The sequence below is a fragment of the Brachionichthys hirsutus genome, unplaced genomic scaffold, assembly GCF_040956055.1.
Source record: "Brachionichthys hirsutus isolate HB-005 unplaced genomic scaffold, CSIRO-AGI_Bhir_v1 contig_913, whole genome shotgun sequence".
NCBI classification, from domain to species: Eukaryota; Metazoa; Chordata; class Actinopteri; order Lophiiformes; family Brachionichthyidae; genus Brachionichthys; species Brachionichthys hirsutus.
Genome location: NW_027180383.1, coordinates 193,030 through 255,893, shown reverse-complemented (window position 1 = coordinate 255,893; position 62,864 = coordinate 193,030). Strand labels below are relative to the sequence as shown.

The 62,864-nt window shown below is 42.5% G+C and overlaps 1 protein-coding gene across 1 annotated transcript; it reads right to left on the bottom strand.

Annotated features, from left to right (window-relative positions):
- Positions 1-2,165: 2,165 nt before the first annotated feature.
- LOC137914358 (tomoregulin-2-like) lies at positions 2,166-38,521 on the bottom strand. Its single transcript, XM_068757962.1, has 4 exons — positions 38,332-38,521; positions 29,225-29,334; positions 9,851-9,980; positions 2,166-2,269 (listed from the first exon to the last, which is right to left on the bottom strand). Exons 1-4 carry the CDS (start codon positions 38,519-38,521, stop codon positions 2,166-2,168), a joined length of 534 nt encoding a protein of 177 aa, XP_068614063.1.
- Between the last annotated feature and the right edge of the window lie 24,343 nt (positions 38,522-62,864).

The window sequence follows — 62,864 nt, the reverse complement described above, 5'->3', positions numbered from 1 at the left end:
CGTCTGTTCTGTTATCTATTTTGTGACTTTCCCCAGGCCATTTCTTTGTTCAGCTCCCCTGTCTCCCTCTCCCTCTCCTCCTCTCTGGTTGACCTAGCACCAGTTTCATTTCCGCTCGTTCATCCGTCTGTCTGCCTTCTTTTTTTTTTTTTTTTGTAGGGGAGAGCGAGGGAACTAATCTCTTTGCAAATCTCTCTCATACATGCTTGGTAAAGCTCCATGCATGAGACTTAATGAAGGAACTGCATGGGTAAACACACAGGGGGACAGATATAGAGGGGTGAGAGTAAATATATGCATGCAGACACACACAGTCTAACAAACGACGTTAGAGCGGAGACTTGCTGGTCAATTAAGCTACAAATTAGAGCTAGAGTGGAGAGCTGCAGGTTTTCACGTGATTAGTTATTCACACAAAAACACCTGCAGCTGTAAACGAGACAATCACACACTCGTCAACCCCTCAGACTTGTCATCCTCAGATCTAGTGTTTATTAATTGCACCGTTTTTCATTCAGGGAGGAAGAAGGACAAAAACGGCATCTTCATTTCACTCACAGCGTGAGGGAACAGGTGACACTTTCACAGCGTTAAATGAGAAGGTTGACGATTGTGAGGTTGCCTTGATCAAAGTAGTCTGTGTTTGTTAATGGAGGAATTAAAAAAACAAAAGGTAGTAAGCATGCTTGGTATGAATGGATTTATACTGGAAGTCTGTCTCTAGTAGAACAAAGAATGTTATTAATTAACTTGAAATGACGGATCCTAACGGACTGGTGCAGCAATACAGTTGCGTAACCACGGCCATTTCCCAAACCGTCTTCCAGGTCGCAAATTTTGCCGTGCGATTAAAATTATCTTGGATCTTGCAGTAATAAACTTGTTTTTCAATTTTCATTGAAATAAAGGAAACAGCAATCGGAACAAGATTTGTTTCAGATTAGTTTGAGCTATAGAACATACAGCGCTGGCCGGCGGACGTAGCTTTGATGCTGCCTGGCAGTCGCCGCGTCTTGGCATTGAATCAGAAAGCTGCAATGATACTCGCAAAAGCCTGACGTCGTGTGTTTCCTTTAATCACGCGGATAAAGCCAATGGCAGCAGCGGAATCACACGCTGACATGTGTTATCACATAACGGCGTTTCTGCGGTGAATGCAAACAGATGACCAGCAGGCAGGATTCATGAGTCACTTGCAATGGAGTATATAAAATAATGATGATGAACTAATTGATGAACCAACTTTAAACAGCAAATCGTTGTTATTCCAGTCGGACTGTAAATGTTTCATATTTCGAAGCTTAGCTTAATTGTTGCGTCTGATTACAACTCAAGATGAATACTGTAATATTTCAGTTGTTCTGGATCACGTTTTCATTTTCTTCAACATCAGAGGATATGGGATTTTGTTTTTACATTTTTTTTTTATTTCTTTGGCTAATATTACCCGTTCTGGATTTGCTTATCCTGTGTAGCGTCGCTCCGGGACAGGAACCATTCCCAGGAGAAGGTGGATTTAACCCTGGAATAGTTGCAAGTTTATCCCAGGGGTTATACATAGCAAGACAAAGAACCAAAGCTCACTCGCATTCACGCCGACGGTTAATTTAGAGTCAGCAGTTCACCTCTAATGCGTGTTTTTAAGTGGTGGGGAAAAGCAAGCTGGAAAACCCAGAGGGAACCCACACAGACACAAGGAGAACATGATCCACCCTGCTAATATCAGCAAAAACAATAACAGGCCAATCAAAATAGCAAAGATACCCAGGCGCACACTCATCATGTTCCACTCCGCAGCACAATTGGATTCTAGCAGATTAAAATATAACAGAGACGTGACACTGCTACTCAATGACCTGGATCAGGTGAGGAATCAAAGGGATTCTGTGTATCTGTTAAAGGTGAGAAGTTATATCCAGGAGAAAAAGGTAAATCCAGATTCTCCCTTTATGGAAAATCTATTTTGTTAAATAATTTCAAAATCACTGATGATAAATATATGATGACAAATGTTTGCTCAATTATTATCTAGTTATGGAAAACAGTGTTTAAATCGTGCCATCGCGTCTCCTTCATACAAAACTGAAAAGATCTCGGATTGCAGACGGCTGCTTCAATGTCACCGGGTCGTGAATATAGATTTGCTGGAGGAAAAACAATGACTTTCAGAGCAAGAGATGGGAAAAGTAGCCGATGCGGAGTGAACCGAGGAGGAGGAGGAGGATGAGGTGAGAAATCTTACCGTCGTCTCCTGACCCTGAGCCAGCATCTGCGGAAGAGAACAAACAGTTATTAACCAGAGGTTGAAGGTGCCACATGCATCGGCTGAACAAGTGCATGACTGGGCATATTTCAGCGCGTCTCTGGGTCGACCCCAGTGTCTGCTTGCGAGTTTATGTGTGAAAAAATCAATTTGCATGGTTCTTGGTACGTTTGAACGTAGCATTTCTCTCTAAATGGGAAAAGGGGAAACTCATGCAAGAGATAATCGTGAGGCTGCCCTGAGGCATTAAGTATCGTGCATCCTCCCAATTCCGCGGCAGCTCATTGATGCCGACACCGCCGACCTCTCTATGGCAGACGTGTGGGAGGGCACTCTGATTCCGGCTGTTCATTTGTTTGTGTGTCATTGACTTCTTCTCCACGGCTTTCCCACTGGATCTGTGCAACCCGGCCTCAAACACAAACCGGGCTTCTCGACTTGTTTCACAATATATGGCGGTGAAAGGGATAGCGATGAGTACTTAGGAGAACGGCAGCCGTGTAACCTGAGCTGTAGTAGCGGAAAGCGATCCGCTAAAATGCCCGGGGCAAGAGACCTGGAGCGAGTCCTCAGAGGGCTGCAGGCGGAGGAGGGGGGGGGGGGGGGGGGGGGGGATAATAGCTCAGCTCCATAAGAATACTAGCTGGAGTATTGGGGGCATCGCAGCTCTGAAACACTTGGTGTCTGATACACATGGTCCTGATACTTTAATGGCACAAGCCTATGGTTCGATAAAATATGTTGGATGAAACCATGATGTAAATGCAGCAGACGGTCAGACGTCCTAAGGGAAGACGCTCTGAAGACATACTCAGTTTCTATATTGCAAATTTGACAGTCACACTTTGGAAAATAATTCAGCAGTGCGTGCCAACTGTTTTAAAATAAAATGCAATTTGGGTCTGGAATTACAAATGATCCAGATATGAAAACCTGGTATACTTGCATAAAAAAAAAAAAAAAAATCAAATAACGCGTGTCCGTTTTAGCTGTGGGGCTTAAAAATAGTCAATTATTAGCCGCCATATTTAAATACGATCAAGATTCCACAGGCTTTACAATAATTCTGGCGGGGCTGTGCATCTCTGACGGTTGCGCTGGGTTGCCGGGATCGTCGAGTTGGTTTAATGCACACGCAAAGTCAGGGTGGGAGCGAAGGAAAAATACTCAAAAGTGTACACTTTATGCACTTGAAGCCTTCTACAAGTTGGAGACGGCGGTCCTTTAAGCCAGTTACTTTCAGTGGCATCACTCTCTATCCCTGATATGAAAAGCACTGCCACATAAATATTATACTTGCAAACTGGAAGTGGAGCAACTATTGTCATGATCTCTTATTAAAAGCTGCATATTGCAGCGTATACAGTGCATGGCGTTGCACATGTCCTGTCTAAACTCGCATTTCGTTAAAGTGGCTTGTAAATTAACCCCTCTATGTGTATCTCGAGTGTTCAAGGATAGTAGGCATAAAATGCAAGCGCGTATGCACGTTCCCAGCAAAGCCGGTGTAACGTGCACACACGCACACACGCGTAGTAGCGGCGGTCCATGGATGAAGGCATCTGAGGAATTTCAGAGACCTTCAAACACAAGGGACGCTAAATGTGCAGTGTTTCATGAAAAGGCTTAGCTTGAAGGATCAGGCTGGAGCCAGAAGGGGTTCAAGGGAGATCAATAAAAAAAAACGTTAGTATCTGTGCAGGAGCAAAAGTTCGAGGAGAGAAAAGACTGGTGCTGGAAAAGAGAGCAAAATGGCAAAAGAGATGGGCGCAGCAAGCGTATTTTTCTACTCGCTTGTCTGCCAAACGAAAAGGTCGCAAAGAGGAGATACCACACAATTTCACTTTGTGAGAGACAACGAGTGAAGGCGCAGAGGCAGAGAGTAACGAAGGTTCCATTCCCTAAAAATACACGAGTTTTATTATTCAGGTTTAAATGGATTGATTCTGGAAAGGGAATCCTTAAAGGGGAGCTGGCATTAACATACAGTACCTTTGGTGCTGTCAGCGCCAGTACAACATCACACGCTGCACACACACACACACACAGTCAACCTTGAGCACCTTTGAAATTGAGCTCCATCAAACTGCAACATGACAGGACCATTTTCAACTCAGGAGGAAACACAGGTTTTTAATAAAGTGACCACAGCCGGAATATTTAGCCTCTTGCTGAGTAAATTAGCTTCCGAGACGGACAACAAAAACAGGGGGGGGGGGGGGGGGGGCTTCAAGCTAACTGCAATTGTAAAAAAAAAAAATTATAAAAAGTTCCAGCAATTAAACAAAGCTTTTTCCAAACTCCCAGTCGCCCTGGGAGTCGCATGAATATTTAACGACTTGGCATTTCATGATTCATGTTGAACGCCAACACACAACAACACAAAGGCAGGTGGTGCTGTACCTTTCATTCAGCGAGGCGGTACGTATGGCAGGGCGAATGAGAACACAGCTATTTATATTTGCATTGGATGTCATCCAGAATTCAGCAGAATCATCCAACACTGACATTCCGGTCTAAAGACAAGGAGACAAACCGGGCGTCGCCTCTGGGGTTCTAACTCTTCCGTTCATCTTCACCTCTGGCCTCCCCGGAGGAGATCAAGCGAAAAAGGAAATCTCCCCTCAGATCAATAACAAATTCGATTATCACTAAAAGTAGTCCGAATTCACAGTGATCTTGGACACTAATTGGAAACAGCGAGACATGAATCCTTTGTTTAGCAGACAGACAATTAGTATTGAATTGATTAGGCGCGCTACGCTACAAGCTACACCATTCTACTCGTTGTCATCCAGCTCCTTGTCTAAAGGTTGCGCGTCTTAAAATAACCAGCGCAGCATATGGCTCCCGTCAGCCTTCCGCGCTGGGAGGATAGCACAGAAAATGCTGATTAAACATGTCATCGACGTTTTAAATCGTCAATTAAACCTGCTCCTACCTCCCCACTTAATGCATTCCTGGAAGTCACCCTGTTCACTTTGCAAATGGACTTGGCAAACGCTACATCGGTACCTAGTCGCCATTTTTGCTCAATCCCTTGAGGAAAAGAGACGCTGCTTGCTTTGTTCCCTTCGGCCAAGCTAACGCCTTGTTGCTCCTCGCTGGGCTGGGCTCGCGCCCGATGTCAGGAAAGCGCCGTCCTGCGCTGATCAGGTTTAACAGCATTGGTGCCACCTGAGATCTCGTCCTGTCGTTAACTCTGGGCTCAGAATTTCTGTCTGTCTGTGGTGACACAGCCACAGGAGAACGTCTGGCCTCGAGCGGCACCGAGGAGGGTTAGGGACAGTAGGCTACGGGAGGGTTCTTCAAGGATATCTTATTTATGGTAATTTAATGTGATCATGTGTTCTTCTAAAATAAAATCCCAAGTGTTCTTATCAAACCTGAACCAACAAAATTCGACAAACAACCCACTAATCGATGTTGCTGAGATTCCCTCCACCAAAGGGCTGATGATGCAAGTTCTGATTTAATGGAGGGTGATGTCCAGCTCTGCATGTCCTGTTTCACCTGAAGACACGTCACAATGCAGAAGCCAGACAGCCCCCATTCCAGCTCGGATGTTACAGCTGCAGCAATCCCCTGTTTTGCACCAACAGTAGGGAAAACGACTACTATATGTAAAACAGTTGCTCAGAGTTATGATTCCATAAAAAAATAAAAATAATAATATCTACATTTAGAACCTGTATAAACTTTGTACACACTTATGCAGATCAGGTGATGAGAACGTTTCTTCGACATGAGCATATAGCTTTCTATTTTAAACCGACACCCCTGAACAAGGAGCCAAAGTCTCATTCTGAGACCCCCCCCCCCGCCGGGTTTCCCATGAGATCTCTGTTTCATGATATTTCTTACACCGGCAAGAGAAACAAGTATTGGCAGCGGCGAGCTGTCATACATCCATTACACCGTGTACTGTTGCTGCTAATGGGATTTTGGAGGATGAAAACGGAAGAGAGGACAGCGAGAAAGAGGGAGAACAAAGGGTTTGTGGTGGTTCTTGCGCAGGTCGGGCGAAGCTGTTTTTTGATGCTACGTGGTATTAGATATTCAGATTGCTTGTATTTATGATATATTAATGGTGCTGCGCTTATTTTAGGTGGCTTTGCTGTGGGTATCAAGTAAATGGCTAAGTGGCCAAGAGAGCCAGAGCGGGACTTCCGAAGTGGCTGCCTGGCCTACTTTTCCACATGAAAGCTTTGGCACTGGATTATGTAAGACAAGCCCCCGCACAGAAATCCCATGTGCTCAACTTTCAAGCATTTGTAAATTTATAATCCTTCCTTTTAGACATAGTCACACTCTCAGAGATTTCATATTTCAAAAAATCAGGATTAATTTTTTTTTTTTATCACAATCCTCAATGTCAGGGTTTGGTAAGTCTGATGATGATGATGAATATATTTATTAGATAGAATGCTGGAGTACAAGTACAGTCACACAATAGCATGTATTACAGTACAAATAAAGTCAAACATCCTGTCTAAGAGGAGCATTTCAAAAAAGTCCTTGCGGTCTTGTTTCCGTTGAAAGTCCTTAGTACATAAATCATCAACATTTAACAATACAAATTTAACAATACAAATAAAACTAAAAATCAGAATCAGAATCAGAATCAGAAGTGGTTTATTGCCATTGTCAGTGAGGGTTCACAGACTAGGAACGTTTCTCTGTGAAGTCGTGCTACATCTAACATTAATGACAAAATACAAAAACCATACAAGATACAAAAACCATACAAGAATTACTTTACGATCAACAGATCCATAAACTTAAGAAAAATAATGGTCAATCAGGAAACAGGAAGTTCAAATGGTGTGCCACAGGGGTCAGTTTCTGGACCATCTCTATTTTCTTTACACATGCTTCCACTTGTAAAAAGTGTTTTCTCTTAAATTTGTTATTGTTATGATGACGAGGCAGGAGGTTTTGCCTTGTTATGTTGAACTCTCCAAACAAACACTTCTGTGATATCAGGAACAGGATGTCGTAAAAAAATCTTCAGTCAAACTCAAACAACTCCTGGATGACATCACATGAAAAAACAAATTCAACCCCCTGTCGGTTTCTAATTAATAAAATGAAGCCTCTTGCAATGATTTCTTTTAAATCTTTCCATAAAGTTCATTCGTATGCTGCACACAGCTATTTCATACACTTAATTATGCTGTCCTTGAGAAGCACTCTGCACAAAGCACAATATAAATAAATATTATTACTTTCTGCTGTTTTGTAAATTTTCAAATAATTATTTCACTCAAATTTACACTGCGTACCCATTCTGAATCTAAAGCAGGTTTTCTCATTTGCAACTTAAGCTGGAAATCCAGTGAGTCCAACACCTTCAATAAAAGTTCAGCTCCAGCGTTTGTCACTGTTCCTCATCTGGAATATACGACCACACTCCATGACTTTAAGTCACAAATTAGACAGCGGGTTTAGTCAAAAGCAAAAACCACTGTGCAGAAGATCAAAAAAGGAAGGACGTGAAGTCAACAAATCAGGGCCAAATCAAATTAGAACCTAATTACCCCGAGAAAGGGGACGTGTGATGTTGTTTTGCAGCCTTGCTTTGGATGAGTCGCACATGAAAGAGGGTTCTTATGAGTGTAACATGAGATGGTGAATAGCGCGAGTCACACCACAGTCACAAGCTGTTTATCAGCAGACTGCGACATAAAGGCATCCTTGTTGCCTCAATGAAAAGGGCCCTTATCTGTTTTTAATTTGAAATTGATACACAAGGCAACACACACACACACACACACACGCTCCCGCCATCACATGTCCCGTGCACAACCTCGCACAAAGCATGCAAACTGACATTTAAGAGGTAGGTTATGACTATATGCACAGTACTGCAAACCAGCAATTAGACGTATCCATCTCATTCTCTCATATGTTTCCCCTGCAGCTTCAACCGGGCACATCATTCAGTAAAAACGACTCGCTGATTGGTAGAATAAGCACAAATTCTCCCGTGGGTCCACAGGGACTCTGAAGTATATGCTCATCTATTTGGATTTGTCATCACAGGATTAAACACATTACAGAGGCCAAACCCAATTACACATGTTGTAATGAAATACAAAGCAGAGGGGAAGAAATCAGTACTTGTTTGTTTCTGTAATGAAGCTGAGTTTCGTTGCTGCTGCAAAGACAAATGACATAAATGTACTGTATATATAAAAAAGAAAAGATTAATGGATAATATTTATTGAATGGCATTAGTTAGGTTAGGTTTTTTTGGAACAGACGCTCAACCAAAGGACAGCAAAGACTCCGCGCACCCAAAAATGTTCATGAAATCAGACAGCTCATGAAAAATCCTTAAGATAAAAAAACAAAAACAATTCTGAGAAACCTTCTCTTCAGTCTAATCAACAACATCGTCCAAGAAACTTTTACTGTAGTGCTGTGGTACTACGAATACCAGTATTCGTCTTCACCGTACAGATAATGAAGCAGCTGACCTATTCCTTCTGACGATGCCTACTCAGCAGCTTAAATACCAAACTACAGTCAGTAAAACAGAAATCCCAATTATGTCAAACAATTACGCCGAGTGCCAAGTCTTTCCAGCTGAACGTAGAAATGAGGAGGAGTAAAACAGAATCCAACGCTCTGAGAGCAACAGTCCACGACTCCGGAGTACATCAAGTATTCTATCTATACTATAGGAATATTCTTTATGTCGTGATTTGTAGTTTTAGTAGATACAGAGGTTGTGACAGTGTAATTCAAAGCTAATGACAAATCTTTGACGTCATGCTTATGTCAACCAAGGACGTTTGTGTTTGAACCCATGTCTCTGTTTTTCGTAGATGGTTTTCTAATAAGATGGCGGGAAAAACTACCGAATTAAATTGCATTCTCTTTGAAGAAGATGAAAGAGCTAAAAAAAAAAAAAAAAAAAAAAGTCGATACAATCCGGAAAAGATGACACAGCTATTAAGATGATTTATGATTCAGTCATTCGATGTTCTGCTTCGTTGAGTACACCCCCTCCCCCCTTGCCCCTGGCTTGGCGTTTACGCAGCCACCTAAGACAATTCGGCCAGTGTTTATATTTGATGAATTCTGACATTTATGTAGATGTTACATAAGAAAAGGTCACAGCCGGTCGAGCTTTGCTTCTACTTTCTGTTTAGCACAGCGGATTCAAACAAACCCGCGGAACGAACTCGTTGCACTCGGGCGAGCCTCTCGGGCCGGATGCTGCCTCCGGCTCACCTCGTGAAGACATTGATGAAATCTTCCTCAGCCTGATGCTCTCAACCAGGGGAAATTACATCAGTCCGTCACCTCCAGCAAATGATTCCTATTTGTAATTCCTTTGAAGTGATGCATCCTAATTAGCGGCGCCCATGCACCGGTGCTATTTGCATGCGTGGATGGGGCCGATATTTAAGTACATACAGCGCTCAAATTGGATTACATTTCTATGCTTGCAAGATGAGCATGCAGCAACTGTTTTCTGCTGGTGTCGATGTTCGATGCGCTCTGCAGGGAGTGTCGTATCAGCGCTCCTCATGTGTGCGGCTGTATGCACGGCGGCGTAGACGCCAATGTACATACCAGCAGGACAGGCGCCTTCTGACATAATAAGCACTTCAGACTGCTGCTTGCAGGCATCCCTCCGCAAGAAGCACTCGTTCTGGTAGTTCTGATTGTTGGAGCCGCACACTGGGGAATAGTCATTGTTGCACTGCGGAGAGAAGAAGGGGAAACAGAAAGAGGAAGCAGGTGAGCACAGAGCGCTGAGGCGGGCATCTGACAGAAGGCGAGAGGGACGTGTTTAGTGGCCGGGAGAGTCAGTCAACGCAGTCATTTCATTAGGACTCCGCAGCGAAGGATTGGTTTTCAAAGCGTTCGTGTTTTGGTTTGCTAATCTCCCGCGCACCCTGAAGTAATCATTTCAAATGGGACATAAGAGGAATTCGCCAAACAAACGGAGCTCACAAATAAGAGATGAATGAACATCATGCATTTTGAAAAAAAAAAAGAGGAAAATTAAAACACAATTAAAATGAAGCCGCTTGAAACGCGCGGCTCCGGTTTGAACCTTCAAAAGACCTCTGCGTCGAGGAGACGCAGGAGCGCCTCCTCATTTGAATTCCTCCAGCTTCCGTTTCCTTGTTTTAATCAAGAGACTTAAGTTTGTTTGATGCTGGGAATTGAATGTGTGGTAGGAAACCAAACAGAAATAAATTAGTCGTTGGAATGAGGAGACAGGATGTTGATTCAAAGCCCCCCGCATGATTGACACCATCAGAACGGCTTTCAACATAAATAACGGGGTTTAAATGGTGTATATGAATGAGAAAATGCATGCTGGGTTCAGATTGGACAAAACCGATATGTGCATTGAGCTATCCTTGGGCTGATACCCTGATTAGATTCACACGTATTAATAATAGTAAAGTAGGTTGTAAAATTAGAACAGCCAATTCTAAGTGGGTCATTGCGGTCGCGCTAATTAAATTATGTAGAAAATAATGGAAAGTTATTTTTTTTGTTTTGCAGGTTTGCACTCTGTTTGGGAGAGCAACCGGATCCATGCCTCGTCAGCACTAGATCTGATTACTAATCTGAACGCTTGTCAACTATACTGGTGCTGACTCAGCGTCTTACATCATAAGCATATTACTGTCGGTTCAGATGCCTTCCCAAAGGAGACGTGATTGTGCACTGTTGTCTAAATATAGGCGAGGCCAAACTGGATACAGCAAATGTCAACATTTGGATCTGAGGAAATCTGATCAGGGTTTTTTTTAACTTGTCTTTGTTGGTACTTATTTTGCCACGTCAATCCATCTGATTTCAGCGCCTGAACTTTTCGCCGCGCTTCCTTTTCCTCGGACGTCTTCATGATGCATGCGTCTCCGAACAGCAGCTGCTCGCCTCTGTTGCAGCTCCGCCGGAGCAGCTGCAGGTTAAGTGACTTGGCTCAAGGACGCCAGGCCTCACGATAGAACATCACTCGTTCATTTCCCCCCCACAGGGGCTGTTTGCTTTGGAGCTTTCAGATGACTGATGACACAAAAGTGCCGGATCTCAGTTTTCTCTTTCTTCTTTTCGTAGAGGAGAGACATTCTTCTGATGTGATATTGATTTTCCTGTGCGACATTGCAGGAATAACGACGGTGATTATTCAATTGAGAAATGCTCCAATGTATTTGCTGAAGAGAGAGAGAGAACGGCCATCAGAGGGTCCCGATAAATGCCTCGGCGTCGTCACGGCCAATAATCTGAGGATCTTTGAAAGCGCTGAACAATGTCATTGACAATGTTTACCTGTTGTGAGGAGATGAGCTCTTCTTCCCTGCCGTCTTTGTTCTCCTTTAACGCCTGCACCCACCCCCCCCAATGCCCTCACAGAACATTACATGCTCCCCTCACGATAACAGGCATGCAGCTTTGTGCAATGCGAGGATGGCTCGCGTCACTCCGATTATTCAATTTACAGCTGAAATCGCCGCCGTTAAAACCGCGGCGCTCATTTCAAATGCCCGTTTATCCCCTCAGGGTTTAGTTTATTTTTTGCTGGATCATTAAAAAGTGATGCAAGTGACACTCCACGCACAGGAGCGCAAAGAGTTACTGCTCATCTGGTTAACGGGCAGCGTTTACGAGCAGCTGTTCCTATGACTTGCGCTGAGAGGTTGCATAGAGGAGATGGGACTGAACATAACATTAAAGCTAACAGGACACAGGCAGCCGCATTTACTGTATTTATATCACTGCTAATAATAAAGGAAAGAAAAACTCCTGCAATCTCAACACAAAGATTTACAGACGGAGTAAGGTGCAATAGTTTCCAGGGGGAAATCAATGTACAGATAGATACATCCAAAAGGTCAATAACACATAAAGGACAGTATACGCTCACCGAAAAAGGAACACCTCTTACATGTCATTCAGATTTAGTCAACAAATCTAAATATCTGACAGTGTCGTCATCGATCCATCCACAGGATTCCTCACATTCCTCTCGACAAGAAAAGGTCACAGAGTAAAATGAACCAAATCCGTCGAGCGCAAGGTTTGTGAGAAAGTGAGTACTTCCTGGCGGAAAGCATTCAGCTATTTCATGCTTGCCCAGTCGTGTAACAACCAAAAGAGAAAACCCTGTAAGACTAGGATGAGGGTTGAGAGGGCAAACCACCACCACCGCCGCCAAAGTCGCCAAGGCTTCTCTTCCACGACATGCGAATATGTTAGCGTCACCACATGTGGATATTCCCAAATAATGGAATGTAAGACGCAGGATGTGTGCTTATTAATATTTCTTTTTATTTCCATGTCAGGCCTGCAAGAGGAGGGATTAACCATGAATGAATTCTAGCTCCTCAAAAGGTAGGTCAGCACGAAGAGAGAGATAGATCTTTACGAAAAGTACCTGAACACATAAACGGCTTGTTTTAAAATCTAGTTGGCTCAGTGTGGATGCAATTTAAGGCACACAGACATAAACAGGGTCTGATGGCCGCCAAGAGAAGCACAGAAATAACCGTGCCATCGATTCCAGAGCCCCGGAGCATCCTAACGATCCAGTGCGAATGCTGTTTTTGACCAGCTTGTGGGGAAGAGATGAGAATAGACATGAAGGGAGGGAGAAAAAAAGGAGGAAGAGAACAGAGTGGGAAAGAAACCGCACTCTGGGTCTTGATCAAAGGGATTGAGAGGCGGCAAAGAAAGAGGCTGCGGAGAAGACGGGAGGTAAACTTGAGCGAGATTTGCCTTGGGGCAAGAAGTCAGTCGAAATAGATGAGAGCGAGACAGAAGGAGAATGAGAGGTAGAAAAGTAGAGGGAGACAAGGAGGAAAGATGCAGACAGAGAGAAAGAGAGCAGCGGAGATGGAGCCCTGGCTCAACAGAATTTGGCACGATGAAAAAGAACCAAGGCGCCTGAAGAAATCAAGGCTAAGAAAAATAAAAGAACATCAAAAAAATAAAATAAAAAAAGAGGAATGGGAAGACGAAATGGGGACATGGACAGAGAGACGGAGAGGAATAGAAAATCCCCTCAAAGGAGAATGGAAGAGAATGAAAAAAATGGCAACTCCACAAAGGCGCTTACTGGAATGGCTTACCGCAGGGCTAGCACTGTTTCGTCTTCCTCTATCTTTCCCCCTATGTGTCCTCCCCCTCACACTCTCCCATCTGGCTCAGAATGTTCTTAACCTGGGGATTCTCACTTTATGCCAGGCATGATGCGACGGAAGGGAACGCTGCCCGGCAGAACCCTACGGGTGTATTTTTTTTAAACGACCCGCCCCGTCTCATGATCATTGTCCCCGACATTCGGCTGTTGACCCTTTTGAGAAAAGAGAAAAGCGATGAGAGGATGGCTGATGCTCAACTAGAAGGAAACATGGCACCGTCTGTGGACGGTGCCACACCTCTCGCCTGCAGACTGCTGGGATAGGCTCCGCCTACTCGCATTACTCGCGACCTCGACGCAGTAAGATAAACCAAGCTTTTCAGATACGGGCGACCAGAAGCCACGTTGTTTGTGCAGCCATGAGTTGAAAATCTTTTGTTTTCTTTGCGATCACTTTCTTTAATAGCTTCAGCGCTTCCAATACAGATATGATATCGCAAAGTATCGATTTGATGACATGTTTGACAGCCGGACTGCGGCAGGTGATTGAAACTTCCCCCGATAATCACTGTTATCCATCCAACGGAGGATCACAATACTGGAGAAGGGACGTGTCTTCTCAGAGCCCTGAGGATACTAAAAGACATCGGCAGATGAAACTGGGGTATAGGATTTTCTTTTTTTTAATCTTTTGTTTTGTTGCATGCAACAAATGTTTCATGCAATGAAACAATGAACCATCGTCATTACCTATCAACAGACTCCTGAATGCAAAATAAGACAGACACTTGTACCAGACTTTAAAATGATCTTTACCCAGCCTTTGTGGGATTATAAAAAAAGAAAAGACAAAGCCTTGACATTTCTCCGCCAGGCTCTCATTTATCCAACTCCCTTGATGTGAACGACAAAGAAAGTGAGCTGAGGTCACGCTTTCAAACTTTCAAACTGACTTCACAAAGCACTCCCTGACTCGGCACGTGTCTGCATTAGAGGCAGCAGCTCTCCTTGGTACAGGCGTTGTCACAGCGCGGCGGCTTCGATGCACGAATGTCTCGAAAACTGACTGTCGTGTTGGCAGTCGGAAAATACAAGCTTCATCGGCTGTTGCGCTGTAAAGTCGGCCCAGACGACGTGTCAGCAAAATGTAAATGAAGCAAAAGACAAAGGTGTCATGAAAAAATTAAAACCCTAAGATGTGCCTTTGAAGAAGACGCGGTCCATCTCGAGTACTGGTGGACAGGAGGAGAGATAAAGTATGATAATGAGACAGAAGGTGAGAAAACTTGATCCTCCACATGTCTCTGTAGACAGGAGAGTGGGGGCTGTCGACCAGGACCATATGGCGTGGCCTTATGCGCCCGCTGGCTTGGGCTTTGCAAAATTCACAGACATCGTCCCACACCTTTCCTGTGAAAAAACCCCCCCCTGCAGAGTCCTGCAGAGTCCCAACCAAAAACACAGCCGCGGTAGCGACGCTCCAATGCCAGCCAGTGCTGTGCAAATAAGCTCGTCACAGGAAACACGGTAGAGTCTGCAGATGAACTGAAGTGCTTTTGATTTTGTTTTATCAATATTATATTTGCAGAATTTTCTATGCGTTTAAGCTACCCCCCCCCCCCTCCCCCAGCCCTCCCACCCACTCTTATCTCTGTCTCCAGACATCCAGTTTCTGCAAACCTCCTGTAGGGGCTGCTGTGGTTCTGCCATCTCCCTTCATCTCAGTTCCAAAGGCTAAACTTTGGGATTTCAGCCAGGACCTGTTGTCCGTCTACCTGAAAGGGATCTGTGCATCATGCTAATGCAGAAAAGACACACAGCAAGCCTCAAACTTTGAAGCACTTTGAACAAAAAAGATGCATCTGCGCCTTCCTAGAGTCTAAACACATTTGTTTCCTCCGCAGCAGCTCCCGATGGGTGGTTGGTTGGGAGGTTGATGATTTGGGGGGGGAATGCAAATTGAGAAAGCAGGTATGAAGAGGAATACACGGGGAAAGGGAGGGAGAGACTGTAAGAGGGTGTCGGAGATATAGAGGAGAAAGAAGAATCAGATTTAAAGGTGAAAAACTGCAGGTGGTTGAGGCGGAAGGATGATAGGAATGAGGAGAACAGTGGATATGCACAGTGGGCACCACATCAGAGTAAACAGAGTAGAGGAGACAAAGGAGAGGGGCGATACGGAGTGAAGGCGAGTGCACGCGTCAGTGCCTGACTATGTAGTGGAGAAGAAGAAACATGCCAATTTGAGGGGGAGAGCTCTGCAAAATGCAGCGAGAACAAACATGACAGTACATCGGCATCAATAAGCCAAAAAACAAAAACAAAACCACAACAACCCACAAATGACTCATCCACCCATCCAATGGCGCTCCAGACCCATATGATCATCATTTCAAGCAGCCGTCTGGCTGGAATTTGCAAATCCTGAGCCGGAAGACTCTTAAGAGCTGCAGTACAGCAATTCTCATTCCAGTCTTAGAAGTAGGAGAAGAGATTAGAAGTATACGATGTGACGACCTTTGGGAGTCACGTCAAACACAGAAAGAAATGCAACAGGTGTGTGGATGCAAAAAATGTTCTTATTAATCAAATACTCATTCACCTTGTAAGTCATTTTATTTGAGCAAAGATTTGGTATCTAAAGCCACCTTTAACCTGATAAATTAGTGGCTTCCTGTATTTTAAATCCTGGTGTAATGCCCCCCCCCCCAAAAAAAAGGCTTGCTCATTTTACCGGGCTTAGACTTTACTGCCTCGGATTAATTTAGACTGCGAGGCTGGCACTAAAATCTCATAACAATATCCATGTATCGATCAGCAGTAAAGCTGCCATGCCTGGAGCCATTACATTAAAGTTCATAGAGTTACAGTCCTCTCTCTGGAGGTTTTGCTAAAACACATTGATCTGAAATGGAGCGAGCATAATGTCAGCGTCACGGTGTCACTGCGGTGCATTAAACCAGCAGGAGAACGGCGCAAGCTCCTGCCCCGGGTAGACGTGCATGATTCAGACGCGCTGGACTTTTAGGACAGGAGAGCTCTCCTTTCATTTTATCTGAGCTTGAATTGGGTTCATCAAAAACCCAAATTTGCTCTATACATTTGCTGTACTAATGAGTGAATGCATGTAGACACTTTTAAATAGTCTAAAACAAGAATGAGCAAAAGCCAGAATCGATTGCACACGGCCACTTACATATGGGAAAATGTTTGCAGGTCTTAAATTTGGCACCCCCCGGTCCACCCTGTGGAGCTTCGTAGGAGTCATGTTGATTGTTTGACGGCTTGATTTTAAAAGTCTGCTGTGGAATCCTAAATTTATTGCATTCATAATTCAGGACTAAATATACTGCACTATATACAATATATATATATATTTATGGACTCGTGTCCTCTTCCAGTCATCGTCGTGCTTTTGAATGTTTCGCAAACCAAACATTGGTTTGGTCAAGGAGTAACACGAGCAGGAGAGGCTACCTACGTCTTGGCATTACGTTTTCATAAGATTACAGTGCTTTAAAAGGAGGCGCCAGTGGGACACATTTTAAAAACATCCCTGAACCAACGACGAGGTGTAAATTCCAGCATCTCTTAAATATCGCCGAGCTCTTTATGCGACTGCATCGCAATCATCGGATCTGTCAATTAAGAAAACGACCCATTTTGCCCTCACTTGTGAACACAGCCTCAATATTCTTGACCTCAGCAATACAGGCAGGAATCGATATTTCTGCATCGGCGTGATGGTTCTGCATCGTATGCCTCTGGTGTGCAGCTTTGCTGTGACAACAATATTTTCTTGTCTGCCTTCGTCTACATGTAGAGAAGAATCTCAATAATTAGATGTGCTTGCTTTTATGAGATTACTTAACAGGTACAATACAGATATCGATTGTTCAATAGGAAAAGAAGTACGGCACAAACTCACAGCAACAATGGATGGACACCGCCAACTGATGCCTGCGTCCCTATGAAAGATTGTGGACACAGCAGTCCATCCAGATTCAGGACAATCTGACTCTCACATTCCCTGACCACAGTCTTGCTCCTGATATCAAGTGTGATGTGGCAATTTTGAAATGTCATTTTTGTTCGTACTTCCATTATTAAGAGACACATTAGCAGAATGTTGGCCCGACTATTGCTGTGTCCATTTTCCTTACAGGCATGCACAATATAATAAAAACAAACAAACAATGAAATCATCTCTCTCTCTCAAAATGTGCTGATAGGCCAATTCTGTTTTCATTTATTTTCACATTACATACATCTGTAAACAATGCCAATGCAAGATTTATGACGCAGCAACATCTCCCAGATTGCACTGCAGCTTTCAGCATGTCTATAACAAGCTACCAACAACAAGCTGTCCCTGTCAGAACATCATTTACTGGGGTTACATCATTGATTCTCAGCTGCCTATATATTAACACTATATAATATGACAACGACTAACAAAAGCACCACAGCTGGTGCCTCATAGTGTCATTTGTAAACTAGCCTAATGCTAATGCTACAGCTAAAAATACATTTCCCCACTGTTATCGCTTCATTACAGGTTCATAGCAGGTCAGCTTTGCGGGTCGTGGGCAGTCCAAATTAACAGGACGGGTACAATTAAACACGTAAATGACACAGCATGCTTATGAACCTTCAACATAATCGGGAACTACACGTCAACTTGGATAAAGGTCAATGAGTTAATCTATCTTTACATTGTGTATTGCATTCATGCATGTGTTTGCATGTCCACTGGAGAAGGTTGCATCGCTGATGATAAATAATAGCTAAAGCCTGTCTCGGCCAGCTAAATAAAATACGACATTTCATTGTGTTTAAACTCTAGTTTTAAATATTTCAAGCCCACCCCCCCCCCCCCCCCATCAGCCACACTGGTTTGAGTTAATGCCTAATATTACACAAGCTACACTCAAACATGCAAACACATGCATAAATAGAGCGAGAGCCCGAACCCTAAACAGAAGCCCCCAGAATGCAATAACAGAAATAGATGACAATTTGCATGAACTGAAATATACGTTTAAAGATAATGCAAAGGACTGACATATGACACAACAATAGCGTATTAGAAATAAACTGAACTGAACGCCTTTAACTGCAAAGCACATCTCAAGAGAACAATAATGAATAATGGGTCTGCTCACGAGGCTTCTATATACAGAGTCGGTGACTCAGAGCCGCTGAAAAGGGATTTCATTCAGCTTAAGGACACTCGTAGAAATCTTTCTGTGCGAGCATCTAAGACTCCACTCCAACATAAAACAGGGGCGTGAAATGCTCTGCCACACCGCAGATCCCTTCATCGGCACGCGCGCCGTGGAGAATGAATTTCAATGACAACTTTGACATTTTATGGAGGCACAAAAAAAAAATGTTTCAAGAGTAAGAAATCCACTGATCCCACCTGGGATGTGCAAGACGGAAATTATTCCATGGTCTTCAAATCTGTCCTTTGAAATAGTTGAGTGCATCAAGAATCCAGACTGAGAGGAGACACAGCATCATACGGGTTCGAGAGCAAAATCTGACATCAATGAAGCTACACCTAAAGAAGCAGAGGATAAACCGGAGTTATCCTATTCCACCTGTTACAATCCGAACAACAAACCAATATTTAGGTTTATTTTTTAGAACAGCATAATATCTAGTGGCTCAACGATTCCTTAAGATGAGCTGGGCTGGAGCTTGATAAGTTTCAACAAAAGGTTAAGAAGATAAAACAAAAATATGCATGGACTTCAGGAGCACACAAGAAAGGATCTGTCATAGAAAGCGTCAACTGCAGCCTCGTCACCCACAACAGCCGTGCACTGGTGTGGATGACGCAGATGAGTCGTGCACAATATGCAACATTACAGCTCAAACCCGTTCCATTTGTTCCATCGTCTCAAAAGGCAAAATAGATATCTTGACCGATTACAGTGCCAGGAGAACGAGGAGAGAGAGAGAGAGCTTTTAAGTGTCCCAACAACACTCATATCGGTTTATGCCAGTTTCTGCAGAGCATGCGTAATAATGATGATACTAATAATAACAATAACAATAAATAAAGATTAAGAATCTGTTTATAGTTGCAAATTCATAACTGTTCTCTTATTTCAGTACCGGGGCTTTAAGGCTTCCATCTTTCAAAGGAAGTAATCACAGTTTTCTGAATCACATTGGTTTTGTAATAAGTCAGATACTTGGAATATAATCATAAAGCCCTTTTTCATTGCATTGTCAACGACAACCAAGAATCTCAAACCTGCAAATACATGTTCGGATAACCGCCACACAGTGAGCCCACGGTCAGCCTCAGAAGGATATGACCGATCCTGTCCTCATAAAAGGACCATCAAGGGAAGAAAGATGACGGCGGAAAATGTGCTGTAGCGGGGATCAGGGAGGAAGATGGAATTGGAAATGCGAATAAGTGAGGAGTTGTAGATAAAAGGAAAAAGTTGCTTGAAAATAAGGAAAGAGGGGATATATCTTGTATGGATGATAGCTGTGAGACAGTCTGGATTTTCAAGGATACACATGTAGTAAGAAAGTTTGCAGCAGGAAAACTATAATTGAATGTGTCTCAAAGCGTCGCTGAGACAGCGTGACCAAGATTTGTGTATTTGGAGATTGCAACTGTGTGACTTGTTTTCCTCTCGGATCCACTTGTAAAGAGGAGAGGACGAGAACGTGGCGTACAACTGTCAGCAAAGGCCTCATCAGTTTGAGTGATTCAGAGAGGAGGAAAAAATGAAACGGTGTCAGAGCAATAAAAAGAAAAGAAAAACAGGAGTATAAAAGAAATGGTGCGAGTAAGAATCTCTGCATGAACAACACAGCAAAGTCACTGGCCAAGCAATCCATTGAAACCCGTTCCAACTGCATGTCCAGAATGTGTGCTATTGACACCATCATCATCTGTGTGTTTACAGACGGTGGTGACTTAACACCTTTAAACGCAAAAAAAAGGCTACCTTTAAATGGCTAATTCAGTCCAGGCAATCGAATTAACATGTTAGGCTTTTAGCTGTGTGTCGATGGTGATCATCCAACCTTCGCGCAAACGCATACAAAGAAGGAGAGACGCATAAAAAAATAAAAAATACAGACACATCCTTCATCCGAAGAGACCTGACTGATAGCCTGATCCATTTCCTGCATCCATTAGAGGCGGCTCTAGATTATGCAATTCATCCCAAGGCTATCATCCACCTCTATCAATAATAAACATCTACGCAGAACTAGGGCTAGCCTCAGGGGACAGCGACAGCACCGCCCAGCACGCCCTACTTCTTGTGAATCCCTCTGTCTGCTGGGCCTGTTCTGCACACCACATTTCGTTTTCCACAAGACTTGGTCTTCAATTTGCTGTGCCCCTCCCTCCACCCAAGCACAATCTTTACTTATGCAATCTTTACGAGCTCTGACAGAGAGCCCTCAGTGCTCATAGTGGAGGCGGAGAGCACCTGTGGCTCATGACAAGAGGAAGACATTCCCTTCCAGGATTCCTCCACGTCTTGGAAGCGTCCAATTTCAGAAACATCGGTCAATAATCAACCAGGATAGAGGAACCAATTTTGAAGCTCCATTTACTGTAATGTTACCAAACATTTCAAACTGATCCATAATCCAGGATCTCTTCTGGATCATCACCAAAATGAAATCATCTGTTCCTGGTAACATTCCAAACATTTCTTGAAAATTTCATCAGGATCCATCCAGAGCCTTTTGAGTTATCTTTGCTAATAGACAAACGCCGGCGATTACATAACGTAATTATGCAATTATACCGAAGCAGCCTGTCAGATCTTTATCTTCATGCCGAGGGATGGATCACATTTAATGCTGGAAACTTGGACAAACAAAGCCCATGTATGAGTGGTGTCCCTGATGTAACTGTCACTGAGAGGTAATCAATATCAATCAATCGTATTGATCAACTATATCAAACTACACTAAAGGTATTACCAAATCATTTAAAAGGGTGAAGGGTGTCAGAAATTGGCTGTGCACATGACCAGTTCATCTCCCATGATGCCTCGCTTCAGTTTACTGACACTTGGTCAAGTCCTCACAACTGGAAGGAAAGCCAACGAGAAAGTAGCAGAGGTGAAGCCGGAAACAAGTGAGGATGAGCTACTCAGACAAATGAGGGAAAGAAAGAGAGAGAGAGAGCGACAGGAGTTTCTGTGACAAAGGGAAGATGCAGAGAGATAGAACTAGACCAGGAGGTGGCTGGCTTGCGCTTCTGCTCTTTAACTGCTTGGCAGTCTCCTCTTGATTAGGTCCTAGCTCTCCAGTCCCGGCGGAGTCTTCCCAGCCGAGTCACAGGAGACAGGCTCCTCTGTAATAGTGTCTGACAGGCCAGCCAGAGCCACAGTACAGCTGACACAGATGCTCCATTTTTTAGTAGAAATAGCCAGCACAACCCCCCCCCCCTCTGTGTCCCCCTTTCCATGCCTTTGCAAGGTGAGGAGAATCATTAATGATACCAACCACAGGGATAACGGCCCCTCATTCCCCGCTGCAGTCAGGAAGAAGGTGCCGGATACCTCAGGCATGCACAACCAGCTCCTGCCCTCAGGATCACTGAACCCTCCACCCTCCTCATGCACACATATTTATTAGGCTTCCATTTATTTTCTACTAATTTTCCAGTTAACGTCTTAAAATCATAAATTGAACTGCCAGCAATACATTTGAAAATCAACTGACTGGAAGCATTCCTTAAACACCAGTGACCATATTTTGGTGCGTCCGTTTCATTTAAGAGAACAAGATCTCTTTATCATCCAAAACCAGGCATTCAGTCCAAACCAGCAGACAAATCAGGATAGGGGCAAGCAATGAGACGGTTCCAAAAAGCAGGCAGAGGTCACAAACCAGGTAGTCAGAGCAAACTGGCAGACAGATCCAAAGATGTAAGCAAACAGAATCCAAGAATCAGGTCGGGTCAGAACATAGGATGTCATTCTGGAACGCTGGAAAGTAGGACTCAAAAATCTGGAGGAGGAGGGTTTAAGAAGGGATGTAATTAGGAGATGGAAGGCAGGTGATCACGGCGGCACAGGTGATGGGAATGAACTGATGACCCAGGTGAAGATAGATCTGTGAGTAACAGGATACGTTATACTAGGACATAGAAAATATAATGCTCGACTGGGCAAAAGTCAAACTGAGCAAAAACAAAGAAAACATCTTCTAACACTGGAGCAGCTGCAGAAAAACTGGAGACTTTCCGTTAAATGCTTTCTTTTAATATGCAGCACAAATGCTTTGTTAATTTTCATATAGCTCAGAATACATTGTAAAAAAAAATAATAATAATAATCAGAAATATAATTAACATTACGGTGAAAGATGCATAATATTACACATTACACATAATCATCTAATTAGCTCAATCAGGACTTGCAGGTGTCAAACTGTCGTTTCATCAGTACCTGCTTTGTCTTCACAGTATGCGCTCACATTTTGTATATGTGATTCAGACACTTGCTTCCTGTACGGACTTGTACCTGCTGATTTTAATTGGTATATTTATCATGCAGAGACAAGAGCTGGTTGTGCCCCACCTTGGAGACCTCTAACCACGATAGAGACAGGAGAAATTAACCTGAGCAATTGCTTGACCAAAGTTACAGGAAGCAAAAGCACACAGTGTAGCAAAGCACTTGAAAAATGCTCAAGAGCCCGAATGTACCTTTTTGACTGGGTAATAATAGCCATATCTCAAATCCAAATCAGTTTATAACAAGCTATTACATCTTCACGGATAGCACGAGAGGTGAATATTAAAAATACACTTTTGAAATCCTGAAGACCTGAAGGGACTCGTGGCTCTCACAAAAAAAGCATTGCGTCATTAGCGAGAGGACGACGAGAAAAAAGAAGAGGCAAAAAAAAAAGAGTCTGGGGCGACACTGGAAGAAAAGGCAGGCAGTGTGGAATTTATTCATTTGGTGCGTTTTAACAACAAAGGATTGTTAAACCACAACAAACGTTTGTTTTTGTGCGTATTTTTATAGAACATTTATACCAACAGTTTATCGGGCAGATCAACCACCGTCCCTAATGCACGTTCAGTGTGAATTGCCAACTGTAAATGTCGGTCAATTGAGATATGGTTACGACTACTATATTGAACACTCTCACTCTCATTGTTAGCCTGTCATCTTGTCGCTATCATTAAATATGATTCATAATGCTATTCTGTACACCTTCCCAGCACCACCAAGAAACTCAGCTCAGTTCATTAACATGGGCCTGGATAAAAGGATGATAAATGAATGCAAATATATGGAATGGGGTCTGCTTCAGAAGCTGGCGTCAGTACCACCTGGGTAAATGTAGGTGTTTCATAATTCTACATTCTATCATCGAGGACTATTTGTACAGGATGCAAAGACATTTGTGTTATAAAACAGAGGTGAAGGGAAACGGGCCTGTGTTTGCGTGTTGTTTTTTTTTCACAGGTTCTTGTTTGGCACTATGTGAAGGACACACTGCCCTTCCACAACCTCCCATCATCATTATCAGAACCTAGATTAGCTCAACCTTCCTGTGAAGCTTCGCCAATTTGACAATCACAACCCAAACATTACACGGCTTCCGGCAGCGAAAAGCTGGAGAGTAATTTGAGGTCAGGCGTTATGACGAATAGGAGCCGCATCAAACGACCAGCAGGGAGCATTCTGCGGACCGAATGAGCAGCCAGCATCATGCATCATGTTCTTTAACATAAATATGCTGCACTGCATTGGTTATATGTGTTGGGATGCTCTAAGACACTTCTGCAGGTAGTATCTATGTGATTTAAACTTGGACTGAGTGCAGCAGTTGTGTACAAACTGAGCATGTATTGATATTATATAACCAAATATGCAAAGTACAAGTCAATCAATTCCATCTTATGTGGCAAAAGGCAATATTCATATACATGCATACATAACTTTTTTCTTTCATCATTGTCATTTGGCTTTTCAAGACAAAGAAAAGTATTGTAAAGTGATTATTGTATTGATTTGTTTGGTTTCTTGACGCTAAAGAATATTAGTCTTTGGTCTGAGTCTTGGCCTTTTTCAAATCCATCACGAGGCTGGAATCATACACGTACACACACACACACACACACACACGTTTGGCCACAGCTTTTACTTTCCATTCAAATGTGTTAAGGATGAGGCAAACTCAATGCAATGTAATTTGATAATGAACCCTCTGACACACATAATTATTAACAGTCATGCAGCCACGCAGATGTAACCGCTGCAACATTGTGGCTTTAATCTGAACATGTTTCACAATGGCGTAAATAACCAAAGGCCTGATGGTGAGAGGTGGAAATTTGGGTACTAACAGAGTCAGCATGTTTTTTCTTTTGGAATAAACAGCACAAAAACATCATTCTCCTGTTTTTCCATTAGCGTTGGATCTTTACTTTAATGGTGGATCAAACTTGGAATCATGGCTGCGATATGCATTGATTTATAGAAACCGGTATTACTGTGATGTTTCAACACAGTACTTGAAGCGTAACATAGAAATCTTTGGAGGAGTTGCGCTTCCAAAATAGCCAAAGGGAAGAGACATAAAATCGTGTTGATTTATTTAAGTGATATTTAAACACATTCTTGCACTCTTAACTTGTAGTAGACATGCCGTTTAATGCATCTGGAATGTGGGTAAAACCTCACCCTGGAAGCTCCTGTCAGAACAAATAGTTTTGTTTTATAGTGCATAAAATACATTTATTTTATGCATATGTATAGATGGGTAGAAGGATTCCTTCCTGTAGCAACTCTCAAATGTGTTTTTAATTGTCAATCCAAGGACTACTAAAATATAATTCTGCACAGAATGCGGTTGGGGGTTGCAAAACATAAGGCAACCCTTCATTCGCACGCGGATTAAATGTGGCTGACTCCATATCACAACCACGTCAACAACAGCCACAGAGACGACTGTGCCTTCAGCCGTTCTTACATTAAAACAAACACTTCCCCAGCATTCGGCCCCAATGGTAATTATCATCATCATCATTTATTGTGGTGGAACATCCTTAACAAGCTGGATGTCCTCTAACCACTTCACAGCAAGGAAGGCCCGCGGCCAGAAGCGGCTGGATAATCAAGAAGCACCGGCAGAAAAAGAAAAGCCATGAAACGTCAGGAGCATAATCAGTACACGCAATTATGTGTATTGGTCTTGATTATCCTGCAAGTAGATTACAAGCAAAGCCTGAGGATATCCCAGCTGACTACAAGCTGCATCTCTGGGAACACATGTTTCATGTCCCGACTGATCCACACGCAGATGATGTCGACCGCTGAAAAAGAATGATCAACCACTGAACTTTCTTGTACTGGGCTTTTTGTACATCAAACGTAAATACGCATGTTTTAAATCATCCACTCTGCAAAATGGAATGTACTTTTTGACCCGAGTCTGCGGTCAGCAGCATTGAGGTGTGAGCAATACTGACATAAATGGCCCATTATATTACTCACATCTGCTGTGTCAACGCCTTCGATTTATTTGAAACCACGGGTCTTCCGCGGGAGTCTTTGAAAAAGCTGAGACACTGAGACAATCTGAGCTTGTAAACAAACCCAGAGCATCAATATTAAAAAATACACTGAATTGTCCCACTCTCTTCCCTCAAAAGATGCGCCTCGACCAAAACTGTTTGATATTAACACTCACTGCTGAAAAGCTGTTGCGTGAGTTCATACAGACATATGCATAAATAAAGGCGGTTTGGTGAACACTAAATCCTGATTGCTGATGTTATTTTAAGCTGATCTACTTCATGCCAGAGTAAATAATACCCTTTAATTCATTTGACCCTGTAAAGCTAATTCTAGAATTTGGGAGTTTATGATGTATTGACCAGAACCGGATTTTACAGAATGGATAATCTGGATCTTCTGCATTCAGAGTGTGTTTACATTTGTATTTTGTGTTTCTTTGCTTTAGATCAGAGCAGGACTTGCTCAGATATTTTGGAGAAAATCCTCTTAAACTCCAAGAATAGGTTCACCTTTTTGGTGCACAGTTTAATCAAATGTGTGTCACAGTGCTTTTGAGTGCGACAAAACCTTTTTTGGGAATCGACGCTATGATCAGATATTAGTGAAATCAAATGAGCAATAACACAACCTTACCAGGCAGCAATTGTAAGATGAATTCCAAAGAAATACTATAGAATTTGTAAGGTCGTGGTATAAAAAAGCAACAAATGATCAGGTGAGTTGCTTTGACTGAAAGCCTCGGCTCTTTTAAGAGTCAGTGTAAGGCGGACCAAATGAATAGTGTCCATTGATTCCACCACACCGTATCACTTCCTTTTCACAGAGCTCCTTGCAAATCTCTTCCTTTGACTTTGTGTGCATGTGCATGTGCGTGAGAGAGAGAGAGAGAGAGAGAGAGAGAGAGAGAGAGAGAAAGAGAAAGAGAGAATTCATCAATATTTCTGGAATAAAGCAAATTCTTCCAAGATGAGGATTTGTGCAAATTTCACGACTCCTTGACAGTTCTGAAAGAACTGCCGACCGGAGAAAAAACTATTTGACACTGATTAGAAGTGACTCATTACTTCAAGGCAAGGAGGCAATTTCTGGCCAAGGAAGGTCACATTTACATTGTCAGATGAAAAAGACGCAAGCACGCATGAATGGAAGACGCACAGCCGAGTTGACCCGAGGTATTACGCCAGAAATTGTGATTGGACCCGCTGTTTTCTGAGCGTGTCGACAGAGTCGCACGGCGATGCCGGTTATCTGTGCGAGATCTCCCGAAGAGGAATGGGGCCGTAATGTCATTTATCTACAGACTCGTGTTAGCGTTTGCTCTGAGGGGAATCGAATTGAGATAAAAGCTGGTGGCCAAATGAGAGTGAACCTGCCTCAGCTGCGTTGATGTCGCGCCGATAAAAGCTACGTCTTGAGCTCTTAGTGGCTTCACTTATCTCGGGCTCTGCATAGCATGTTAGTAGGCAGAGCTAGCATTATGCAAAAATCAATACTCATCTGACTGGTTTGCTCCCATTTTATTATACCCCCTGGTCATAAAGTTAAGTATGGGTCATTATCAAGAATAGCATAGTTTCCCTGGATAAAGACCATTAATGGGGACCTTTCAGTCTTTGGTCTTATCCGTGGCAAACTTGTTTATGGATGTGGAGGGATTTCTGTGGAATCGGATAGTAACATGATTATTTCATTGGGAGTTATAAACTCAGCTCATGCTATTCAACCACTTCCCCTTGGGGCTAATGATATTGTGCAATTATGACAATGGATTTCGACCCAGTTGATTATAGCTCTTTATTATGTTTCACTTTGGAAAAATATGACCTTTCAGCTCAACATATGTTTCCAGTAACATGTGAAGTGCCAGATCATGTTGATGAAAAAAGATCATTGAAGTACCAAGTAAATATTCCAGTAAACCACAACAGTTGTCAGCCCTTCCTTTGACAGATGTTTTACTGCATGATCATTGCCAGTTACTGCTCTGTCGTGGTTTCGGGTTTGCTCTCTCTAACATGCATTTCACAGATTCGCTACTTGAACCTCTCAGTCGCAGATTCCAGACAGTTGCTCCAAAGCTGGGTTTGTCTTTGAACAGCTGTAGCTATAGGTTCACAAATCTCATCACATTAAAAGGACAATCGCCGTGCCATGATTGCTTTTTCCATGACAAAACACAAAAAAAAGTTCTATCGCTTTACTGACAATGACTGAGGGGAGCAAAATGTGCTGTGATCTCATGTGCCTTGGCCATTTGGAAAAAAAGTAATTTAGGTGTTCTCTATCATAGCGAGACAATCTCCCCCACCCAGTTACATATTCCATATGTATGGAGAATCATTCCCAGTTGACAGATGATGAGGATAATTTTGTAGGACACACCGGCTGTGCTGGCAGGCATACACAGTCTATATAAGGCACCGGTGTGTGCCATCACTCCGACTTTCAGAGCTAGACTTGAGCACTCGTGGTATTGAGACGGAGATAGAGTGAGATAAAGCAAAAGCTATAATAATAAGCAATCTAATCAAAACACAGTCTTATATCCACTGATGTGCATCTAGGACCGCTGGCGTCTCGTTTCGCCTGTTGCTTTGCTTATTTGTGAGTTCCAAGCGAGATTGAAAGCACATTGTAGGTGGTCCAGGGAGACAACCAAAAGTACCCCTTCATTGGTCCTATTGCCTCTCCTTGGTGTAGATAGCTTTGTGCCTCAGTGGTTTGGTGAGCTCTGAGCAGGTCCATGTGAGAACTGCTCAGAGTATGCCAGTACTGATAGGCAGAGCACCATGGGAGCTCAAAACCAACAGAAATATGATTTAACAGTCCCCGACAGTTCTGATTCACCAATTTTCCATGTGAGTTTGGCTGAACCTGACCCCTGAAGGAACTGGCTTCTTGCGGATGGGTCTGCCACATATCACCACTTGTATTTAGAGCCAGTCTTGTTCAAAGACCAGACTGTTTAGGGCTCTATCCACACCTACCTGCTCGCCTTGTGGCTAAGCCGGCTGGCTATAGTGACCTCTTCAATATGTCTGATGGTTTTGGGATCCTATGCTGCCAAAAACATTCTTAAATGTTTTTATTTATGAGTTCTTGAGTTCATAATATGGTTGCTGTGCGTAAGGAGATTCCAGTGCAATATTTAACAGTTCTTGTTTAATGCAACAAGAACAAATTAGGAAACAGCTGAACAGGGCTTGACAGGCCTGGTGTAAAGCAAAATGGCCGTTTTAGACAAGAACTGCAGGTCAAAACACACAAGACAAACAATCAGCAGAAGAGGGAAATCTTTGGTCTTACCTTGAAGTCACAAATGCAAGTCACCATGTTTCCAATTCTTAGACACTCTCCATCAAATTTGCATGTGTTGGTGTCGCACAAGAACAGGTCTGTGTCCCGATCATCAAAACCTGGAGGACAAAAGCCAACAAGAGAAATCAGTGACAAAGTTGTTTCTGCGTTAATCCCTCAAGCGAGTCTGAACTGAGTCCAATTTAGAGTCGTTCATAATGAGATTCTACTATTAGTCACGGTTACACATACGGTGCACTTTAAAGTGAAAATGATAGTACGCATTTATGTCCCTAGCTGTCAAGATGATACGATACAATTATAAAACACTGGTCTCCGAACTCCACTGGACAAACGAACAAAAGGCTTCTTCATTTGGTGTTAAATGAGGTGGTGGAAAGCGCTGGTCAGAAACCAGCCGTTCAATAGTGGTGACATCCGGTGCCTACAAACGCAACAGTGTGCAAGTCTGACTGCGTGTTGACCTCAAAGCTGCAGTCACTGTGATTATTGTAGCCACTATGTTTTCCTGTATTGCATGCACAACAAGCCAGATTCCCGGGCCGTTGTCCTGCAGAGGCAAACCTGGGATGTGATCCAATTCAGGCTCCGTTAGAGATCTCAAATGACTCCAACAAAGTATGCTGAATCAAATCACGGAGTCACATGGCTATGGGACTGACGACTGACCTTGGGGCTATTAGTCTACCTGAACTGATTACTTACAAAATTACATGCAGGCTTTCCAAATGAATCTCAAAAATAATGAGGAAGCACCAAGAAGCTGGAAATGGCATTGCTTCAGCAGAGCGCCTTTAGAATTAGACCATTATGAATTAGGGCTATTTACTCTACAGTAGGTCAGAAAGAATTTTGTGACACAAACGTTTGCCATAGATATAAGTAATGTAAAATCACAGCATAAGAAAATAATATATTTAAGGCTGAATATGATTATGCCTGATCCCTGGGGTGTCGTACAGTCCCAAATGACGATTATTTGTCCCGCTGATTTCATCAATGTCCATATGTAGATCGAAAGACGAGCTGTTTTGTGTTGCAGGGTTAAATTTCCAAAACATTGACCATACACACATTTTAAAGACTCATGCCTAATGTCTGTACAATATTGAATACTGGTGTCCCTAAATGTCTATCTGTAAAGATTTGGTCTTCAAAGAATCAGACAGATACCGCGACTGTCTCAAATTGACAAACAGTCACAAAGGCAGCACATGCAGTTTCTTCAAAGGTTGTGAGTTATTAGATCTCAGTACATATAAGCAAATATTTCTTTTGAGTGCTTTTTGAAGCATTTGAAAAAGCCATCGTAGTAATAAATACAGCACTATAAAGGTCCTGCGTCAGGACCTTTATAGTGTCAGACATAATGACTGAACGTAGATGTCTGACAAACAGTTGTTTGCCAGCATAATGAAATGAAAGCTACCATAAAGAGGACCTTCAGCTGTGTCCGCATGGCAGCTTTTCAACTAGGAAGATTTAAGCATGTATAAAATGTTTAATGACGCGTTAAAGAAGACAAATGGCTCAATTCAATGAGCGCCTAATAGAAGGCATAATGAAGCTGGAGCTTTGAGCTGAGGATGAACATCGAAGATGCTCGTCTGAGATGATCACTGATGAGCAGAGACTTATTTGATACTTAATTGGTCGCAGTTAACGGTTTGTGGTTGAAAAATTGTTTTAACTCCAGATATGCTTGCAAAGTATTCCTGGCACGTGCCTGAATAGGCATTGAGCATTGTCTGCATGTTAAACATTACCTATTTCCAGAGCGACATTAGTAGCATTGGGCAAGATAATGTGCTGCTTCTCCCAAAATGACCTTGTTTCTCGGGTCGAGTCTGAAACATGCTCGGCTCAAGGACGACTACTTCTTCTGTTGAGGAAAAGTACCATAAAAAAATACATTTATAAGGAATACTATGTACGTTTGGCATGAGGACACGAAATATCTAGGGGACATATGGCAATTGTCGTATTTCACACCAATATGGGACCATTGTGAATTTACATCCAGTAGAGGAGATGCTGGTTCCCAACCCAAGACCCAACCCACTGAGCCACTGCCGCTCAATAAAAGGTCACTCTACAATGTACAGTGTGAAAACAGACATTTATTGGGTGCACTATTGATCTCTATGTCTAGGTCAGGTACAGATACTGCATTTTTTTGAAGGCCAATCAGTGTGTGGTATGTTAAGCATTTATCTTTTGGAGTGCGACACACCACACTCGATGCCTCACGTTGAACATCTCCGCCTCCGCATCGCGCTCTCTTTTCAATCAGCTGGGGTAAGCATCGGAATAAGACTTTTGTGTGCAGAGACAAAAAGCTTTCTGGGAGCAAGTAAGATGTCATTGCCAGGCCAAAGGGCACTTCAGCAGCAAGTCGGCATGTTTCAGTCATTGTTTGCAAATAATTTAAAGCCATTCAACGCAGTCCAAAAAAAAATACAAAATATCGAGTTTTATTATATGAGAGATAATTACTCCAGATGTATAGAAAAAGAGCTCTTTGAAACCGTCCAGCTGCTATTGATCTTTTGAAACGGTGGAAACTTTAAAAGGCAAATCGTGTCTCTGCTTTCAAACGCACATCCACCTTTGTAAGTCAGACATTTTACAACACTAATTTCTATTCGCAGATGGACACTTGGCAACTTCACAACCTGATCTAACCTAAATGGATTATTCAATACCCTCTTTCACTTCAAAAAAAGCCCTTGGCAGGTAATAAAAACCCATGGAAGAGAACCCCAGTCCTAAAACAAATCAAGGTCCTGAACAACCATAAAACGCAAGCTCTCTGTGCAAATGCGATCATCGAGCCAAGAGCACTGACATGAGAGTTCTTGACACTTGGAGCACATGGATGAAACACAGTCTCAAGCCCTGAGAGGGTTATACGAAGCAATCTGGAGAAGCCACAAAAAAAATAAAAATAATAATAATAATAATTGGCACCCATGCAGGATGCTGACATATTAAAAATGCTCACTAGAGAGAGGCATTGTTATGATTACAATCCTACTACTGGCAAGGTGAATACAAATAACTGGAAAATATCATGCCAGCTGGGAGACTCGAGGGAAGATGGGATGCATTTTTGTTTGTAATCACTCCAAGCTGCTAATTTAAAATTTGATATTTGAGCACATTTTTCAAAGCCTCTCGGGCAACTTGCTATGGAAAACCTCAAAAAGGAAGCAAATGTCTCATACAAAGAAAGGAATAAAACAAACAACGCAGCGGCACCTCAGGCCATTAAAATGTCTTCTTTACCGAGAAACAGATGTGCTGCTCGGACATCTTTTCGAGAGCCATTAAGGACGAGGGATACGCTCACGACTGGTAAACTATCATTCAACGTCTATCCGCTAACAGCAGAGTTTATGGGGCATACGTATAATTATGAATTATCCAGTGCTATTGAGACTAATATATAAAACAGGAACATATATTTTGTCCACACCAGAAGCGCATAAGAAGTCCTTTCAACCAACTGTTCACATGAAAGCAAACGGCAGAACAGCTTTTATTGTGGATGTCAAGCATCTGATGGAAACAAGCATAAAACATAATTGAATAAATGTCCCAGATGATCACCTCAGGGCCAACAGGGTTTCGGCTTCAAATCACAAATCTCAATTAGCTATCTGACAATGATTGCCTTAAAGGGAGTACTAATATAGATTTACATTACTGGTACAACCTCAGAGGCAATTCCTCATGTTTGTCAGCCGGGAGTTAAGGGAATATTCGCTGAAATGTTTCTCCAAGAGTAATAAATGACACAACCACACTGAGATGCGGGTTTTCATTATCCATGAGAGGTCTATCTTGTACCCATAAAACAAATTTGGCCATTACTATAAATATTCCTCGATAAAAATATCTCCACCACTCTTAACATTTTTTGTTGTGAAGCAGAAATTTCTCAGCGACGTGGAAACAGGAATGTTTCAGCATTTAAAGTGTCGAATTATAGAATATTTAAGGGGATTATTATTTTTTTTTTGTTCAATGGCCACATTTTCCACTTCAGCTTCTCGGTTTACTCAAACCCCAATTGTTGACCTTGTAGAAGCGAGTAAGATATTAACTCTGACAGCTCTGCACAGTCGTGCCGTTTTCTGCGAGTCACATTCACCTCCACAGAATTTAACAACGTTAAAACATTTCCTGATATTGTTCTCCGGCATCTTGGATCCATTTACGAGCTGAAAATCAGAGTGCCTGTCTGGAAAAAAACAAAACAAAGGAAAAATGGTATGTCTTGTAGAAAAAGAAAAAAACATTTGACGGTCAAACACTCAAACAACACTTTCATCCTTCATTCCGATACGTAGGCTTGGGGTTTTGTAAATGGAAAAATGTCTGAAACAACTAATTGAAAAGAATTAGGTTTTAAAATGTTAAAAGGTGACAGACAGCTGACAATTATCACAGTTGAGTTCTTTATTAGTCAATAAGTCAAGGATGTTTTTTTTTAAAATATCTAATTTGATGTGGAATAATGTGGCAGAACCATGGGTGTTAAATACTATTCAATCTAATTCAAGGGATTCAAAAGCAATTTGCTGGTTATAGTTCCAAATGTTAATTAATAATATACTGGAGTGACTATGATGCAAAAAATTTAATTTCTACATATTTATAAAACCAGCTGATGCCACTTCAGGAAGAGCGTCGCACCTCAGTGAGAGATGGTTCACAACAAACCGATGCACTTACAGGTAACTTCCTGTAACTGTCACATGGGTTTGCCTACTGCCCCGCCCCTTTTTGGTGACTGGCGTCAGGTTGGCTTCCAGTGAAGATGTGAATACGAACGACCATTTCTATTACTCTAAAATCACCAGAATAAATACTGAACCAATATTTCACAGTTACGAATAGTTACGAAAATATTTTGTAAGTCAACTAATAAGACTCAAAGGAAAAATTAAATACATTAGAAAAAAACTAATTCCACTTCAACTATTTATTTCACTATCTCTTTATCGTAATAATTAAATATTTGTGGAATATAAAGGGCACGTGTCTCCATCATCAACATTCCAGATGGTAACTGTAAGGAACTTGATGGTGAAATATGCTGAATAATATTTTGAGAGTAAAGGATGACAAAAAAATAAAATAATCTGAGGTATGATTACCTCCATCTGTTGCTTTGTTTTGCTGTCTGAATGATTATTCAAAAAGTTAGTCACAGATTTTGCTGGAATTGTTTGCAGATGTTCTCTCATTTTACAGATTCTGCACGATTAAAAAATTTTTTGGGTTAATTCTCTAAATTACACACAAACAAGTTAGGATTAACTCTCATCTTTCATGTTGTGTTACGCATGTTAGTGGATGCTGAGTGATACAGATCTGTGAACAGCCCGAGTATCACTGTGTCAGAGACCTGGAAAACTTAGACTTCCTGCTCCTGCCGTTCCAGGAGGAAATTACAGTGAGCTGAATAATTAACGAAAACAAGCTGGCAAACATCAAATATTGAAAAGGTAATGTTTGTATGCTGACAATTAGAATGGCAAGCAAAGCACTTTCTTGTCTAAAAGAGAAAGCCTGTCAGCCAAATGCATCTCCTCCCACCGACCTACCTGGAATTTCACGACACACAAAAAAAGAACGAGGAGTCCTTCCTCCCCGTTTTAACCATTGTTCTGATAAATAATTAAGCAACCTAAATTAATAATGAAGGTTGAACAACCACAGTGGTGACACATCCTCTTTTGACCACTCTTGTTTCAGTATCTTTGCAACAGGTTTTCAGATGTATGTCGTGGAGAGATTTATGGTTCAGACCCCATTTATGTAGCTTATTAAAAGCTGCATAAATCCAAGCACTAAAACACACACACATAATAATAATGTCCTAATAAGCCTCCACCATCTGCTTTAATTACAACCTTTAAAAGGTGCGTTCCTTCAGGGAGAAATAAACCGTCTTCAGTGCAACAACTTTCATCCCCTCATTGCAGCCACTTGGATTTTTGTGGCTTTTGATCTTCTTTTATTAGACCTTCCTGCCACAGGTGAGTCGTTAAATTTTCATTTTAGGCGTGATCCAGAATGTACTTTTAACCTCTGTCTAGACAAATCTTAGAAGCATTGGAGATAAGAGTAGATTTTAATATGAGACTTAAACGTGTGAAAATTGCGATAAAATATTTCACTGAATTGCTTTGGAAGGCATTCGGCGAAGAGTAACACGAACATGATCGGCTTCTGCTCGTTTGTGATACTGATGAATAAAATGGAAAAGAGACACGAGTTGGTTTCTGGCCAAAATTCTGCGCGTGCGCTCATTAAAGATAAACACGCACGTTGTCATGTTCCCGAAGGCGATGAAGCCGGAACTTACAGGCACAACGCCACCGGCGGTTTGATTGTGATAATTACACGCAGTGTTGAATGCACAAGTCAGTTGTCTTGGATGAACATTAAAAACCTGTCCCATTTATTTAGAAAGAAATGTATTTGCATGTATAGAAACTTAATTAATGCCTCGCCACATGTTTCATGGAGATAAACTCTCATTACCAGACTTCATTCACATTGATTGGTTACTATTTTGGCAGTTTTGTGCAAAACAAAAGTTGATCAAAAAACAATTATTTGGGGGAAAGTTTGGGTTGTGATGAATTATTACCCTAATTTAAAGTTTCCCTCTGCTGCAGGGAATGTTTTAGGGGTCCTTCGGGGGGATTGTTTTGGCGTCATAGCCTACAGCTTTCCGGCTCTGGCTGTGATAGCATCGTCTCAGCAGCAGCAAGCAGCTCTTTTCTACTCTGATGAACCGACACATTCATCAAGTAGCTCGTGAGCATCTAACAGCCGAAGGCCCATTTGTATCTCTGCATGATGCGACAGCGAGACATGAGTGCGGAATAAAGCAAATGGAATCGTTAATTTTAGCATTTACACCTGATCTGTCAAAATAACTTTTTTTTTTAAACAAAATAAATGTGAGAAGTCCTTCCCGGATGTGTGAAATTTCCAAGAATAGCAGCTCATTTTCTGAAATATCGCTCCTTTAATGTGGAATTCTTGTGAAGTTTCAATTTGGCATCTCAAGTCAGGGGTTTCCGGTATCCAAAACATTTCATTGAAATACTTGGGTAATTTCCAAAAAACAAACAGCATGCCAATCAATAAAGTCTCATTTCTGTTCCAGTTTCGCTGGCATGCGACTTGTGTAAGTAAGTGTTGCACAAATCCTGGGGTAGCTTTGCGCAACACTTTTACTCTACCGTGCATGGGCTCACCAAAAGCGTCACGCACATATATCTTACAGAACAAAAGCTTCACTCAGTGACATCATCACTCTGGGATCTTCTGCTCCATCCGTAGACACCAAGCCAACAGCGTGGTCGGAACACTATTCGCCACGCTGAGGTTCTTCCTCCCTCTCGCTCCCTTCTTAATCTATCTGTTGAAACAGAATCTCATTCAGTTGCTTGTTCCAAGGCAGCACCGCTGGAGCTGCTGCCCCATTTACCCGCCACTATCGGCCACGGTGATCTGTGTCACCGAAGGAACACCGAACTCATCACTAAAAATGCTTTCTGAAGCCAAGCCTTGTTCTCCCCGGACTGACAACCGTTCCTGGTGTTGTTGTTAAAGAGCATGGTATGCATGGTTGAGCGGATAATTAAGGACCTGCAGCAATTACCGTCTGATTTATCGTTATCATTGAAAGGATAATCTTTTTTTTTTTTTTGCGCTGCGGCTCCTGTGCCCCCTTGTTCTGCTCTAATTCGAATTGATATGCATGTGTGCGTTGTTACACTTAAGCACATGCACTTAAAGCCTCCTCAAGGAGTGTTGGATAAAAGCCTTTTTGAAACGGCATATGGGCGGTGTGTGTCAGGAAGTGGGGAGGAAGTGTGTGTGTGCTTTGACAGGATGTGTTCCCATTATCTGTCATTAAGAGCAAATCATCGCCATCGCCAACAGCAGCACAAACACGATCCACGCAGGATACGCAGATATGTTTATGCCAGGGTGAACGATGGAGCGTCTGGTGGTCCTAAATCCTAAATTTGTATTTAAAAAAAAAAAAGTAAAAGTTGGATGAATTTGAAAATAATGAATGTCATCCCTCTTCAAAAATGTCCCGAACCACGTGGATGGAAACTATTTCTGCTTCTTAATGAAATGCATCAAACAAAATACCCCCCCCCCCCCCAAAAAAAAAAGAAGAAAACCTTTGTTATCCAAATGAAGTCTGAATTCCAGTGGGAGATTAGATTTTGGACACATCTTTGAATCTGCGATCTTGTTTAAAATGTCATGAAAGCGAATCCATCTCTCTTCTTCATCTATTGGTCCTCTCGGTTTGAGGCTGCGAACAGTCATGACTCCGTATTGATGTGAGGATGTGATGCTCCATAATACCAATACTGCTATACTGTCTGTGAGTGATGCGGGGATCGGGTCTGGGTCTATTTTAAGGGTTCAGAATTATATGGCGTATATTTGCAGTTCGGTTGCCTAAAAAGAAATACATATACATAGTCCATGTAAATCTGATATGGCGCTTGATTAGATTGACTGTAAGCAGTCAAATAAAGTGCAGCCTTGATTTTAGACGTGGAGCTGTTTTTGTTAGATCTGGAGGATTCTCTTTCTAAAACTGAGTCAGAATCTTCTCATTTACGCAGCGATGGAACATTCTGATTAACTGGTTGGAAATCACTGGCGTGGCGCACGATACGGTTTCTTTTTTTTTTTTTCCAGTGACACGATTTGTTGCGCGCCTCTCGTGAAACTGATGCTCACTGCTGCCGCTTTCACTTTGTCTCGGATCGAACTTCATCGATCTCTCGCCTTGCCGAGTGATCATTCCGGCAGGCTCTGCTCGCCATCCTGCGAGTGCAACTCAAATGCACGTCGAGCAACGCAAAACTCTGCATCTTTGCGGTGGCACACCGAACCCACAGGCGCGCAGTCGCTGGACGATCACGCGCAGCCACGCCAAATAACTCACTAACGCATCTGCTGTGGGAGCTCTCTAAACTTTGATCCGGTTGAACGTCAAACACAGACAAGAGAAGCGAGACCGAAACTCCTCTCACCGGAGCAGTTCCAACCGGTCGGCGTCTGGCAGTCGCTGAGGGAGGACGGGAAGGCGCGCAGTTGCTCCACAGGTAACGTGGCGAGAAATGAAACCAGGGTGATCCTCAGCCAGCCTCCCGCCGTCCCGCTCCACCGGCGCGGCCGCCGGGGCTCCTCCAGCGGCGCCCGAGCCGCCACAAAGAGACCCATGTCTCTCTCACTGGTCCCGACAGGACAGCCGAGCTGGGAGAGAGAGCCAGGCGCGCAACGACGACTCCAATCCCGGCGGGTTCAGCGGGGCGCCTAGACACCGACGACGCACCATCTTCCGAGCGAGACCGTGCGCCCCATGTAGAAGAGCAACCCCGTGAGGACTGGAATGGGTTCCGCCCGGTCCAAGGGAGGCTGCTGCAATGGAACCGGTGCGGTGGGGGGGAGGAAAGGGGGGGGTCGAGGGTTGGTGAGCGATGGAAGGTGTGGGATGGAGTCGGGTGGAAAAGTTAGCCAGACGACTTGCGAGAGGGGATGCTCAAGGATGAGACGAGGGGGGGGGGGGGGGGGGAGATGGTGAAGAAAAGAGGAGGGTGGTCTAAAAAAAAAAAAAAAGGGGGGCGCAAACGAACTGGGAAGTTGCAGGTTAGAATATCCACGGGTCGCGCGTGGAGACGACGGCAGCTGCGTAATATCCACGGGGCGAAGCGAGCAGGAGCGCAGCGGTCCTCCCGTTCACTTTGAATGTGCGCGTTGTGCGCTGAGCTCAGAGTCGCTGCGAGGGAGTGACGCGCTCGCGCTCTCCCTCTCTCTCTCTCTCTCTATCTCTGAAACACACACACACGCACGCACACACACACACACACACACAGCAGCTGGTGATCGCATGGAGTATGTTTTTGAGAAGGAGGATACCAGGAACATCTAACTGGTGTTGACGGCCCAAAGAAAGGAGGATCGGAACGAGGGAAGGTTTTAAAAGATAAATAGATCAAAGGACAGAGTGACGCAGGCTTTGCCCCATCAGCGGTGGGCTCCTCCACCATGCTGCCTGTGGGCTAGCAGGAGATGCGCGGCCTTTATAATTGGCCAAGATCATTTAAACATTTCCAGCGTGAATCGATTCGTTCAGCCGGCCTGGGATAGTTGCGCTGGTTTAAAAGGAAACTGACTGTATTCCCGCGACTTTGCCTGCAGGCACCTTAGACCTCAATATTATTCATAAAGTTTTGGCCATAACATGCTGCCATGCGGGACATGATGCAGCTATAATTGAGATAATCTTGGCCATGAAAGTCCTGAAATGCAGCATAATGAGGTCAAGAACACCCGATCTCACTGGATACAGGAAATTAGAAGCCATGTTGTGACATGGAGGATCACTTAACCTCATGATACTCAGGAAATAAAGCCGCTATCACCTGTAAACAAATTGTGTCTTTGTTGCCTCTCACTTAATGATCATCACATGAAAATAGTCATCGTTATTCTCACATAATGAGCTTCATGACATGCATGGCTTTATCTGCTCTGAGCTGTCGTATACAGCTCAGAGCCCCCCCCCCCCCCCCCACACACACGCCTACACACTTTAAAAGGTCTTCTGTGTCATCACAATGAAGAAATAAATAATAGATTTCTTCCTTCACACAACCGTCAGCATGGCAGTACAAACCCTGCATTAGAATATAAATGGATTTTAAAATAATGAATGTATTGATGTATTCAAGATGTATTCAACACATTATCTGACTAAATGACAGGACATACAGTTACGCACCCCCCGTGCTTTCCTTTTAAACGTCCTTTGGGGTCTTTGTTTTGGTTTTACAGCCTGTATTTATCTCATCCTCCTGCATGAATGAAGGCCTCTGCCAGGCAGCCGCCGACAGCAGGAACACTCTGATGAACCTATTGTACGCTAACTGCCCACCACCTAACAGCAGCCAGACAAAGTGTCAGACAAATATGCGGCCGAGGAAAAGAACACAGATTTTTCTCAGCTGTTGTTGGAAACTAAAACACCCAGGTTGGTTTTTGGCAAAAAGGGTAATCGACTGCTAATTTGGCGGCCGGATGTTGTGGATTATTCATGCTTCCAGCAGTCATGAAGCAACATTTAGCATGCCATTCTCTGAAGTCACCTGATGACCGCAGGTATATCCACCACCAGCTCCTGCAGGCAGCATTTCTCAGGCTGCTCTCCAGCTGTTGGCTTTGCAGCAGGCTGGAATCTTTTGTGATGACACCAGAGGCAGCGGCGTCTCCCTGCCAAAAAATCAAAAAGAAGAAGAAGGAGAAGAAAAGCTGGACCAAACTCGGTGCAATCTGTCTGCAATCACTGACAAATGAGTGAAATAAGTTGTTTCAATGTGTTTTAGATTAGCTACACTCATGCACTTTCATCTCATTTCTTGGCTCTCCGTTGTTTGGCTGATTCCAAGAGTTGGTTTGTTTTTTATTCTGTTGCAAAGGTGAATTCACTGGTTTGCCTGTTCACCATGTATTTAATGCAACTTATATTTGCTTTGTGTCCTGGATGCATGGTTAAATGTGATTAAATTCTCATTATATTTTATTATCTTCCATTATGTTTGCAGTCAACAGCAACAAAGACTGCCCAAATGGTTTTTATTGCGCTCTTCTGAAGAATGCGTGATCATAAAATTGTCTTCCTGTCGCTTAATTATATGTTGACTATCTTGATTCAAGTGGCGAGTGGGTGTAAAACCATTCAAGCTCAGCGTTGCAGACGCATTTCTGTTCTACTCAAAAGGTTGGCAGGTCTGCAGCTGGTTTCTGGGGATTTTTGATTTTCGCTGCATCTGGAATTGATGTGAATATAAAGGAAAGGAAGTCCAAATGTTCCAATTAAGCTGAGAGGAACTGAACAATCTGCCACTGTGAATATTACCTTTCACATGCAGACCGGTTTTTGCAGGTACGTGTATTGATAGACGCGTTAATGTAATCATGCACGTATGGCTGCCGATCTATCCGACAGCTACATTGAAGTATTTCTGTCAAACAACAGCCACAATGTGATTCATGCAGCCTTACAGTTTTGGGTCCCGTTTATTTGGACTAATTATTTTAGTTTTCAGATGGGGAAAAAATGACTTTCAAACAAACCGGACAGGTTGACTCTTACGTTATGGCTTGTGTTTACATGTTACACAGAGTGCATGATGAATGTTTGGGTGTGTACCGAGTATGTAATCAGTCATATTGTTTGGAGCACACATACACAGTTTAGCTTGATTTACAGGTTGATTGTTGACCCTAGAAAGAGTATGGAGTTTTAGAATAGCGGCCACTGGTGATGCAGAGTCTGAATGAAATTCTAGAAGTCGAATATTGTGCTGTAATTTCTTTAATTCAAATTTAAATGCGTATAAATAATGGTGGGTTAGGGTTAGCTTCACTTAGCATCGAAGCATTCAACTTTGCTTGAACAACATTGCTAATTTCGGAGACATGCACCAACCGACGCCATGATACATGGATTAATAACAGCCACGGTGGCAGCAGTGACCGCCCAGCATGGCGTTGGGCCGTGACTGGAGGCGTCCTGAGTCAGCATTTTAGGCAAGTTGATGGTTGACCGAAGAATGATTTCTCAAACTCACTGTATCATTCTAGTTCAAGGTTAATGATTCCCCGCATACGAGAAGGGAAATCATCCATCTTTCTTTAGCGACCTCTGCACAGTTATTCCTTGGGTGACTAACTTTTTTTTTTTTTTCTTTTGCATGCAAGCTTCTTCTGGGATGTAGCTCTATTACCTTATTCTATTGCAGTTAAGGAGGGGTAGCTTGGGACAAACATACTTGAGAAGGAAAACACGCTGGTATCACGCCGTTATATTCCTGTCAAGAGCGGAACATTCCGTGCTTCCCGTCTCGCCACTTCTTGGAACAGAGATTCTCAACAGACGAGATGTGTCACTAGAATTCCGGTTGTTTTGCTCGTCTTCGCTCCCTTTATGACACGCATTGCACTTGTCAAGATTTCAACATAACGGCTCAGGAGTTGTGCTGCTATCTTGACTAAACACATTTAATTAATGCATTCCACAGATGCTCGTTTACTTTTGAAGCCGCTGCATTCCCAGAGATGAGCCTTCGTGGACGGGATCCGTCAGTCGTTAGTTTGCTATACCATCCAAAATGGAACACATATAAGGCGTAAAGGATAAACTGCTCTAAACTGTTTCCTGATTCATTCTAAAGAATGCTCAAACTTCAACCCAGTTCTGCAACAGAACGCACTTTGCACTGAGCTTGGGCAGTAATTCCCTCTCTAGTCTGTGACTCATTTATATGTGCATTAGCCTGACTGAATACCTGGCCTGGTATCAATGACACACATGCATTGTAAGGAGGAGGTTTAGTCTAAACTCAAACCTAGCCCAAGGCCAAAGGCTAATTACATTTCTGATTTGCTGAAATCCACACCATCTCCACGGAGAGCATTCTGGAATAACACTCAACCCGGTATCAAATATCTGATGATTGATTTTCAACTGGGAATTACACTAATGTATTAATAAATCATCCATTTCTATTGCAAATCTGGGGACTGACGATGCCATGGAAACATTTGCTGGTGTATGTTACCAGTGGCAGAGGTCAAAAGGTCGGAGCACGTATACGTGATCACATGGTTTATGTGTGCCAGCGTATTATATTGACTGTTACAATGCATTAAGACATGACACGAGGTACTGTTGTTCCTTTGTGTGTGTAACTATTCGTGGATGAAGAACCAAGCTCAGGACAAACTTGAGTTTGTCTGCTTGCATAAATGCACTTTGAAAAAAACACCAAGTCCAAGTTCTTGGAAATTTGATTTCCATGTGAAAACCTCCTGCTCCAGGCATCACCATTTTTTCACCATCATCATCATCAAGTATCATGATTCTTCATAATAATCAGGTTTATTTTTCCTCCTGGCCAAAATATGTCATTGTCCATTCATTCGTGCACAAATGCCTCTTGATGCGACTCAAAACACGTTGTCTTTTGAGCGAGGGGTATTTCATCTTGGTATTTGTCCTCCAATAACAGCACATTGTTATGATTTGAACATTCTGGGTGCTCCAAGAGTGAAAAGTGACCCTCTCTTGTTAAAGAGTGAAGCTGTTTCATTGAATATTAAACCCTTACATTCCCTGTAATCCAGAATGTTTGTTCTTCTGCCTGGTGGTCCTGTGATGAACTAGGCAATTACCAGCTATGCACCCTGCCTCTCGCCCAAAGGCAGCAGGGATGGGCTCCAGACCAGAAAAAAGAAAACCCACGCCAGTGAAATACTTAATGAATATCAAACCAATAAAAACACCAATGTGATTCCAAATTCTTGGAACACATTTTTGTTGGTCAGTAAATCACATTATGAGGATCACACTATCATGAGACTATTGCTTTTAGTGGCTGTGGCATAATGGGCCAACTGAGCTGCTTTTGGCAGAGGTGCACTCTAAGTGCTATCTGCTTTACATTATTAGAAGACAGATACAAGACATGCCACTTGTATTAAAGTATCAAATGTGTACAAAGTACTTTTTCAGAGCATTATATCGAAAGCCAACAATGACATCTTGATCCTTTTTTGGCAAGACGCTGATATATCTTTAAGCAGTGATACACTAATTCTTTTTCCAGTTGTATTTTCAAGGTATCACACACAATTCCAAGGAAGGTTGATGGTGGACATACCATAAGTATGATATGAAACTACAGGGTGGTTTTGTCCTCAAATGTCCAGGATGGCTGAATCTCTTGAGACGTTAATGTGAATTGATTCTAAAAGAGAAGTGGACATGTCATAACTTTGCAGTAACATAAACATAACTGTGAAATATACAGTGAATTAACTATAAAAACTCCTGAGAAATGGAATTAATTTGAGGTAATTGTCAAGGATTTGTCGTTTTTTATTTTATTTTGAAAGATAGTTTCTTCTTGGCATGTCTCTTTACACTTCCCGTCTTTGTTATTCTTCCATCAATTTTTGCCCTGTTACTTCATTTGTCCCCATTTGATTCGATCTGGGCTTCTTCATTCAACCGTTCCGTGGTTCTGGGTTCTAGTATTGTCTCTCACTTCTTTTGGCTGCAGTTATTAAAGTCTAGTAATGTGGCAGCGCATTAGAGAGCCAGCAATAAAATCGTCTCTTTGCACTCAGGTCAGTGTTTCAGGAACTGTGCATCAGTTTCCATAGTAACCGAGCTTAAACTATGTTGATGGAACCGAGTCATGTAACAATAGAGCAGACTAACCAGAATAAGCCTGGTACATTTGATATATTTGCTTCATGAAACAGGCCTTTTCTCTTTGTCTGCTTTGACGTACTATTTTGATCATCATCATCTCTGACCTGCTGCACAAAATTTTAAACAGTCACATCACTTTTAAAGTGTCTTCGCAGCAGTAACTTGATGGCATTCAAATGTTTTTAAAAGACTATGTTATTTTGAACAAAAAGTGTCTGAAGGCACATTATTTTCCGTAAATTAATAAATCTGTGCCCTTGAATAAATATCTGCTGAACACAAATGGCTCAATTAATTCCCAAAAGTCAACAACAGTTCCACCTCTATGCCATTTGCACTCACTGCTTTCATTACTCACAGGAATTAAACACTGGAGGGAAATGGTTATAACCGGTATATTAATAGCATCATTTATAACAGCGCATCAGCTACAATGTGGAACCACTGTGCGGAGGTGAAAGGCGCTGTATCTCATAGTTTTGTAAATTTTTAATCATCTTAAGCTTCTCATTTCTGGTTCTAATCTTTTATTATTCATTGTATCTGAATTTTAACTTGTTTTTATCTATTGGCTGTATAACATTTTGAAATTACACACAAACTGTTTGAAACAAACTCGAGATGGAAAGCTTCCTGGTCTGGACTCGAACCCAGAACCTCCTTGCTGTGAGGCCACAGTACGAACATCACCACCCTGCAATAATGGCCAACAATTCTAAAATGTATTATGTACAGTAGGAAAATTCAAATAAAGACAGATTTGAGGAAAAGGATGTCAAACAATTCCCAAGATACTGACACCCTTCTAAGCTGGCATGCATTGCTCATATTTTAACACTATTTACTAAAACAAACTTCAGGACCTACGCTTTGAATAGAATACCAAAGATCATGTTTCACCAATATGCATGTGCTGTACATAAAAAAAAAAGAAGCAGAGATTGCATTCATCTGTGATACAAAGACACACAGTCAAAGAGATCATAAATATCCCATCGTGCTTTCGGTCAGATGGAAGTTTGAAGGAGTGAATGAGGAGGCAGATTTATCCTCTTTTCCACTCATGGGATCTAAGTGAGCTCGCCTGAGGGTAACAGCCCGAGGTAGAAGAGAGCGGCAGCAGACGAGCTTCACCACGGTGGACGCTCACATTCAATCCCGAAAGAGGACTCCTTGCACTGTTTTTATATGGATGGGAGGATGGGAGCAGTAAGCCCTCTCTTCCTCCCTTTACCCCATTGGCTGCAAATGAATTAATTCAAATAATTCCAATTGAGAAAAAAAATAATTACATTTCCATGGGGGGCCCTGAAATGCCTCTGTATTGATGCGCTGCACCTTTCTTCTATTCTACAGGGACTTGGTAAGAACTTCATTACGGTTTTGTAATACAGCCATTCACTAGTGTGGGTAAACGCTGCAAGTGTTGGATTCTGCCTGACTCATTCTGATTTAGCTGTGTGTGTGTTGCGAGGGCTCTTGTTCTGTCGGGAGCGTGACGTGGGATCTACAACCTAATCGGGATGCACATCCGTATGTGAGGTCACAAGAAAGTTTGCTGTGTCTCCCGGCACAGTCTCAAGAGCATGCACGGCTACCAGGAGACCGACCGTTACAAGGGGAGAGCTGGACAGGGCCGTAGAAGGGCATTAACCCAGCAGCGGGACTGCTATCTGCTCCTGTGTGTGAGGAGGAACAGGAGCAGCAACAAAATCACCTCCAGCTGGCTGATGGTGTGCATGTTTCTGACCAAAGTGTCAAAAACCAAGACCTCATGAAGGGGGCGTGAGTGCTCATATATCTCTATCTATACAGAGTGCAAATTTATATATATGTGTGTGTGTGTACATATCGAGTAATTACGTAGCTCAATGCATCTGCAGCATGCATCTAAAATGTGCCACCCACACCTGCAAACATGTAAATTAGACGATCCCCGCAATGGTGGTGGTGGTGGCTGATGGTTCTATTGAGACTTGGGAGGTCGGAGAGACTGACGCAGTGTTGCAACTTGTGAATCCGTGCACACAGCAGCAGCATTACCAGAATCGTATTTACTGAGAGAATCGTATTTAATAAAGACAGCAGCTCGATGATAGGCTGACAATGGTTCATCACGGTGCCATTGGACAGATGAAACCAGCTGATGAGGAGGCAGCTGCTATCTCAAATGTCAGCCCCAGACGATGACAGGCGGAAATTAATACTGAGCAGGATTGAGAGGTCTGAATAGCAAGACGGTCTAAAAAATTAACTGAAACAACAAGTGTACAAGGGAAGTGTAGGGCTTCATTTGTTGACTGTATTTCAGATTAGTCGTCTGTAAAGCAGAGATTTGTAAAATAATTTCAGTCCATTATGTTACTTGTCAGGAACATTACATTGTTTGCATAGACACCATTTTATATTGCAATATACTGTAATATAAAATGTGTTCCTACCATTCTTTGTTCTGGAGTTATTGGCCGTTGAAGAGAGGCAAATCTCAATGTCAGGCTTTAGGTGTCAATGACACTCAAAGAGTTAAGAGACATTTCAAGAGGCTTTACTAAGCTCGTTAATACGAATGTCATTTTTCACTATGCTCACTTAGTGCTTGATGTCGTCTGTGTAATTGTTAAAGTAACCATTTGCTGAGCCATAATAAGTACAATTTCTTTTTGCAGTTGAAGTTGTCACCGTGCATGAATATAAAATAATATAAAATCCATGCCAGTGCAAAACACCTGATTGGAATGCATTGAATGTTGAGAGCCATTCTGTTTCTGCCAGAGAGAAGTGGCACTAAAAATATTTGCGCTGACACCTATAATCATGTGAGCATTCCCACGGCAAGGACGTGAAGATGAGTTTACACGCATTGGTGGATGGGTGAAACAATAATTCTATCAGATCTGTGTGTAGACGAGATATCTAAGGCGCGGATGGTTGTGAAACTCCCTGGGGAAGAATGTCTTGCAGGGAGATTGATCAGCGTCGCCACAGAGAAGAGCCTTTTCTTGCATAGCCTTTGCTTATTTACACCAAACAAAGCAAATACGACATTATTTTTTATAGCATGCCGGCTATCTGCAAGCAGAAAGACACGAGTGTGACACAACACCTATACCTCTGCCAATGAGCGTTTATCTGTCTGTCTGTTAGTAACATAATTCAAAAGGTTCTGGACGGATCTTGATGAAATGTTCAGGAAATGTTCGGGAATGTTACCAGAAACAGATTATTAAAGAGATCCTGGATTCTGAATCAATTTGAAATTTTCGTTGACATGACAGTAAACGGAGCATCAAAAATTTGTTCCTGAATATCTCGGTTGATTATTGACCGATGTTTATGGAATCTCTATCTTACTACTGAATTTAATCCAGATCGGCTCTGGATTGCGGATATTAGAAATATATATATATGTATATATTTTTTAAGTGTCCTTGTCCTATCCAACAATGTTTAGTGCCAGCAGAGGGGGAACAACAATGAAACCAAATCATCCCCTTCTAACATTTATAGAGAACACTGAGGGAACAATAGATGAGCAACAGCCAAACCTTGAAATAGCTGGGAATGATGTAAAATGTGTCCAAACTTGAAAATAAAAAAGTCATCTTGCCTTCTCTTGAAGCCAGACGGAATACCAGATGATGACTAAGCCACTGTTTTTACCAGTCCGCGAGATAAGCTTGTGATTGCTCGCCACACAGCCGTGTAACCAAATCTCGACGGGTCCAGTGAGGACAGGAGTGAACAAAAATCATTGCTGGTAGAGAACAGGACCTCATGCGGGTTTTCAGATGGGTGGATAGTTCCATTGTGCATATGAGCTAATGCTATGAGAAAAGGCTGTTCTAAATATGTAAAAAAAATATTTTATAAATATTAGAAGAGCCTTATACTGACAGTACAGCCTGTTGCTGTCATCCCAATGCATGCATAGCGTAACAACAGAAATGCAGGCTCGCCGTCCATGCAGCTGCGTAACTCATTGTGAGCGACAGCAGGCCATAATGAGAAATTAGTGCAATAGCCAGTGGCAAAGGAAGGAGCGGCGTGGAGAAGATGCTATCTCGAGGAAGGGAGGAAAACATCTGCTGTTGTGACACATCTTCGTTTTCTGGGTTGAACCGGTTGCTTTGACAGTTTGCCCTGAACTCATTTATTTCAGTCATGGATGTTGAAAAAGCATTGTCCCCTCAAGGCTTAAAGGGAACTCAGATTAAGTGTGTTTGGTCTCTCTGAGACAAATATCCCTTATGTATATAGTGATATAGTACAGTTACAGTATACTACAGTATATAGTATGTTTTACTGGCACCAAAGGTCATTAAGCCAAGTCTCAAGATTACGTGTTGGCACTTTGAGTCTTATATCTTTGGAAAATTATGTTTGTAAGGTGTTGGATGTTGTTACCCTCAAAATCAGGATAAGAAAAAAAGTGGTGTGTGTGTGTGTGTGGAGCATGATGGTAAAAATGAACCACATCAGACAGATGTTCCTCCTTTCCAGAACTCTGTGCTTTTTAATTTTGTACAAAACTAAGTTTTTTTCTGAATTCCAAACCCAATTACAACTTTGTGGCCGAGAGACTCTCCCAACAGCGCACAAACATTCTGCACTTCATTATACAGGACAAGCAAAATCAATAACCGAAGAACCAACTAAACAAAAAGCCCAAACATATTGAAGTAGACCAACAACGTCCCCCATCTCTCAAGTCCTCCAGGTACGACCCAATCACTGATCACTGCCAGCTGGTCACCCCTGGGTGCATCTCCAAGGTGCACTTCCTGAACACGCCCCCTTCCCTGAAAGCAGAGCGCCGAGGGAAAAATAAAAGCACAACATAATAAACAAAACGACTTCCTGGGAGGGGGGGGGGGCATTACCAGCTCCATCACACGGTTGTTTCAAAATGTGAACACCAGTGAAAGAAGCGTAATACACTGGCCTAAAAATATTGGAACAGGGTCTGGGTAATACACAGTCACCACTTAATCGATTAAAACTGCACTCAAGACAATTGTATTTTAGTCAACTCAAAGCAGAGGTTATCAAAATATCTTGCCAGAGTTATTATGGTATTAGAGGTAAGTGGAGAACTTCCTGAGCCCGGAGCAAATTATTCATTGACAACACTTTCAGTGTTTGGAGGTTTGTTCAAAGTTCAGGGATGTAACAAGAATAACAACATGCAGAACCGCATGACTCTCATGCAACTGAAAGGAAGCACGCCTTGTGGAGGCATCATAATGTGAGCACACTCTGGATCAGCGTTATTTGTAAGGAATGTTTTGTGTGTTTTTTTTTTAACCAAGGAATTTAGTATCATTTCCTTTGAGATGCTATGAAATTCAAACTGCTTGAAGGCTATCGTTTGTTAACTGCACCCGAACCGGAATCAGAGCACCGTGCATTGACTAATGCCTACATATACTTTAGCTGCAACAGTTTTGACTAATATTTATGTGTTGATCCAGTTTCTAACATGTTATTAGTTCAGAACCATGGATTTCTATACATGCCTGGTGGCCTGGATGACTATGTGCAGGAAAAATCTAGTTTTTCTAATAATAATAATCTGTATGAAAATCAAAAATTAGGTTTAATTACGAGAACTCCCTGATAAATAAATATTTGTAGTCTACATATTGTTCACACAACACTTAACTGGTTTTAGAGGATGCACTGGTGCGACAACTAATGCTAAATGTCCTAAGCTTCTCTTGTGTTGCAGATGACAGCCTTGTTGCTGCTGAAACAGTCGGCAAATGAAGGTCAAAATGTTGATCTGTTGATGAAATATTGATTTCAGCATGTTTTCAAGTTGTAAAAGTCACGATAATTAAAGCCCAGTGCAGGGCTTAAAATATGGAATGAACAATTTAAAGTAACCCTGAAAATCCCCATTTCATTTTTAACCCTAACCCTAACAGATGTACAAACAAACAAAAACAAACACACAAACAAACTGTCGTATCTACCGATTTTAATCTAGCATATGAACTGGTTCAATAGTGCCTAAAACTATTACCTATTTGTTGCTAGTTAATGGACGCTCGTGTTAGGCTTCATTAAAGCCACAAACAGAGCTAACGCTTAAATAGCTCTTACTTTTTACGTTATGAATCCACAAATGGAGGGTTTATCTAATGCTTTCCTACAATAATCCACATCAATAAATTATCAGTCGGGCTTTTTACAACTGCCAGACTATCACTAGCGAGACTTCTTAGCTTGTTTAATCATCAAATATAATTGACAGGTATTCTATTGCAGTCTTCCTGTTCCGTAGCTCCGTTGTGATTCTGATCTCTCGCTGATGCATGGATGGGGAGCGTGAGCGGTAGCGTGCTAACTGTGACCTGCTGTGGTGTGGTGCATTTTGAGTGACACTGTTGATCGGGATGAAGAGGAGTCTCATTATTATTGATCTAAGTGAATCTAATTCAAACGTGACATCTTATTGGGAGGGGGGCGGCACGGGGGGGGGGGTACCCCAGGGTTGTCTCAGAACGCTTGGCTGCATGTGCCACACGATTCTTTACAAAAGATCTTCAGGCTAATAAGCGGATCCATTTATACACCAGATACCGCTTGCGCTGGAGGCAACTGCTGAAACGCAGCAAGAGAAAAGAAGCAAGCTGATCTGCGTGTGTTTAAGTCTGAATTGCTGCTATTATAGAGCTAGAATTACATCGTTATATAGCAATAAGAGAACGCTTCACAGTCTCTCTCTGATCCTCTTGGCAATTGAAGAACTCTTCAAGTAGCGTTCTTGTTAAAGTCAGCTTGCTTAAAATTGTCTGTACAGGTCAATTGAAGAAATTCAATAGTGCCCCCCCCCACCCAGAGGGCAGCGAGGTACATCATACTTTCAGTGAGGTTTTGAAGTAATTAATGCCGAGTCGAATCAGTAACTGAAAGCTTCCTTACATATTCTCATCTGTGAGGGAGGGTTCTTGCAAGACCTTGGGGCCTCCTGCAGCAACGAAGCAGCCACAGAACGCCGTTTGTGTCATTAGCTTGAGGAGCCCGCTCGACTAATTGGTTAGGCAGAGTTCATTTGGCTTCCTCTCCGATTTGGCTAGCCACTGGGGAGGGGATGGAGTAAGTAATTAGGAACTCAAATTAAATGGAGTTTTCCTCAATGCTACGACGAGGCAACCGTGGCAGAACAACACAGCTCAGTCCAAAAAGCTACATTTTCACAAGTTAAAAAAGGAACAACTTACTCAAGCAATGTTTGGTTGAAGTGTGTAAACATTTTATGAATCAATCTATTAAATATCTTTACATTCAGGTTTGTAAAATAGTATGAGGGTGCAATCATTAGATTCTGTTGATGTGAATCTGATTAAAGAAAAAAAACTAGAACGCTAAACTTCTATAACTGCTAGTTTGCTCATTAGTTTAGCTTTAGCTAAGCTTAAGCGTGGAAGCAGGGGAACGGTACAAAGCAAATAAATAAAATCCTCCGACACTCTTATCTTTATGTAGAGTCAGACTTTGTTTCCAGTCCCAATGCTGAGGGGAGGGGCAGGTGTTGGTGTTACATCTTCACCGTTGGGACCCGTGCCCCTGCACGTCCTTTAACCGACTTCCACCGCGTCAGTTGCTTCTGAAAATAAAAGATGCAAATCAGTGGACAGGAACCTGACACCAGATCTTTCCTCGGAGGAATCCGAACACTTTGAGGCGTACTCTGTGGGAGAGCGGAGCTGCTTATGCGCCTGCAGCCCTTCCATAGTAATCTGACATATGCACAGCTTTGCACTATTACAAGCTGCGAGGCGCCGATCAAAGGAATGAGCTCTAATAGGGCCAGGAAACAAAAAAATATAAGCAACAGAACATACGGTTTTGCTCCAATCCCAGCTTGATGTTTACCTCTAGTTCATCAAGGCCTGTCCGCCCACTGATTTCACCCTGCCTCCTCTTTCTCCATTTTCTTCTTCTTCATGCTTTCCCAGTCCCACACGCCCTCAGAGAAGTACCTCCTCCGATAATGTTTTACTCGTGTGTTAGATTTCACAGATCCGCTCGTGTGACTGAGACACAGATTAATATGACAGAATGACACACGTTAATGTCGGATCACAACTCGGGAGCAAATTTAAGAAGCACAATTCAAAAATGTCTTCTTTTTTTGGTATGAATGTTGGACCTGTGTTTATCATCCACTCCAGCATTTTCCCTTGTGCCCCCCCCCCATGTTCTGTATGAGGTTTTTTTATACTGTGTGTTGTTCCGCTTTTGAAAGGCATCCATAACTAACATTACTATCTGTATTATTAATGTGTGAAATCTTCTGCTCTTCTAAAGGACTCATTTCGTCCTGGGTGCGTTGACCTATTGATTGATACTGAGTGCTATGCATCCTCTTACCTGCGTGGAGAGCCGACTTCTCCTCTGCTCTGCTCCCGAGTGGTTTCAACCTTCTCAGCTTCCTCACAGCAGTGCGCTTTATTCTTTTCCCAGCCTTCATACCGTTACGGCGAATATTACATTATTCTAACGTGCTTCTTTACTAGAGCACATGAGATTCTCTGATGCAACATCATTACATATGACGCAGCGGCTTACCAACTCGCCCGTCCATCCAGTTTAATGCAGTCATGTACCAAACATCGGCTCGATGCTGACACTTTGCTAATATATAAAGGAGTGATGATGCAAATGCACAGTTTGAACTGCCTGGATGTGGCAAGATATGCAGTGTTCAAAGCAGATCAGATGGCACACAGGAGATAAAATTCTCATTACAAGATTCCAGACACTTGATTTGGAGATGCAAAAAAAAAGAAAAAAAAAAGACTTGTGACCCACACACATCTAGTATATGCAAATGTGTAGCCATGGCTTCATATGAAACAGATCACAAACACACACCTATTTCCTCCATTTCTCTCACTCCAACACACACACACACACTGCGTCGAATTCATGTCAATGTGTCTGTCCGCCAAATCCAGGGGTGTAACATATCTACCGTTGCACATGCCGTCTTGTAATTAAACACCTCAACGAGCAGATTACGCGTCTCCCCATTTGGAAATGTCATTACCATTTCTATAATTGGATTCCAAATTTAATTAGTGCTCCTGGGCCAAACACGTGATTCCAGGGTGAATGCAAATGCCGACGGTGGTCTTGAGAGTCCCACTTTATCATCTGACATCTCGGCAAGAAACAAACATACAGGGATGTTTGTTGGTTTGTTTGTTTGTTTGGCAGCAGCGGTTGGCAACAGGTGGCGGCCGATTGAGGACCTGTTGTGAGAACCTCACTTTACACAATCACTGCTTACGTACCTCTCACTCTTTGTCTTAACATGAACTAAAAATCTGCTTAAACTTCCACCTGTACAATGAATTAAACCAACCCTTCATGGTGAAGGGTTTTTAATAACAAAGTCCTTCCAAATAAAGCATTGAATCCAGGACAGGTTATGCAAGCTCTGGAAGCAAAACAAATATCAGTCGAGACAGCAAGTAGATATATGTGGAAAGTCATAGCTTGTGCAACAGTTAGGACCGAGTTTCAGGGAGTGCGGTAGTGGCTGAAGCCTGAGGTGGAATCAGTGTCGCACACTTTCCCACATGGAGATTTGGCGGCTCCACGTCATGAGCACCGGGAGATATCAGGCTGTTAGTGGGGCCATCTAACACGTCTTCGTCCCGGGTTGTCGGATACTGCCAGTTTGACATGTAGCCCTTGGCATCTCATCCAGGCACACAAGGTACCCCTTAAGCGTCTGTCTGCAATGTCCCACAAAGTCTCTCTAAAAGTCGTGACCGACAGGCTGAGCCACGCACGGCGGCTGCAGCCGTCGCACGAGTTCCTGCTGCTAAACTCAGCCTTATGTTTAGAAATCATTATCACACAAAAGCTCCATATAGAATACAATTTATGCGATTTGACATTAGGTGCAAGCCTTCGCTTCAATATAATGTGAACATATTCACCGCTCACACCATGTATGTCTAACAGTTCATTAACACACATGAGCTTTTTGGTCACATTTAGACATCCTCAATCAGGATTCAAAGATACCCAGTTCTGCTGCCTGGTGTCAGGGGTGCCAAGAAAAAAAAAACTTAAAATTATGTTGCTGATTTATTCACATGCCTGCACAGGAGAAAATGCGGGAAGAAATGATCCTAATAGGCCCTTGGAATGATTCTCCCACAACTCGGGTTAGGATCAACAAACGTTCAGGCATTCCATTGAAATTGTGTTCAAACATTTCAGTACAACACAAACAGTGGACTGACTGTTCAGTCATGCCATCCCTAGTGACTAGCGTGGCTAAAAGGCATCCAAAGCTGATGGAAAAAACAGGAAATTGATTTAGCTGGACAACAAAACACAGAATCTTATTAGAAAAGGAATTTTCAGAATCTGACTCGGCGGTAACTTCAGAGGACTTCTCATGTTGTTTTAAAAATGACCTGTGTGGGAGGTTTGCGTGTTCATGCGTACGACTTTGTTGACTTCCTCATACTCAACTGGAGCGGGATGGAATGGACCCACAACTTTTTCAGCAACAGCTGAATCTGAATCTTCTTGGCGAGTCGCCAATTACATGAAATATATGTTTTTCTTACTATGCACTATCATGGAAAATGTCTTCTGGATCTGATCCAGAATGAGGTCAGGAAATAATATGAAATGTTAATATTGAAAACCCCATTTGTGTATTCAAAAAACAGTGGTATAAAAAAATCAAATCTGATTCAGTTTTACTTTTCATGGTTGCTGTATAAAGACACCAAGAACAACGTATAGCCTTTTGATGACGATCCGGATCACCACGTGGACGGTGTAAATCCAATTAGGAGCAGAATGAGCTGCTTGCCGGTGTTTTCCTAGCTCCAAATGTTTCATTTCGGAAGGGTTACGGCTACGGTGCCATAAGGGAAAGCAGTTCCCAAACAGACAGCTACAGCTTTTTCTTTCTATGTTCAACTATAAAGCCTTTGGAAACTGAACATCACATTTGAACCAACTGTATGATGGATCATAAAATAAATGAGAGATAAAACAGTGCTGCACTAAAGTTAACCCGATACTTGCAGTGTGCTTATTCAAGTTTTACCACAATGTGCCTGCCTCACAATCACATCATAACTTGTCATGCAAAAATGTTAATGCAAGAAAAAAAAAAGATTTTCACTTTTTGGCACACGGCTAAGACTTTCTGGAGACTTGGTGGCTGACAGCTGCAGGCAGGGACACGGCCTCCACTGGAACCCAGCCCTGAGGCAACACAACTGGGAGGACGTTGATCTGAAAGATGGAGCAGGTTGGATGAACATCAGAGGCACATTCCTGCAGGTACATGTAACCTGTCGCCCCCCAAAAAAAGCTAATCAGTCCACACATCAGCAGGAAAAATATTTTAATTGTGTTGACCTGCTAAAAATTAGCTGTTTAGTAAGAGGCTTCCAGATATTTAGAAAGGCTGTGAGCATAAATCAATCTGTTGGTCCATGTAGATAAATATTGTATCCATCCTGAGAGCCCATGGTGACCCGTTTTCCGTTCTACACGAGTTAACTTTTGTTGCCATGAGTCTGGTCTTGTTCTATCATTAAAACTAGGAAGGCTCCATCGGAGCGGCAATGCAAATCGCCCACAGCACCATCATGTCAAATCATTCATCAATCAATTAAATTCAATCATCATATAGCATGAAAACTGCTCATAAAACTGTCAGATAAGGTCACATGATCAGTCACACTCACATTCCTCATTAAAACACTTGCAGATAAAAAAAGAAAAAGAAAAATGGCATCTACATCTCTTTCACAAGGCAGAGATGGACAGTTTACAAGCCTCTGGCAAATGTATTTAATTATTTTGTTTTAAATTTTGAATTGCTTTCAAGTTCCATTCCTCACTTCACCTTCCTCTCGTGTCGAGATCGACGTAGAAATGATGGGACTTGAGGCAGATTTTGAATTGCTTGCTTCTCATTGGACTGAGGTGATCTGGGGGATTTTTCATTAAAAATAAATACATAATTGAAAGTTTTGGACTATGTCTAATGAATACAACCAAGAATTACTTTTGACAGAAGGTTACTGTTTTGTTTTATAGGGATGAAAAAGAAAAACAATGCAAATTGAAATTTGCTACGATAAAATTATAGCTATGTAAAAAAAATTCACAATGATATACCTCTAATGAATCAAACATGAAGTACTTGAGATTTTCTGGACAAGTCAGTTTCCATCCTCAACAGGCAATAAATAAAAGCCTCGTTTCACGCCAAGGTAAAACCATTTGATTGTCAGCAGCGCCTTCACAATTAAACCGTGTGCCTCATTTATGCTGCAAAACATATATTAAACGCCAAAGATGAATGAAGGTACCAATTGCTGTAACACCACTTTTACGGCTCCTACCTTGCATAATTACTATTCAGCAGCAGAGCTAAGGACAATCACAATTTCTTTACGTTATAAGGACATAGTAAATTCAAGTGAGGCACTCGATGAAAGGAAAGCTCCCGCTATTTGCTGACAGATGCACAAATACAAATTAGCATAAAATGGAGTCTATTTGCAGCTACGTAGTTAGTACCTTTTCTTCTGTCAGGGAGAAAGAAGGGTTAAAATGATATCCAAATACATTTACTTTGACCAGCGGCTCAAGCTGGGACGCTGTGAGGATTAGATCCTGTAGAGAACATGTCTGCAATATCGGTTTGATGTCACCCCCGAGACGCAGATTAGGCAAAATAAATAAATAATTAAATGAGTTGGAATAATAAAGACATAAAGGACTTCTTTTCATGACTAGACATTTTGAAGATGTGAATTAGTGCTGAAAGAAAGAGCTGTCACAGCAAAAAGGGTTATAGGCTGCAAAACCCACATTAGAATGCAATACCCAATGTGTGTGTGTGTGCAGTGTCAGTCCGATCACTCCGATCATGGGCTTTTCTTCTTAAATACACTCTTGTGTAGGAGAAAGTCGTGTTTATCCTCAAATAAACTGGCATTAAGCAGAGACTCTAAGAGTGTGGGAGAAAAGATGATTCATAGGTATAGAGAAGGAAACAGAATAACCCAAAGTAAAGTCGCAGCTTGGTCTGATGTTGCATGGAGAAACTCAATCAGTAACACGTTGTGATGTAAAGACAGCATTCCCACGGCAGTGAAGGATGAGCTGTGGTGACAAGACCGGAGGAAGTGTGTCGTGTCGGGGATACTCAAGATCACAGTTGATGGATGCGGTTTCTCTAGAACCGTCTCCAATGTGGCTAAATTGACAAACGCCAGTGCAGCATTCAAGTAGCAGGGAGGCACCACGTAAATGTCGGAGGAGTCTATATTTATGGAACAGTAAAAAAAAAAAAAAGCTCTACAATCTATGGTAGAAAGGTATTGCACAAATTTGGGAATTGAAACAAAACCTCTCAAGCATAAAGCAGATATTGATCATTCTGATATTGTGCCTCCTCATGAAACCTCTGACTGCTGATAAAGATTTCTCCAGCCTTTCGAAATGACAAGAGGATGTAATTAACGTGTGTCTTCAGGCAACAGGAAATGATTAAAAAAAGGTCATCCAAAACTAGGTTCATGTGCGCCCAGAGAGTGCTGTGATTAATGCACATATCTGTATAGTACTCAGGGGCCAGCAGTACTGCATATCCAGCTAGAGATCCAATGTTTCCCTCCCTAGTCTTCACAATGCACACAGGTCCATAGCAACAGCAGCACATGCACATGGAAACAAGTGATCGCATCATTTTGGCTCAAGCACCTGAAAGAGGGATCTGAGCGAACACGGGACGAGGACAACGGTAATTAAACGCGGTCAAAGTGGATGGACAATGCTTTAAAAAGAAGGTTCCAACATAGCCATCATCACCATGCGGTTGATAACAGAAACACTTCCAGGTCGATTGTTTGAAAAATACATGTATCACGTGGAAGGAACTACACACACTCGTATCATTGTGCACCCTCGTGTTGCACAAGGACAAATTAATTACCTTCGATACCTTAAAAAAAAGGATAAATACCTTTCTCTTTTCCGGATTTGAAAGCCCGGAAATTCGACAGAAGATAAGAACAAAGGAATCGCCCGTGTGAGCCATCTATCAGATATATATATATTTTTGGACTCATTCTTGTCAAAAGTCTCGAGAGTGTGGAAAGGTGCGATCACTTCCGCGTCAGCGTGAATTATGAGATGATTGGTATTTTGTTGAGCAGGAAAGCAAGCCACAAGATTAGCTATAAAGGCTTCTCCTTCTCCCTCTGGAGATGAAAGCCGGTGCCCCACTAATGGCGGCTAATTTGCTAGTAAGGGATAATTGGGATCCGGAAGCATAAACTCCATGGGACTCATGAACACCAGTGGCGTTAGAAGCAGGACGAGGGTGTGTGTAGGTGTGTGCGTGTGTGTAGACGTGTGTCGTTCCGATGAGTTTGCTCACACTATGTGCAGCCACATTACACACAGCGGATCATTACTTTATTTAAGTATGCATTTCTTTGGTGTGTATTCAAAAATGTACTCTTGGAGGGTTTCTCCGTCATCTGCGATGGTGCTAATTGTATTTTATGCGCCCGCGTATTTAGTTTCTTTATGCAAATGAGAACCTGTGGGAGGCAAAGGAAGTCTTCAAAGCAAGCTGCTGGTAGAAGGATTTTCTGCTGCTGCCGGCGGGCGCTTCTGACGGCATTGCCAGGGATACAAACGAAGGAAGGAAGTCATTGTGAAACATTTTATTCACCAATAAATCATAGAAGCAACAAAATGTGTTGTAAGATATGGTTCTATTTGTATTGATCCATAGAGCTGTGGTGGAAGTCCAAGCTTTCAATACACTATTGGTGACACACTTGTCACCAATAGTCACTGTGGGTAGACAAGCATCCTAGATGAGTTTCCTCCCTCATTGGAGGGTGGGGGGAATAGAGGCGGAGCTCTGAATAGACCCCTGCTCCTTCATGTCGAAAGGAGCTAATTAATGTCGTTCAGGCATTTGATGAGAATACCTTCAGGGTGCCAGTCTGAGCACGGCCAACCGGGAGGAGACCCTGGGGTAAAACAGCAGAACTCGCTGGAGGCATTACATCTAATCAGGTCTATGAACCCCCCCCCCCCAGGAGGAGCTGGAATGCGTTGCTATGGATGAGAAAGGTTTGGAACACCCTTCTTGACTTGCAGCTACTGCGACACGGCCCCAGAGAACATGGATGGATGGATGGATGATGGATGACTCCGCAATAATGCATGTGTCACGAGAAAGCAGAGTGCAGTGTTATGTGTCTGCATTATATATGTATGCCTTAACGGACTGTTCCTTTATTATTGACAGCTCTCAAGCAGTGATAAAAGCATGATGAAACGCCATGGCGACCGTGGCATGATTTATTGACAGTAGATGTGCATGCGAGCGAACTTTATAGTTAAGTCCCTCGACAGTACACCTCTTGAATTTTCCACCATCTGCAATAGACATCCCATAATGCTATCTTGCTTCCTTGTATAAACCATAAGGCAGGCGGCTTCTTGGAGTGACTAACACAGTGTTGATGACCAATAAGTTTCAAATCTGAAAATAACCTTTCCACAGCATTTGCTGCATCCCGACTCAAAATAGAAAAGAAAAAATAAACAAATGCCCCCAACGGTGATGACTCGGGGGTGTTTATTTCAGTTGTTGCAGAGATTCCATGCTCAGTTCACCTTGTCCTGCTCAATGACACACACTCAGACAGGCTTAAGGTGCCTTGCTCTCCAGTGTTACTTGCTCCCGTTTTACCGACACTCATCAAGTTATTTTTTCCTCTTCACAGAGGATCTTTTACTGATTCTTTTTTTAAATTAACCTTTTGGCGATGATCACTTACGAATCTACAGATTTTTAAATACATGACCGAGTTATTACTTTAAAAGCCAACAATGAGGACAGACACACACGAGATGGAGACACTTCTGTGTAATGACAAAGGGGGGGGGGGGGGGGGGCAAAAGGCTTCTGCTTGATCAAACAACCTCATATTCTTGGTACCACTGCGTTGAGCTGACAGCAAAAAAAAGAAAATTTTATTTCACAGTTAGCACTTTGTTATTTTCTGACCCGCATTGTTAGGGTTAGTTGAATTAAGAAATGAAGATGAATAATTAAATTCCACCAACTTTTTAAATTACCTTTCTTTTTTAAGATTTAGGCTCAGAGGAGAGACGGGGACTATATCGGTAGAAGGATGCTGAGGATGGAACTGCCAGGGAACAGGGCTAGAGGTCGACCCAGGAGAAGATACATGGATGTAGTGAGGGAGGACATGAGAGCGGCTGGTGTTGGGGAGGACGATGCAAAGGACAGGGTTGAAATGGACAAGGTTGGTTTGCTGTGGCGTCCCCTGACGGCAAAGGCCGAAAGTACAGTAGTAGTCTGTTGGAATTGGAACCAATGGGCATACCAGGTAATTTCTTATTAATAGAAACCTTATCTCGTGTATTTGAGATGAAATTGGTGCATGGGCCGCTGTGTCACACCAACCTGGAGCTGGTAGAGGCTTTCCATTAGAAACCTTGACAAGTAAATTGAGTTTCTGCCGCCTGGATACAAAATATGAAACTTTTCAGACATTATCCGAAGATCCCAACATTTTACCAGTAAAAAAAAAATATGTTAAAACAAGACTGAGACTTCGATCGTGAAAGCGAGGTATGGAGACCACATATGTGTCCGTGCCCATTTATGCATGTACCTGCTTGTGCGTGATTGTGAGGAATCAGTCTGCTTTGGGCCAGAGCTGGGATCAGGTGTGGGTATGGAGCTGCAATCAGGCCACCTTTCTCTCAGCTGACAGCTCTTTTACTCTGTCTGAAGTCAGCCTCTTCACAGGCAGCAGATATATTACTGTTGCCTGGCCACAGGCGCGTCTTCGGAGAGTTTTAGCCCTTTTCCAAGATAACCTCTAAAACTCCCCACGAAAGACAAGCTGGGCAGCACACACAAGACTTTTTGTCCCCCCCCCAGGACACCCTCCCTCTGCTTTTAACGGTTTGCACACTTCCAGAGATTGATTTCCTTGCCGGTCAGCTGCGATTCCTGAAAATGTATTACATATTGATATTAATTCTGTATCTGTGTAATCCACAATGAATAAGGCATTCTTTCTACATTAATATTCTATATTTGGATGACTGTCTGATAGGATTTGGAAGGGTGACTTTCAGGCACATTCTGGGGCCATTCTATTATCACTGTCTCAACTTCAACATCGGGTCGAGCATGCAATTAATTCCTGCAGTCTACATGCTAAAGTATCCATTGCTCAACCCCAGTTTAAATTCAGTAGCAAAAATGAATGGAATGCAGACCAGTGGAAATCTGCACCTTGGTCTAATCTTTTGGTCATGACGTTTTCCTCCATCTGTTGTGTCTTTGTTTAACGCAGGAAACAGGAGTGGATGATTTTCTGCATCATGAAGGAGGAGGCGTGGGGACGCTTCGATGGTGACACTGTTGGCCCACATAACCAGCACCAATACCACGGCGTTCTGCAGAGACATTCCATCTGGCTCGTGTTTAGCGGGACCATAATTTGTTTTTCCAACAGGCCATTGACCCAGAACACTCCTCCAGGCTGTGTGAGGGCTATTTATGTTGGAGATTGAAGGAATGTTGCACCACATGACCTGATCTTCATGATCCCCCTGAACTGAATCCTGATTAGATGGTTTGACATGAGTAAGACAGCAAAGTGAAATAAGTAGAAAAATGGTGTTTGCAAGGTCTAAGAAAACCTTCAAGACGTCAGAATTCTACCCTAATATAAAATGAATAAATAATTACAGATGCATGTAGGCTGGCGCATGATAAGTAACTTCATTCTTGTTTCCTGTAGTCACACTTTAGGCCTTGTTCGATGAAAACTCCGCTGCAGTTTGGACAGTTTTCCTGCCAACAAGCCGTATGTTTATTGCAGCGCAACACATAAATGTTTCATTTCTAAAATATGGTGCTTTTCATCCACGTTGCCGTTAATACACTTCCAGTCTTGCGTGTTCCACTTTTGCAAAAAGGCCACGGACAAAACTTCGAGCGAGTGGTCACACTCCAGCGGATTTTGTGTCAGTTATTTTGGGTAAGCGTTTGTGTAGCGCAAGCCAACAAAGTTGGATTTATCAAATACACCAGAATGCACAAGTTTGCTGAAGAGTGTTTGTTGCATATTTCCCCCAAAACATTACACAAATGGCTGCCATGCAGGCCACAAATTAAAACTTCCCAGGCATGCGTATTAGCATTGT

What these genes read in the sequence shown, in the direction of transcription:
- LOC137914358 (XM_068757962.1), bottom strand. Translation starts at nt 38,521, where the DNA reads ATGGGTCTCTTTGTGGCGGCTCGGGCGCCGCTGGAGGAGCCCCGGCGG. An exon ending in CTTGCATTTGTGACTTCAAG is followed by an intron (nt 9,981 to 29,224) that starts GTAAGACCAAAG and finishes TTCTCTCCGCAG; the next exon opens with TGCAACAATGACTATTCCCC. An exon ending in AGAAGGCGCCTGTCCTGCTG is followed by an intron (nt 2,270 to 9,850) that starts GTATGTACATTG and finishes TCTCTTCCGCAG; the next exon opens with ATGCTGGCTCAGGGTCAGGA.